Source organism: Erinaceus europaeus, chromosome 9 (genome assembly GCF_950295315.1).
Source record: "Erinaceus europaeus chromosome 9, mEriEur2.1, whole genome shotgun sequence".
Classification (NCBI taxonomy): domain Eukaryota; kingdom Metazoa; phylum Chordata; class Mammalia; order Eulipotyphla; family Erinaceidae; genus Erinaceus; species Erinaceus europaeus.
Genome location: NC_080170.1, coordinates 14,460,768 through 14,532,856, shown reverse-complemented (window position 1 = coordinate 14,532,856; position 72,089 = coordinate 14,460,768). Strand labels below are relative to the sequence as shown.

The 72,089-nt window shown below is 40.5% G+C and overlaps 3 protein-coding genes and 1 pseudogene across 3 annotated transcripts; 3 read left to right on the top strand and 1 right to left on the bottom strand.

Moving 5' to 3' along the window:
* The first annotated feature begins 10,515 nt into the window (after positions 1–10,515).
* On the top strand, positions 10,516–11,434 carry LOC103117162 (vomeronasal type-1 receptor 1-like; annotated as a pseudogene).
* Positions 11,435–25,181: 13,747 nt separating this feature from the next.
* On the top strand, positions 25,182–26,056 carry LOC103117161 (vomeronasal type-1 receptor 4-like). The gene has a single exon (XM_007527173.3). It carries the CDS (start codon positions 25,196–25,198, stop codon positions 26,054–26,056), a length of 861 nt encoding a protein of 286 aa, XP_007527235.1. The 5' UTR covers positions 25,182–25,195.
* Positions 26,057–47,247: 21,191 nt separating this feature from the next.
* On the top strand, positions 47,248–48,078 carry LOC103117160 (vomeronasal type-1 receptor 4-like). Its single transcript, XM_016190007.2, has one exon. It carries the CDS (start codon positions 47,248–47,250, stop codon positions 48,076–48,078), a length of 831 nt encoding a protein of 276 aa, XP_016045493.2.
* A 10,222-nt stretch (positions 48,079–58,300) lies between these two features.
* LOC103117158 (vomeronasal type-1 receptor 4-like) lies at positions 58,301–71,132 on the bottom strand. Its single transcript, XM_007527171.1, has 2 exons — positions 71,115–71,132; positions 58,301–59,098 (listed from the first exon to the last, which is right to left on the bottom strand). The coding sequence occupies exons 1-2, from the start codon at positions 71,130–71,132 to the stop codon at positions 58,301–58,303; spliced, it is 816 nt and encodes a 271-aa protein (XP_007527233.1).
* Positions 71,133–72,089: the final 957 nt, after the last annotated feature.

The window sequence follows — 72,089 nt, the reverse complement described above, 5'->3', positions numbered from 1 at the left end:
CAGTGGGTTAAGCAAATATGGCGCAAAGTGCAAGGACCTGCACAAGGATGCCGGTTAGAACCCCCAGCTCCCCACCTGGAGAGGGGTCCTTTGCAAGCAGTGAAGCTGGTCTGCCAGGTGTTTATCTTTCTCTCCCTTTCTCTGTCTTGCCCTTTTCTCTCCATTTCTCTCTGATCTATCCAACAACAACAACAACTGTAACAACTACAAGGGCAACAAAATGGGAAAAATAGTCTCCAGGAGCACTGGATTCATGGGGCAGGCACCAAGCCCCAGCAATAACCCTGGAGGGAAAAAAAATTGAAATTACATTCAATGCTGTTCTTGAACTGCAAGGCATTTAATTGGAAAGTTCTAAAATATGAATTTAGGGAGATATCATCACCCCCATGTTTACGGAGACATTATGTAAAGGAGACAACAATCTAGGTTTCAGCTGGTGGTTCCTGACCTGCAGAGGAGATGCTTTAGGAAGGGTGAAGAAGTTCTGCAGTGTCAATCTTTCTCCCTCCCTCTCTATGACCCCCTCTTCTCTCAATTTCTGTCTAATCTACCAATAAAATGTGGGGGAAATTGCTGCCAGGGGCAGCTGAATCATAGTGCCAGTACTAAGCCCCATCAAAAATGCTAGAGGCCAAAAAAGAAAAAAGCAAATTATAAAAAACATAGAGTGCACATTTGTATAAAAATGGATTATTACTCAACTTTTAAAAAGGTGAAGTCCTCTTATCTGCAACATCACACATGAATGAGAGGGTAATATGTTTATTCAAATGGAAAAAGACAAACATGTAGGATTTCTCTCCTACCTGGCATATATAGCAACCAATAAAATGAATAGACTAAATAAAACAAAAGGAGCTCTTAGACTATAAATCCAATTAGTGTTTACTAGAAGGGAAGGAAGTATTCAATGGGTAGATAAGGTCATCAGCTCATTTCGCAGAAAAGTCTATATTATGGTGAACACCACATAGCAGATACATATGTACATTTTTAGTGATAATACCTAAAGCTTTTATCATATTAGAATTCAATGTGCATAGCAAACCGATATATAACAAATAAATATATAATTACATTTCAACAAAAAAAATATGTGTTTTGTCAAAAAAAAGTCTTGCTGGTAAAATGTCTTCCACTTACAGGGTCAATTTTCAACTGTGTGATGAAAACATATTCTAGGGTTTTGCTCTACCTCTTTCCAAGAAATTATGCAGAATGAAATCAAATGGAAATACCTTCTTATATATGAAAATTACATTTTTAGACAAAATATGAATAAAATCTTATGTTAACTGTATGTAGATAATTGTGGCAGTGCATTGGCCTCCATTGAATCAGAACAGAGCAGTCAGAGAGTTATGGAGATAAGACCTAACACCTTGAGGTCAGATGTGCTGTGACTGGCTGTGTTCATAGAGGGATAAGCAGGAGGCATCACACTGGGAACAAAACTCTGACTCCCCTGCAAGTCACATCACTAACTTTTAAGGACTTTACAACTCACCTCCTTCATATGAACTGTTTTTGACCCATGTCTCTAAGTACCAAGAACTGTGAAATCAGTATTTCTCTCCTTGTGTGGGAGCAACATAAATTACAGCTTCATTTTCTGTTTTAGAGTGAGTGGTGCATTTGAAATATTCAATATAACATCCCATTTTTAAAAAGCACCTGGAACACTGTGGAGAGCACTATGGAGTTTATATGCTCCCTAACACAACATATGAAGAATTCAGTTGAAAAGCCTGTTTGCAGAGAGGAATAGCTTGTGGTGGAACACAAGACCAGCTGACTTAGACCACAATCTTGAGCCCCAGCACCACACATGCCAACTGCACTGACATCTGTCTGTCTCTCAAATGATGAAAGAATAAATTTGAAAAAAAAGTTCACTTGTGTTTGAGGAACTCTAGGTTACAGATGGAAACTTTCTTCTCTATCAGGTCAGTGGGCACTGAGTTGCCCTAACACCAGGTGTGGATTGAGAGATGCCTCAGAGGAGAGAAGAGACTCTGAATGACTGAGCTTTGATGAGACAATCAGCCGTCTTTGGGTGTTCCAGCAGCTGAAAGCAGTTAACTCCAAGTTAACTTCTAGTCTACTGTGCTCTCAGTAGACCTCCACTGCATCAGTGACAAAGTTAGGGAAAGATGATTGCCACTATTATAATTAATTGAAAAGGTTTTTTAATTAACCCACGGAAACTTCTGGAACAAAGAGAATCATTTGTTAGTCCAGGGATACATCAGAAAGTTCATTCTGCACACACTGGCCATAGGCCCATGGGAGGCAACTGCTGGTCCCCTCCTATAAGTCTGCCTGCAGGCACTGCACCCCTGAACTGCATATTATGAGAAGGGACCCTCAGCACCCCAGATTCAGCCTAGGTAAATTCCTTTCTCTCTGGTATTCTCACAGGATGTACTGACCTTGCCATTCTTCAGGATAATTTATACTTTCTGTGTTTTAATCTTTCGTCTTGAATATGCCCTTATCTTTAGTCATTTAATTTTATTTTTCCTAATGTGTTCAAAGTCAGTTCCTACATTCATATATATATATATATATATATATATATATATATATATATATATATATAAACATATCAACTTCAAAAGTAATGTTTATATACTTGCTTAGTTTCAACTTGTGCTCTGGTTGTCACTTCAGACCCATATCCTTTTACTTTTCATACTTGATTACTAATATCCTTCCAATTTTTCTATTATCTTCCTTGCTATAGTACCTATTTTTTATTATCTGTGGGGACTTCAGTTATGTAAGCTAATTTTTAGATAGAAAGAGAAAGCCAGAGACAGAGAGGCAGAGAAATAAGGAAAGACACCACAGCAGTGAGCTTGCTAAACAGCAGTGGCGTCCAGACTGGAAGCTGGGGCTGTCTACAGGAGATGCATTTGTGCTACTCAGGTGAGCTGTTTGTTGGCCCTGAAACTTCATTCTAGTCTCTAAAATGTTTACTCCACTCTATCGTGATTTAAATTACTTTTCATGTTCCCTTTTTTTTTCACTCCTGTATGGTATTTTCATTGTTTGTGGTGCCCCAACAGGATCGCCAGGGATCCTGATAGGGTCATCTCCTCTGGACCTGCATTCAGACTTCAGGGAAGCTGGGCAGGAGGACGAGAATGGGTCGACGCATTCTCCCTCTGTTATTGCTACAAATAATTATACTGTCACAATTGATTAATAGTGCTTTGGCAGTTCCTGGTGGGAATGGAGAGTCAGAAGCACCCCTTCTCCCTTACACAGGGGCATATTTGAAAGTTACATTATGAAAGTGGGGAAGGTGGGTCAGCATAGACAGACAAAAGAAGTCATGTTATGACCTGCCCCTCAAAGAAAGAATGCAGAGATTGAGGCCTCCCAGGTATAAGTTGACGTATTGAAACTAAGAAAGATTAATAGTTAAACTTTACCAGACCTAGATGAGCAGTGGTCCATGACTAGGCAAAGATCTGTATGCCCCCCATAGAAGATTAATGACAGAAATAGCCCTCCGCAAAAGTCAAAAACAATTCTGGGTATGACCTCCCTGAGAACAGGGTGATACTAAGTATTGTATCATTCTTTACAGTAAAAGGGGAGTAACATATATCCTGCCAAAGCCACAAGACTATGATGCTTATTGCTACTTCCTTATGAGCTGGTTGTTTAGGCAACCTGATTGTAACCTCAAAAAAGTATAAAAGCTAATACAGTTTCACTATTAAAATGAGTCCAGATTCACCCTCCAATAGAGTGTGGTGTCTATCTGTTCTCCCTCGCGCCGACTCCTGACCCACCAGGGAGGTTGCCTTCAAGACACCTGACCCTCCTGCTGCTCATCCGCTGTGGTGGTCCACGGCAATTGTTCTATTAGTGATTCAATATTGAACTACAAAACTGTAATATAAAAGGACTATAGAGGGCCTCAGTCTTGCCTGGGCCACCAGGTTACAGATCTTACCATGATGCCAACCTGGCTTTTCTGGACAGACAACCCCACCAATATGTCCTGGAGCCTGGCTTCCTCAGAACCCTGCCCACTAGGAAAGAGAGAGGCAGGCTGGGAGTATAGATAGACCTGCCAATGCACTTGTTAGGCGGGGAAGCACTTACAGAAGCCAGACCTTCCACCTTCTGCACCCCATGGTGACCGTGGGTCCATACTTTCACGGGGTTAAAGAATGGGAAAGCAGGAGTTGTGTGATAGAGCAATAGGTTAAGCGCACGTGATGCAAAGCACAAGGACCAGCATAAGGATCTCAGTTTGAGCCCCCAGCTCCCCACCTGCAGGAGAGTTGCTGCACAGGCCCTGAAGCACGTCTCTAGGTGTCTATCTTTCTCTCCACCTCTCTGTCTTCCCTTCCTCTCTCCATTTCTCTCTGTCATAACTAACAACGATGACATCAATAACAACAACAATAATAACTACAACGACATTGAAAAACAACAAGGGCAACAAAAGGGAAAATACATAGAAAAAAAGAAATACTTTAAAAAATAGGAAAGCTTACTAGGGGGCTGGGTAGTAGCGCAGCAGGTTAAGCACACATGGCATGAATTTCAAGAAAAGGTAAGATTTGAACCTCCAGCTGCTCACCTGCAGAGGGGTTGCTTCACGGGTGGTAAGCAGATCTGCAGGTGTCTGTCTTTCTCTCACCCTCTCAGTCTTCCCCTCCTCTCTAGGTTTCTCTCTGTCCTATCCAACAATGACAGCAATAACAACAATAATAATAACCACAAAAATGATAAAATAACAAGGGTAACAAAAGGGGAAAAAATAGCCTCCAGGATATTGGTGCAGACACTGAGCCCCAGCAATAACCCTGAAGGCAAAAAAAATTTTTAAAGAAATAAAAAGAATAGGAAAGCTATCAGAGGATGGGATCGGATATGGAGCGCTGGTGGTTGAATTGTACCCCTCTTATTCTATGGTCTTGTTGTTTCCATTTATAAATAAATAAATAAATAAATACAATACAATACAATACAATACAATACAATACAATACAATACAATACAATACAATAGGACTGTAATTCCACACGGTCCCCACCATCAGAACTCTGTGTCCATAATCCCTCCATTAGAAATTGCAGGAGTGTTTTAAGATCAAAGATATGGGTTGACTATTATTCCTATCACTATCAATAGGTATCTATATTTGCCCATTTTGTATGGTCCTGCCTTCTCTTCCTTTCTTTTTTCTTATTTATTTTTTATTTTTTTAACAAAGGAGACATTAACAAAACCATAGAATAAGAGGGGTACAGTTCCGCACAATCCTTTCTAAGACATACCTACTACTTCTAAATGTCCTTCCTTTTTTCTTTTTTCCTCTTCTTTCCCTGGGTCCAGATTGAAGTTAGGAGTCACCTGGTCATCATCACCTAAAATTTACCCCCCTCAAGGAGTATGAATTAATTCTTTTTGGGATCAGAAAGTAAGAGTTCCACCTTCTGTAACTGGTCTCCACTGGGCATGGGCATTGACAGGTAGATCCATAACCCCAGGCTGGTCTATCTTTCCCTAGTTTGGTAGGATCCTAGAGAGGTGAGATGCTGGGACACACTGGTGGGGTCATCTGCACAGAGAGTTGAGGATGGAATCCTAGCAGCATCTGCAACTTGGTGGCTAAAATGCAGTAAGATATAAAATAAAGCAGGACAAAATGTTTTTTAAACAGAAACCAAAAAGTTAGAATAGAGCAAATGAGAATAGGAATTTAAGAGTGGAAAAAAAGATGGGAAGCCTATTTTAGGTATTTTCCTAGGGGCCCAATTTTGCTGGTCCTTGATAGCTAACATGGAGCTGGTCTAAAATGCTTGTCTGGGAAGATGTTGTCAGAGTTGAGAATAGGACTAGAAAGCTGAATAAGGGCAGAGAGTAGCTCCAAAACTTAAAGAAACTACATAAAAATAATTAACTGTATATCACAATGATCTGAACCAGGGCCTGTATATACTCATATTTAGCACAGGAGCCTCTGTAACCTCTGTGTCCCTGTCAGTCTGAGTTCACAGTTCATGGTCACAATTGGAAACATTCTAGGCTGCACTCATTTCAGGACCAGTCTTCTTTCATTAGATCATATTTCATTAGATCAGTGTTTTGCTAGTGGCAGAGTAGGCTGAACCAGGATCCCTCCAGAGAGTGGGGCACTCCCCACTAGTTCATAGCTAGTTCCTAGTAAGGTACAATTCTGAAGAAACCAACAATAGAGCATACAGTGACGTACATGATAGAAGTGACGAGTGATGGTGAAGCAATAAGTCTATCGGAGGTCTAGGCCCATTGTATATATGGGGGATTCCAATATGATGGGTTGGCCTGGGACTACATAAGCTGTGTTTTACTACTGTACTGCTCATCATCCTGTAACACCATCAGGTGGGTTCTGTTCATTTTTCTATTTGATAGAATTGTCAGACATTCACTAATTTATTAAGTCTATCAGCACTACGACTCTTTTCTGTATATTTTCCTTTCTGTACAACCCATTTTGATCTCATTTTGGTTTTATAGTAAGTCATCAATATAATTTTATGAATCAAAGGTATGTGGTATTGGTTTTATAGTAAGTCATCAATATAATTTTATGAATCAAAGGTATGTCATGTTCATTGACAAATGAAAATGATGTAGCTATCAAAACTTTATATAGAAATCTCAATAAATATTAAAGTTGTATAGGTAATTGTATAAAATTATATAGTACTCATCGACCAATTATATATTCTACATGAGTGTTGCCTTGTATGATTATATTATCAAAGCCTACACAATGTACATTATTTAACGAAAATTATACAAAATGTAATTCTTTTTTTTTCACATGTTACTCTATAAGCATTTTATATAAACACTGCAGAAATCAATATAGGTGACCAACAATGAACTTCAGTTTGACGCATATTTCATTAGATCAGTGTTTTGCTAGGGGTGTAAGTCTGCATCTGGTCATCTGTTCAATAAGAAAAAATGATTTTTGCGATCCTGGGACATGACTGTAAGGACTCTGGTGGAGGAATAGAGTAGCTTACAAAGGACAGGGGATGGTGCACCTTGTGATATGTACCCATTACAGTGCACAAGGAAACAAGCTCAAGACCCAAGAACCCATCTGCAAGGGGAAAGATCCAAACATGGTGAAGCAGGACTGTTTGATAAATAACTCTCATGAGGCTCTATGAACACTTGTTTGCCACTGTTCAAATACTCAAATCATGTTGGTCAATCAAGTAACACATGAGGCTTCATTTATTTACTGTGTTACAGGAATGCATGGAGTCTGCAGAGATGCCTCACTAAGTCATTAAAAAGAAGAGCTGAGCTGAGAACAGGGGAGACTGCATGGTGGTTGTGCAGGGTGGTCTTAGTGCCTGGTGCTCTGATATCTTACTTAGCAACACTGAATAAGTGCTGAGCAGTGCTCTAGTTTAAAAAAAAAAAACAATGGAGAGAACAAAAGAAAAACAATATTGGAAATGAAAAGAAAGACCCATAGAAAGCTTCCCTAGCAGTAAGGCTTCCTTATAGTTCTCTGAAGATGTATGGAAATTAAACTGACAAAACCCTAAAGGAATAGGAGAAAAACACCACAATATTACTGACAGAAATATAAATCTTTGGAAGCTCACAAAAGCAGAGCAGTGTAAATGGCTAAACTGGATATATACGTTTTTTTAATAGTGATTTAGTAATGATGGACAAGATTGTGAGATAAGAAGGATACAATTCCATACAATTCTGATCACAGAGTTCCATATTCCATCCCCTCCATTAGAAGCTTCCCTATGCTTTGTCATTCTAGGAGTTTGGACCAAAGACCTTTTATGGGGTTCAGAAGGAGGAAGGTCTTGCTTCTGTTGTGGCTTTTTCACTGGACCTCGCAGTTGGCAGCTTGATCCATACTTCCAGCCTGTTTCTATTTTTACCTAGTGAGGCAGAGTTCTGAGGAAGTGGGGATCCACGACACTATGATGGAGGACAATTAAGTTTGGTTTCTTTTGAGATTTGTGGTGTGGGTGTTACGTAGGTTTCCATGGATGTTCCCTCCAATGTGCTTATGTCTTAGCAGCATATGTAGAGTCTTCTTCCTGTGGAAATACAACTGAATCCAGGGAAGAGTCTTGTAGGAAACTCACAGAAATCGTCTAACTAGGCCCAAGCATGCAGGTTTGAGACCTTTGTCCCTACTTGAAGAAGGAAAGCTTCACAAGAAGTGAAGCAGTACTACAGGTGTCTCTCTATCTCTCTGCTTGTCACCCCCATCTCTCTCAATTTATGGGTATCTCTAACCAATAAATAAATAAAGATAATAAAATTTAAAAACACAAATGAGTCAGAGGAGCTGTCGCTCTGGAGGATAGCACTCTTGTCTGTGACAGATGAACAGTAAGGTGGCTGATGCTCAAACTGTAGAGAGAAACAAAACAATGACCAAAAATTTAAAAAGTACAATCAAAAAGAAACACATGGGAGAAGTAATAAGCAGAGAACAGAACACATTACACTCAGAAAGGAAGACAAAAGACAAACTGAAATAGTCAAAGTATCACCAAAAAAAAAAAAAAAAAAGCAAATAGCAGTGTGCACACATGAGCACACCCAGTGGTGCTAGTGGTGCTAGTGGTGCTGGTGGTGCTGGTGTGTAGAGGCCTTGGTGGAGGCAAGGAGCAGACCAGTTCTCTTATTACCAGCTGGGGAGTGAGTAAGTCTGAGGAAGTTTCTCCAAGTTCCCAAATTACCTGTCCTTGCAGATCTCTGTTGCAGTGCTGAGTGGTTCTACACAGCTGAGTTGATGGTGTGACTACTTGTTTTTTTGTTTGCTTGACAGTCTGTCAGATTGTCTCTGGTGTTTTCTGCAGTTCAGGACCAGTCAAGTGAAGGCCTCACACAAACTTGCATGGTGATGTGACTCAACAGTAACACTGCCTGAAGCAGGCAGGTCGTCCCTTCAGAGGATCCCTGCTCACACTCATCACCTGCTCCTTTCCCGCTGCCACGAAAACTGTGCTGTATTATCTGTGGGTTTTGTTGCTGTGGTTTTTTCTGAAGACTCAGTGTAGACACAATACTGGCAGATAGGACTAGGGTCAAGAGTCAAGAGTCCACTCTTCCTGGGTGTTTTATTCCCCTAGCTTCAAAATATCCACAAGCAATTCATTACAATTCACTCTTCAGGTCTGCTTAGCCACCATTCGCACCCCTAAATAGTCTAGTGGACAGAAAGCTGCTGACTGGCCAGGTCTCACTCCCTGGATAGACTAATTCATCAATTCCCAAAAGGGGTGTGGAGTACCCTTTCTTTGTGTCCTGGCACAATGTTGATTTGAGAACTGTCAGATAAGTTCTGATTCTAGCAGTCTAAGAACGCTCCAAGATGGTGGTGCCCCTGTTTGGGTGTATATGTTACAGTGTACAAGGACCAGGGTTCAAGCCCCTGGTACCCACCTACGGGGGAAAGTTCACAAGTGATGAAGCAGTGCTGCAGGTGTTGCCTCTGTCTTTGTCTCTCTGTCTTTGTCTCTCTATACCTTGCTCTCAATTTTTGGTTGTCTCTATAAAATAAATAAATATTAAAAAATAAAATAATAGGAAGTCTGGTGGTAGAACAGTGGGTTAAGGACACAAGGCAAAAAGAGAAAGGACAAGTGTAAGGATTCCAGTTCAAGTCCCGGCTCCCCACCTGTAGGCAGTCGTTTCACATGACGTAAAGCAGGTCTGCAGGTATCTATCCTCTATCTCTACTATCTAACAATGACGACATCAATAAGAACAATAGTAACTACAACAACAATGAAAAACAAAAAGGAAAATAAGTATATAAATACAAAATAAATAAAAATAAATAATAAATTTTAAAAAAGAAAGTTTCCAGAAAGCTTTTTCAAGTTGGATCTGAGGTGCAGTATGCCTCTGGAATGCAGCCAGGCAAGCTCCCTGTGGGGGTGCAATGAAGCTGATCTCTGGAAGGCAAGCTCCTGAAAACTGTCTTCTTCTTTGAGTCAGCATGTTACAGGGCCTGGAGTGGGGTGGAGGCACAAATAACTCACAACTCACAACTTGCCTTTGTCTTATTCAATATTCCTAGGTATTCCTCTGCACTTCACATGTGATTGCAAGTTTTCCTCTGTGGTTTCTTTTGCATCTTTATCTCTACAGCTCTTGTAGTTGGCTACAGGCTCCTTGTTCTACAAGAATATTGGAATCTGAAGAGATTTCCTGAGCACATGTACACTAGACTCACCTTCATACAGCCATCTTAGATGCTGACTCTGGGGCTGGGGCATTTATGAAAGACAAAAGTGTTGATTTTTGGACATTATACTACAGTGAGTGATCATCTGATACAGTTTCATAGAGTCCTGCCATTTCTACTAAGTTTATAAATATTTATGTTCAAATATTGACTGCAAGTATACACAATGGTGATATTGATGAATGACAGCATTGTAGGAATTTTTTTTCTGCCAGTTTGGCATTGGCTTTGTTGCAAACACCATGTTCCTCCTGCTATACATCAACACCTTCTTATTTCAGCCCCATGCAAAGAAGTCGATAGATTTGATCATCGTCCATTTAACTCTAGCTAATTTTATGACAATTTCTTTGAGTGGGATTCCAGAAATTGTGTTTTTCTTTGGAATTAGAAATTTCATGGGAGACTTTGGCTGTAAGGCAGTGACTTATTCACACCGGGTGTGTTGTGGTGTTTCCCTCTGTTGCACGTCATCTGTTCCAAGCCATCAAAATTGCTCCCAGCAACTCCAGATGGGCATGGCTCAAACCCAGAATCTCCTCATTCATTTTCCCTGCCTTCTTCTTTTTCTGGATAGTAAACTTGCTGATCTGCATCCAGGTGGCACTAAGTATTAAGTCCCCCTACAATATCACTAACCTCGGACAGGTCTATAATCTCAAGTACTGCATAGGAGCAGACCCGGACCAGTTGCAGTTTGCTGCAATTCAAGGGGCCATGTTTTTTGGCAATTTCCTGTGTGTGTTCCTCATGATCTTTGCCAGTGTGTACATGGTCAAGCTCCTCTTCATGCACCGAAAGACAGTGCAGGGTGTCCACAGCACCAGCCTCTGTCCACGACCCACCCGAGAAACCAAGGCGATCCACACAATCCTGGCCCTTGTGAGCTGCTTTGTCTTTTTTCACTGGACCAGCTATTGCTTTACCCTCTATGTATGTCGCCTCCGTAATAGACAGGGCTTACAGAACATCACACTGTTTATATCCTCTTGTTATACAGTCATCTGTTCTTGCTTGATGACCAGAAATAATACCAGAGAGTCCTTTCTAAATTCTACCCTTGGGAAAAAAACAAACAAACAAAAAGATAGTCTTCTCCTTAGATCTTTCCTGAGAGTGTTGAACACCTTCCCACAGATATCTGAATATAGGGACATGTGATCAAGGCAGCCTACCCCATACCTAGTGTTAGTGAGGTAGAATTCTGATGACGTATTAAGAGCTTTTACATCAACCCTTCTCCAATCTATCCAACTTGTTAACATTGTGAGATCATAACCAGGCTTACGGAATAAACCTTGTAGGAGACTATGGTACCTGGTGGGCTTTTTCTCTCCTTTTCAACAATGGTCCCAGAACTTCATTCCTACTATTGTTTGAGTGACTGTGTAATAATGTCTCTTCCACAATATGAGCTAGAAGAAGAAGCTATTCATCAATCCTAGAAATAGACTTAGTAAATAAACTTGCTGTGTTGTAGTTGATATTATTTGTATTCTTTGATAATCAGTGACATTGAATGTTTTTTTCATACATCTCTTTGCCTTCTGGTTCTCTTATTGGTGAATATTCTGTCCATGTCCTCCCTCCATATTTAATAGAGTAGTTTGGAAGGGAGTGTGCTTGTTTGGCTGTGTGTGTGTGTGTGTGTGTGTGTGTGTGTGTCTGTGTGTGTCTGTGTGTGTGTGTGTGTGTGTGTGTGCGTCTGTGTGTGTGTGTCTGTGTGTGTGTCTGTGTTTGTCTGTGTGTGTCTGTGTGTGTTGAGTTTGGTGAGCTCTTTATATATTTTGGCTATTAGCCCTTTATCTTATTTGTGTCCTATATAAAACTTCTCCAGCTCTCTGGAGTGTTTCTTCTGATTGATACTGTTATCTTAGCTGTGCAGTAGCTTTGCAGTAGCTTTGGTTGATTTATCTTTATTTCTTTTGCTGAATGACTTAAATTGTCAAAGATGTGTGTGAAGCATTCATGAGAAGGATTCCACCAATATTTCCTTCTATGTATCTGATAGTTTCTCATCTAGATTCCATGAATTAGATCCATTTGAAGTGAATTTTGGTGCCTGGTGATAAACGATGGTCCAGTTACATTTGTCTGCACTTTACCACTCAACTTTCACAACAGTATTTGTTGAAGTGATTCTTCTTTCTCCAATTAACATTTTGGGCACCTGGTGAAAAATTATTTAAGCAGTAGAGCGGGGGGGGGCATTTCTGAGCTTTCATTGTATTCCACTGGCTTGTGTGTCATTTTGGCACCTAATCTCCAGTCTACATCATGCTTAATGGTGAGAAATTTAAAAGTTTCTCATTTCAGTCAGGCAGAAGACATGACTGCACACTATCACCTTTGCTATTCAGCACAGAATTGATAGTCCTAGGCATAGCAACTAGGCAAGAGAAAGAAATTAAAAGGAGACACATTGGAAGAGAAGATGTAAATTGACACTATCTGCAGAGTATATGATAGAATTATTCGAAAGTTCTAAGAAATTTAGCCGAATAGTCCTGGGTGTCATTAAACAAAAAAGTGGCATGGGTACAGTGTCAGTACACTACAATCAGTGGCATTCCTCTCTGTAAACACTAAACTAGAAGGAGCAGCATTCTGGAAATGGATCCTTTTTCTGTAGCTCCAGAAATAGCCATAAAGCTAGAAAAACTTGTACACTGAAAATTATGAGTCATAGATCGTGCAAGGAAATAGAAAGAGATACAAGACTGAGAAAAGGCATATCATGCTCATGGGTAGGAAGATCATCAAAGAGACCATCCTGCCTAGTCATCTACAATCCCTAAAAAGAACCTAACAGATTTCTTTCATGGAATAGGACAACAGCAGAAAGGTTTCTCTGGAACCAGAAAACACTTAGGATCACCAAAACAGCCTGGAGAAGAAAGGCCAAAACTAGAGTCATCATACTTTGGAATCTCAAATTATATTACAAGGCTACCAAATGCAGTCCATGTTCTGCCTTGTGTTTTCCCTTCTGTTCTTATTTTTCAACATCTGTCTATGACATGGGTCATCCCATATTCACCTTTCTCTTTCTGGTTTATCTCACTTAACATGATTCCTATGAATCCTTCATGCTCCACACATGATGAGGTGAAGAAGGTGAATCCACCTTTTTTTTTTTTTCTCAATTTCCTTATTGGCGATTAATGGTTTACAGTCAACAGTAAAATACACTAGTTTGGTAGGGGGGAAGTCATGTCCTGGATCATGATAGCAGAGTGTAGGGAAATTGTGAACATATGGTTGAGCATGGTAGGACCTCCCTTTTAAAGATGGGTGCCTGAGGTGCAGGTTGCCCTTTTAGTCTCTCTCTACCAGAGATTGAGCATGAGAGAAAATGGCCTTCGGGCTTCAGTTCACCTGTCAGTCTCTCAGCCTCACAAGACCCGGCACCTCCTGACACATAGCTTACTTCCTTGTTCCCAAACCTAATAGTTTGTTTACTCAGAGGTCAATGAAGTTCATTTTCATTGATCACATATGACCCATATATCATTGTTCTGCTCAATCAAAGAGTAACTAGGAACTTTCTCCTTAGTCCTCCAGCCCCACTGGTTATATTGATAACCCTACTTTCCTTGTTCCTTTGATGAATTAAACCCCTTACTCAAGATTTGCTAGGAATGCTGTTACTTTTTCCCAAACCCTTACCTCTCTTTGCCCCTTTTCTCCCAAACCATATATGGCATAGACAACTTACATCCTCCTACGACCCCTTATAAACCTGCCTTGCTGTTCAATAAACAGATTGTCCATCAGACAAGTCTCCGGGTCATCTCTTGACAGGCCACTAGCTGCTTGCACTGAGAGAGTCCTGTACGGCTCCAACCCTGCTGTCTTGGATCATACTCCTAGGCCCCTGCAAGTGGTGTACAACAGGGCAGGTAAGCTGGGAGTCTGTGCCCAAGAAGAAGCCTCCCACAAGAAGTACGGCAGAGGAGGACATAGCAGGGGTTGTACTGTTATGTGGAAATCTGGGAAATGTTATGTATGAAGAAACTATTGTATTTCTGTTGACTTTAAAACATTATCCCCCACTAAAGTAACTAAAATTTTGAAATACACAATAGTTTGAATGTGTGTAACAATTCCCAGTTTTCCACATAATCATTCAACACCCCCCCCCCGTTCCTCCTCTGCCATCATGTTCCAGGACCTGACCCTTCCCCCCTCCCAAGAGTCTCTTACTTTGGTGCAATACACCAACTCCAGTCCAAGTACTGGTGTGTGTTCTCCTTTCTGATCTTGTTTTCTACTTCTGCTATGAGTGATACCATATCCTATATCTTCCTTTTGTTTCTGACCTACCTCACTTAATATGATTCCCTCAAACTCTGTCCAAGATGGGCTGAAAAAGGTGAATTCACTGTTTTTAATAGCTGGGTTAAAAGTTTCTCATTTCAATCAGGTACAAGACATGATTGCCTACTATCACCTTTACTATTCAGCCTAGAATTGATAGTCCTCTCCTTAGCAACTAGGCAAGAGAAAGAAATTAAAAAGAGGTTGGAAGAGAAGAAGTAAATCTGTTACTATCTGCTGAGTATATGATAGCATTAATAGAAAGTCCTAAGGAATCCAACAGAATACTCTTGGGTGTTATTTCAATGTCTATATAATACCACAACTTACTCAGACACTCATCCACTTAGCTTAGCTTAGCTTAGCTTGAAATATGTGGTCATTAAGAAAGCATTATGATGGCTGGGCAGTAGTGCAGTGGGTTAAGCAAACATAGCAGGAAGCATTAGGACATGTCGAAATGTTGGTTCGAGCTCCTGACTCCCCACCTGCAGGGGGCTGTCACTTCACAGGTGGTGAAGCAGATCTGCAGATGTCTATGTTTCTCTCCCCCTCTGTCTTCCCCTCCTCTCTTGATTTCTCTCTGTCCTATCAAACAACTATTGTAATAAAAACAATAATAATAACAACAATGATAAAACAACAAGGGCAAGAAAAGGGAAAAATAGTCTCCAGTAGCAGTGTATTCATAGCATAGGCACTGAGACCCAGCAGTAACCCTGGAGGAAAGTGCAAAAGACAGAGAGAGAGAAGGCATTATAAAGATTCCTCAGAAATTAAAAACTAAAGGGGTTGGGTAGTAGTGCAGTGGGTTAAGTGCATATGGCACAAATTGCAAGGACCAGGATATGGATCCCTGTTAGAGCGTCTAGCTTCCCACCTGCAGAGGGGTCACTTTGCAAGCAGTGAAGCAGGTCTGCGGGTGTCTATCTTAATCTCCCCTTCTCTGTTTTTCCCATTTCTCCCGATTTCTCTCTGTTCTATCCAACAACAACAACTACAACAACAACTACAAGGGCAACAACAAGGGTAACAAATGGGAAAAGTAGTCTCCAGGATCAGTGGATTCATGGGGCAAGCAACAAGCCCCAGAAATAACACTGGAGGAAAAAAAATTGAAATTACATTCAATGCTCTTCTTCCACTGTAAGGCATTTATCTAGAAAGTTCTAAAATATGAATTTAGGGAGATTTCTATACCACCATGTTTACTGAGACATTATGTATTGAACCAACAATCCAGATTTGAGCTGCTGGTTCCTGACCTGCAGAGGAGATTCTACACGACTGGTAAAGCAGGTCTTCAGGTCTCAATCTTTCTCTCTCCCTCTCTATGACCCCATCTTCTCTCAATTTCTGTCTAACCTACCAATAAAAAGTGGGGGAAATTGCTGTCAGGAGCAGCTGAATCATAGTGCCAGTATTAAGCCCCATCAATAATGCTGGAGGCCAAAAAAGAAAAAAGCAAATTATAAAAAAAACATAGAGTGCACATTTGTATAAAAATGGATTATTACTCAACTTTAAAAAGGTGAAATCCTCTCATCTGCAACATCACACATGAATGAGAGGGTAATATGTTTATTCAAATGGAAAAAGACAAATGTTGGTATGCTTCTAATTCTACTTCTAAAAACCTTTTCTGTTTCATTTGGTTTAAATCCCCCCTGCTTAACACTGCATTCTATTTACATAACACTGTATTCTATTTACATAACCTCTGTTAACAAGCACCACCCTCCCTCCAGGGCATTAGTCGTTCAATGATAGAATTCTTGCCTGCTCTGCCCTTTCTCCTTGTCACATCCTGATTTTCACCAGTCACTTTTCTCTCCACACTCTCTACATCCTGTTTACACCCTACTTGGAAAGTATGTAAGGACAACATTGTTCGTTTTAGTTAGCTGGTAGTTGTGTTAGTTTAGCTTAGCTTGGTATAGATTGCGCTGCGTCCTGCATAAATAAAGAGATACTGTGTACAGCTCAACCATGAGTCCCTGGTCGTCTGTTACCCACCCATGAAGCCAGCCTGTCGAAAACAACAGACAAACATGTAAGATTTCTCTCCTACCTGGCATATATAGCAACCAATAAAATGAATAGGCTAAATAAAACCTAAAGGAGCTCTTAGACTATAAATCTAACTAGTGTTTACTAGAAGGGAAGGAAGTATTCAATGGGTAGATAAGGTCATCAGCTCATTTCGCAGTAAAGTCTGTGTTATGGTGAACATAACATAGCAGATACATATGTGCATTTTTAGTGAAAATACCTAAAACTTTTATCATATTATAATTCAATATGCATAGAAAAATGATATATGAATATATATATAATTACATTTCAACAAAAAAATATGTGTTCTGTCAAAAAAAGTCTTTCTAGGAAAATGTCTTCCACTTATGGGGTCAATTTTCAATGGTGTGATGAAAACATATTCTAGGTTTTTGCACTTTCTCTTTCCAAGAAATTATGCAAAATGAAATCAAATGGAAATACCTTCTTGTATATGAAAATTACATTTTCTAGACAATATATGAATAAAATCTTATGTTAAAAGTATGTAGATCTGTTTTGGCAGTGCATTGGCCTCCATTGAATCAGAACAGAGCAGTCAGCCAGTATGGAGATAAGACCTAACACCTTCGGATCAGATGTGCTGTGACTGACTGTGTTCATGGAGGGATAAGCAGGAGGCATCACTCTGGGAACAAAACTCTGACTCCCCTGCAAGTCACATCATTAACTTTTAAAGACATTACAACTCACCTCCTTCATATGAACTGTTTCTGACTGATGTCTGTATTTCTCTCCTTGTGCGGGAACATGAATTACAGCTTCATTTTCTGTTTTGGAGTGAGTGGTGCATTTGAAATATTCAATAGAACATCCTATTTGCAAAAAGTATCTGGAACCCTGTGGAGAGCACCAGGGAGTTTATATGCTCCCTAACACAATGTATGAAGAATTCAGTTGAAAGGCCTGTTTGTGGGAAGGTAAAGCTTGTGGTGGAACACAAGACCAGCTGCCTTAGGCCACAGGCTTGAGCCCCAGCACCACACATGCCAACTGCACTGCCTTCTATCTATCTCTCAAATAATGAAAGAATAAATTTGAAAAAGAGTTCACTTGTGTTTGAGGAACTCTAGGTTACAGATGGAAACTTTCTTCTCTATCAGGTCAGTGGACACTGAGTTGCCCTAACACCAGGTGTGGATTGAGAGATGCCTCAGAGGAGAGAAGAGACTCTGAATGACTGAGCTTTGATGAGACAATCAGCCTTCTTTGGGGGTCCCAGCAGCTGAAAGCAATTAACTCCAAGTTAACGTCTAGTCTCCTGTGCTCTGAATAGACCTCCACTGGATCAGTCACAAAGTTAGGGAAAGATGATTGTCACTGCAGCTATTAGAATTAATTGAAAAGTTTTTTAATTAGCCAGGAAAACCTCTGGAACAAAGAGAGTCATTTGTTAGTCCAGGGACACATCAGAAAGTTCACTCTGCACACACTGGCCACAGGCCCAGGGGAGGCAGCTGCTGGTCCCCTCCTATAAGTCTGCCTGCAGGAACTGCCCCACCCCAGAACTGCAATTCATGAGAAGGGACCCTCAGCAGATTCAGCCTAGGTAAGTTCCCTTCTCTCTGCTATTCTCACAGGATGCATTGACCTTGCCATTCTTCAGGATAATTTCTTCTTTATGCTTTTCTAATTTGGTCTTCAATATGCCCTTATCTTTAGCTCTCTAAGTTAGTCATTTAATTTTATTTTTCCTAATGTGTTCAAAGTTAATTCCTATATTCACATTTATTTATTACATATCAACTTTAACAGTAATGTTTATATCCTTGCTAAATTTCAGCTTCTGCTCTGCTTGTCACTTCAGACCCATATCCTTTTACTTTTCATACTAGATTACTAATATCCTTCCAATTTTTCTATTATCTTCCTTGCTATAGTACCTATTTTTTATTATCTGTGGGGACTTCAGTTATATAGGCTAATTTTTAGATAGAAAGAGAAAATCAGAGACAGATAGGCAAAGAAATAAGACACCACAGAAGTGAGCTTGCTAAACAGAAGTGGCGTCCAGAATGGAAGCTGGGGCTGTCTACAGGAGATGCATTTGTGCTACTCAGGTGAGCTGCTTGTTAGCCCTGAAACTTCATTCTAGTCTCTAAAATGTTACTCCACTCTATCATGATTTAAATTACTTTTCATCTTTTCCTATGTTTTTTCACTCCAGTATGGTATTTTCATTGTTCTATTGGTGATTCAATATTTAATTACAAAACTGTAATGTAAAAGGACTATAGAGGGCCTTGGTCTTGCCTGGGCCACCAGGTTCCAGATCTTATCAACCTGACTTTTCTGGACAGACAACCCCACCAATGTGTCCTGGAGCCCCACTTGCCCATATCCCTGCCCCACTAGGGAAAGAGAGAGACAGGCTGGGAGTATGGATAGAACTGCTAAAGCCCATGTTGGGGGGGGGAAGCAATTACAGAAGCCAGACCTTCCACATTCTGCACCCCATGGTGACCCTGGGTCCATACTTCCACAGGGTTAAAGAATAAGAAAGCAAGAGTTGTGTGATTGTGCAACAGGTTAAGCGCACGTGAGGCAAAGCACAAGGACCAGCATAAGGATCTTGGTTAGAGCCCCCAGATCCCCACCTGCAGGGGAGTCACTTCACAGGGCTTGAAGCACGTCTCTAGGTGTCTATCTTTCTCTCCACCTCTCTGTCTTCCCTTCCTCTCTCCATTTCTCTCTGTCTTATCTAACAATTATAACAATAATAACTACAACAACATTGAAAAACAACAAGGGCAACAAAAGGGAAAATAAATATTTAAAAAATAAATAAAATACTTTTTTAAAAAAGAATAAGAAAGCTTATTAGGGGGCCAGGTTGTACCACAGTAGTTTAAGCACGCATAGCGTGAAGTTCAAGAACACCTAAGATTTTTGCCCCCACCAGCTCACCTGCAGAGGGGTCGCTTCACGGGCAGTAAGCAGATCTGCAGGTGTCTGTCTTTCTCTCACCCTCTCAGTCTTCCCCTCCTCTCTAAATTTCTCTATGTCCAATCCAACAACGACAGCAATAACAACAATAATAATAACCACAACAACGATAAAAAAGCAAGGGCAACAAAAGGGGGGGGGGAAGCCCCAGCAATAACCCTGAAGGCAAAAAAAAATTTTTTATAGTTTAAAAAAAATTAGAATAGGAAAGCTATCAGGGCATGCGATGGGATATGGAGCTCTGGTGGTGGGAATTGTGCCCCTCTTATTATGATCTTTCAGTGTTTCCATTTAACAAATAAATAAAAATAAATAAATAAATACAATAGGACTAAAATTCCACACCATCCCCACAACCAGAGCTAGGTGTCCACAATCCCTCCATTAGAAAATGCAGGAGTGTTTCAAGATCAAAGATATAAATAGACTACAATTCCTATCACTATCAGTATGTATATATATATTTGCCCATTTTTTTATGGTCGTCCCTCTCTTCCTTTATAAGACATTCCTACTACTTCTAAAAGTCCTTTCTTTTTTTCTTTATTCCTCTTCTTTCCCTGGGTCCTGATTGAAATTAGGAGTCACCTGGTCATCATCTCCTAAAATTTATCCCCCTCAAGGAGTATGAATTAATACTTTTTGGGGTGCAGAAAGTAAGAGTTCTAGCTTCTGTAACTGACTCCACTTGACAAGTTGATCCATAACCCCAAGCTGTTTCTATCTTTCCCTAGTGTGATAGGGTTCTAGAAGGGTGAGATTCTGGGACACACTGGTGGAGTAATCAGCACAGAGAGTTCAGAATGGAATCCTAGCAGCATCTGCAACTTGCTGGCTGAAATGCAGTAAGATATAAAATAAAGCAGGACAAAACGTTTGTTAAACAGAAACCAAAAAGTTGGAATAGAGCAGATGAGAACAGGAATTTTAGTGTGAAAAGAGATGGGAAGCCTGTTTTAGATATGTTCCTAGGGACCCATTTTTGCTGGTCCTTGATGCTCACATGGAGCTGATCTAAAATGCTTGTCTGGGAAGATGTTGTCAGAGTTGAGAATAGGACTAGAAAGCTGAATGAAGGCAGAGACTAGGTCCCAAACCTAAAGAAAATACATAAAAATAATTGGCTGTTGATCACACTGATCTGACCCAGGGCCTGTATATAGTCATATTTAGCACAGGAGCCTCTGTCACCTCTGAGTCCCTGTCAGGCTGGGTTCACAGTCCATGGTCACAATTGGAAACATTCTAGATTGCACTCATTTCAGGACCAGTCTTCTTTCAGTGGCAGAGTAGGCTGAACCAGGCTCCCTCCAGAGAGTGGGGCACTCCCCACTAGTTCATAGCTAGTTCCTAGTGAGGTACAATTCTGAAGAAACCAACAATAGGGCATACAATGATATACATGGTAGAAGTGACGGTGAAGAGAGAAGTCTATCAGAGGTCCAGGCCCATTGTATATATGGGGGATTCCAGGATGATGGGTTGACCTGGGACTACATAAGCTGTGTTTTACTACTGTACTGCTCATCATCCTGTAACATCATCAAGTGGGTTCTGTTCATTTTTCTATTTGATAGAATTGTCAGACATTCACTAATTTATTAAGTCTGTCTGCACTATGACTCTTTTCTGTATATTTTCCTTTCCGTACAACCCATTTTGATATCATTTCGCTTCTACACTAAGTCATGAATATAATTTTATGAATCAAAGGTATGTGGTAGTAAAACTTCAAGGAAAGTCTTTGCAAAATCTTTTATTTATTTCACACATTTGTAAATAGGACTTCTATTAGATGTAGTCATCCCAATCTAAACTTACACACTCAGATGAAAAGCAACCCCTTTTCTTGAAAGGGCTTTGCAAATAAAGTTTGCTCTGTGATTCTTAGTCACACACGAGAGTGTGAATTAATGTTATACTGGCATGAGTTACAAATCATATGAGGGGAGTCACTGAAGAAGTAACAGTTGAACCCAATCTCATGGATAAATGAAAATGATGTAGCTATCAAAACTTTATATAGAAATCTCAATAAATATTAAAATTGTATAGGCAATTGTATAAAATTATATAGTACTCATCTACCAATTGTATGTTCTACATGAGTGTTGCCTTGTATGATTTTATTATCAAAGCCTACAGAATTGTACATTATTTAATGAAAATTTTACAATATGTAATTCTTTTTGTTTACATGTAATTCTATAAGCATTCTATATAAATACAACATAAGGCAATATTAATGACCAACAATGAACTTCAATTTGATGCATATTTCATTAGATCAGTGCTTTGCTAGGGGTGTGAGTCAGCGTCTGTTCATCTGTTCAATAAGAGAAAATGATTTTGCTGAGATCCCAGGACATGACTGTAAAGAGTCTGGTGGAGGAAGAGAGTAACTTAAAAGGGCCGGGTGATGGCACACCTGGTTTTAAGTACCCATTACAGTGAACAAGGATACAAGCTCAAGCCCCAAGTCCCCACCTGAAAGGGGAAAGCTTCACAAGTGGTGAAACAGGGCTGGTTGATAAATACCCTCATAATGTTAGATGAACATTTGTTTGCCTCACTTCAAAAAGCAAATCATTTGGGTCAGTCTAGTAACACATGAGGCTTCATTTATTTACTGTGTTACAGGAATGCATGGAGTCTGCAGAGATGCCTCACTGAGTCATTGTAAAGAAGAGCTGAGCTGAGAACAGGGGAGACTGCATGGTAGTTGTGCAGGGTGGTCTTAGTGCCTGGTGCTCTGATAGCTTACTTAGCACCACCGAATAAGTGCTGTGCAGTGCTCTAGTTTAAAAAAACAATAGAGAGAACAAAAGAAAAACAGTGCTGGAAATGGACAGGAAGACCCAAAAGAAAGCTCCCCTAGCAATAAGGCCTCCTAATAGTTCTATGAGGATGTATGGAAATTAATCTGACAAAACCCTAAACGAACAGGAGAAAAACACCACAATGTTACTGACAGAAATATAAATCTTTGAAATCTCGCAAAAGCAGAGCAGCATTAATGGCTAAACTGGATATATATGCTTTATTTATTAGTGATTTAATAATGATAGACAAGATTGTGGGATAAGAGGGATACAATTCCATACAGTTCCCATCACCAGAGTTCCATATTCCATCCCCTCCATTGGAAGCTTCCCTATTCTTTATCCCTCTAGGAGTGTGGACCAAAGATCTCTATGGGGTTCAGAAGGTGGAAGGTCTGGCTTCTGTCGTGGCTTCTACAGTGGACATGGAGGTTAGCAGCTTGATCCATACTTCCAGCCTGTTTCTATCTTTCCCTAGTGGGGCAGAGTGGGGATCCAGGACACTATGATTGGGGACAATTAAGTTTGGTGTCTTTTGAAATTTGTGGTGAGTGTTATGTAGGTTTCTACAGATGTTCCCTCCACTGTGTTTATGTCTTAGCAGCATATGGTGGAGTCTGTTTCCTGTGCAAATGCAACCGAATCCAGGGAAGAGTCTTGTAGGAAATTCACAGAAATAGTCTAATTAGGGATTGGCGCAAGCACCCAGGTTCGAGCCCTCAGTGCCTACTTGAAGAAGGAAAGCTTCACGAGTAGTGAAGCAGTGCTGCAGGTGTTTCTCTGACTCTCTTCTTGTCACCCCATCTCTCTAAATTTCTGGCTATCTCTAATCAATCAATAAATAAATATAATAAAATTTAAAAACAAAAAGAGTGGGAGGAGCTGTCGCTCCTGTCTGTGAGCTGTCTGTGATAGATGAGCAGTAAAGTGGCTGCTGCTCAAACTATACAGAGAAACAAAACAATTACCAAAAAATTTTTAAAAAGTGCAATCAAAAAGGAACACACAGAGAGAAGTAATAAAAAGAGTAACAGAACACATTCACACTCAGAAAGGGAGACTAATGACAAACTGAAATAGTCAAAGCATCTACAAAAGAAGCAAACAGCAGTGTGCACACATGAGCACACCCAGTGGTGCTAGTGGTGCTGGTGGTGCTGGTGTGTAGAGGCCTTGGTGGAGGCAAGCAGCAGACTAGTTCTCTTATTACCATCTGGGGAGTGAGTCGGTCTGAGGAAGCTTCTCCAAGTTCCCAAATTACCTGTCCTTGCAGATGTCCGTTGCAGTGGTAAGTTAGTGGTGCTACACAGCTGAGTTGATGGTGTGACTACCTGTTTGTCTGTTTGTTTGACAGTCTGTCAGATTATCTCTGGTGTTTCCTGCAGTTCAGGACCAGTCAAGTGAAGCCCTCATACACACTTGCACAGTGATGTGACTCAACAGTAACACTGCCTGAAGCAGGCAGGCCGTCCCTTCAGAGGATCCCTGCTCACACTCATCACCTGCACCTTCCCCAAGCCACTAAAACTGTGCTTCATTACCTGTGGGTTCTGTTGCTGTGGCTTTCTCTGAAGACTTAGTGTAGACACAATACTGGCAGACAGGACTAGGGCATAGTGGGTGAGAGTCCACACTCCCTGGGAGTTTTATTCCCCTAGCTTCAAATATCCACAAGCAATTCATTACAATTCACTTTTCAAATCTGCTTAGCCACAATTCATACCCCCAAATAGTCAAGTGGACAGAAAGCTGCTGACTGGTCAGGTCTCACTCTCTGGATAGACTAATTCATCAATTCCCAAAAGGGGTGTGAAGTACCCTTTCTCTGTGTCCTGGCACAATGCTGATTCAAGAACTGCTCTGATATGTTCTGATTCTAGCAGTCTAAGAACCTTTCCAGATGGTGGTGTTCCTGGTTGAGTGCATATGTTACAGTGTACAAGGAATAGGGTTTAAGCCCCTGGCCCCCACCTCCAGGGGGAAAGCTTCACAAGTGGTGAAGCAGTGCTGCAGGTTTCTCTATGTCTTTGTCTCTCTGTCTCCCCCTTGATCTCAATTTTTAGCTGTCTCTATCAAATAAATAAAGATTAGAAAATTAAATAATAAATAAATTTTTAAAAAGAAAGTTAGCAGAAAACATTTTCATGCTGGAATCTGAGGTGCAGTATGCCTCTGGAATGCAGCCAGGCAAGCTCCCTGTGGGGGTGCAATGAAGCTGATCTCTGGAAGGCAAGCTCCTGAAAACAGTCTTCTTCTTTGAGTCAGCATGTTACAGGGCCTGGAGTGGGGTGGACAGACAAGCAACTCACAACTCACAACTTGCCTTTGTCTTATTCAATATTCCTAGGTATTCCTCTGCACTTCACATGTGATTGCAAGTTTTCCTCTGTGGTTTCTTTTGCATCTTTATCTCTACAGCTCTTGTAGTTGGCTACAGGCTCCTTGTTCTACAAGAATATTGGAATCTGAAGTGATTTCCTGAGCACATGTACACTAGACTCACCTTCATACAGCCATCTTAGATGCTGACTCTGGGGCTGGGGCATTTATGAAAGACAAAAGTGTTGATTTTTGGACATTCTACTACAGTGAGTGATCATCTGGTACAGTTTCATAGAGTCCTGCCATTTCTACTAAGCTTATAAATATTTGTGTTCAAATATTGACTGCAAGTATACACAATGGTGATACTGATGAATGACAGCATTGTAGGAATTTTTTTTTCTGCCAGTTTGGGATTGGCTTTGTTGCAAACATCATGCTCCTCCTGCTATACATCAACACCTTCTTATTTCAGCCCCATGCAAAGAAGTCGATAGATCTGATCATCATCCATTTAACGCTAGCTAATTTTATGACAGTTTCTTTGAGTGGGATTCCAGAAATTGTGTATTTCTTTGGAATTAGAAATTTCATGGGAGACTTTGGCTGTAAGGTAGTGACTCTTTCACACCGGGTATGTCGTGGTGTTTCCCTCTGTTGCACATCCTTCCTGAGTCTGTTCCAAGCCATCAAAATTGCTCCATTCAACTCCAGATGGGCATGGCTCAAACCCAGAATCTGCTCATTTGTTTTCCCTACCATTACTTTGATCTGGATAATAAATTTGCTGATGTACATCCAGGTGGCACTATGTATTAGTGCCCCCTACAATATCACTAACCTTGGACAGGTCTATAATCTTAAGTACTGCATAGGAGCAGAACCTGATATGTTGCCGACAGTGGACATGTTTGTTGGTGATTTCCTGTGTGTGTTTCTCATGATCTGGGCCAGTGTGTACATGGTCAAGCTCCTCTTCATGCACCGAAAGACAGTGCAGCGTGTCCACAGCACCAGCCTCTGTCCACGACCCTCTTTTGAAAGCAAGGCCACCCACACAATCGTGGCCCTTGTGATCTGCTTTGTCTTTTGTTACTGGACCAGCTGTTGCTTTACCCTCTATGTATGCTACCTCCGTAATCGTCAGGGCTTAGAGAGTATCGCACGGTTTATCTCCTCTTGTTATCCAGTCATCTGTCCTTTCTTGATGATCAAAAACAATACCAGAGAATCCTTTCTAAAATCTACCTTTAAAAAAAAAAAAGAAAAGAAAGTCTTCTCCTTAGATCTTTCCTGAGAGTGTTGAACACCCTCACACAGATAACTGAATATAGGAACATGTGATCAAGACAGCCTGCCCCATACCTAGTGTTAGTGAGGTAGAATTCTGATGACGTATTAAGAGCTTTGGCGTTGATCTTTCTCCAATATATCCAACTTTTTAACATTATGAGATCATAACCAGGCTTATGGAATAAAACTTGTAGGAGACTATGGTACCTGGTGGGCTTTTTCTGTCCTTTTCAACAATGGTTCCAGAACTTCATTCCTACTACTTTTTGAGTGACTGTGTAATAATGTATCTTCCACAATATGAGCTATTCATCAATCTTAGAAATAAACTTAGTAAATAAACTTGCTGTGTTGTAGTTGTTATTATTTGTGTTCTTTGAAAATCAGTGACATTGAATGTTCTTTCATACATCTCTTTGCCTTCTGGATCTCTTATTGGTTAATATTCATTCTGTCCATATCCTCCCTCCATATTAATAGAGTTGTTTGAAAGAGAGTGTGCTTGTTTGGCTGTGTGTGTGTGTGTGTGTGTGTGTGTGTGTGTGTGTGTGTTGAGTTTGGTGAGCTCTTTATATATTTTGGCTATTAGCCCTTTATCTGCTGTATGTCCTATATAAATCTTCTCCCACTCTCTGGAGTGCTTTTCCTATTTCAACACTGTTCTCTTAGCTGTGCAGAAGGTTTGCTATCAGATGTAGTACTATTAGTTGATTTATATATTTTTTTTTTGGTGAATGACTCAGATCTTCAAAGACATGTGTGAAGCATTCATTGAGAAATGTTCCACCAATATTTCATTCTACGTATCTGATAGTTTCAGATCTATATTCCATGAACTAGATCCATTTCAAGTCAATTTTGGTGCCTAGTGATAAATGATGGTCCAGTTACATTTGTCTGAACATTACCACTCAATTTTCACAGTATTTGTTGAAGAGATTTCAACAAATACTTTCAACAATATTTGTTGAAGAGATTCTCCTTTATCCATATAATGTTTTGGCACTTTGGTGAAAAATTAATTATACAGTGGAGGTGGGGGGCACTTCTAGGTTTTCAATTGTATTCCACTGGTTTGTGTGTCACTTTGGCACCTAATCTCCAGTCAACATCATGCTCAATGGTGAGAAATTTAAATGTTTCTCATTTCAGTCAGACACAAGACATGATTGCATATTATCACCTTTGCTATTCAGCATAGAATTGATAGTCCTAGGTAAAACAACTAGGCAAGAGAATAAAATTAGAAGGAGACACAAAGTAATCTGACACTATCTTCAGAGTATATGATAGCATTATTATAAAGTCCTAAGGAATCTAGCAGAATACTCTTGGGTGTCAATAAACAAAAGAGTGGTGTGGCTACAATGTCAGTATGCAACAATCAGTGGCATTCCTCTCTGTAAACACTAAACTAGAAGGAGCAGCATTCTGGAAATGGATCCTTTTTCTGTAGCTCCAGAAATAGCCATAAAGCTAGAAAAACTTGTACACTGAAAATTATGAGTCATAGATCATGCAAGGAAATAGAAAGAGATACAAGACTGAGAAAAGGCATATCATGCTCATGGGTAGGAAGATCATCAAAGAGACCATGCTGCCTTGTCATCTACAATCCCTAAAAACAACCTAACAGATTTCTTTCATGGAATAGGACAACAGCAGAAAGGTTTCTCTGGAGCCAGAAAACACTTAGGATCACCAAAACAGCCTGGGGAAGAAAGGCCAAAACTAGAGTCATCATACTTTGGGATCTCAAATTATATTACAAGGCTACCAAATGCAGTCCATGTTCTGCCTTGTGTTTTCCCTTCTGTTCTTATTTTTCAACATCTGTCTATGACTTGGATCATCCCATATTCACCTTTATCTCACTTAACATGATTCCTATGAATCCTTCATGCTCCACACATGATGAGGTGAAAAAGGTGAATTCACCTTTTTTTCTCAATTTCCTTATTGGGGATCAATGGTTTATAGTCAATAGTAAAATACAATAGTTTAGGGGGGGCAATTCATGTCCTGGATCATGATGGCAGAGTGTACTGAAATTGTGAGGATATGGTTGGGTGTGGTAGGACCTCCCATTGAAAGATGGGTGCCTGAGGTGCAAGGTTATTAGTCTCTCCCTACCAGAGATTGGCCATGGAAGAAAACAGCCTTCAGGTTTCAGTTCACCTGTCAGTCTCTCAGTTTCACAAGACCCGGCACAACCTGACACATAACTTGCTCCCTTGTTCCCAAACCAGATGGTTTGTTTACAGAGAGGTTAATGGAAGTTCATTTTCCTCGATCACATATGACCTATATATCATTGTTCTGCTCAGTCAAACAGTTACTAGGAACATTCGCCTTACTCTTCTACCCCCTCTGGTCCTTTACTCTTACATGATCTATCTTCTCTCTCCCCTGAAGACCCCTTTCTGTCTATTGGTTATAACCCTATTTTCCTCATTCCTTTGTTCAATTAAACCCTCTGCTCAACCTTTGCTAGGAATATTCTGACCTTTTCCCTACTTCTTACTTCTCTTTGCCCCTTTTCTCCCAAACCATATACTGAATAGACATCTTACTTCCTCCTATAAACCTTTATATACCCTGCTTTGCCGTTCAATAAATGCATTGTCCATCAGACAAGACTCTGGGTCATCTCTTGCCACTCCACCAGCTGCTACCACTGAGAGAGTCCTGTATGGCTCCACTCCTGCTGTCTCAGATCATTCTACTAGGCCCCTGCAATGGTGTACAACAGGGCAGGGGAAACGGGAGTCTGTGCCCAAGAAGAGGCCTCCCCACAAAAAGTATGGCATCTGGCACCCAACATGGGGCACTCCTTCCCCCCTCAGCCCATCAGGCCCCCGCTTCTCAGCCTCACAGACAACAAAGTCAAAAAGAAGTCACAGGAGCCCCTGGGTGAGCCATGTCCACTTGGCCTCTTGCAGCCCCGTGCTTACGAAGGTGCTGCAGTTCTTTCTCTCTCTCTCTCTCTCTCTCTCTCTCTCTCTCTCTCTCTCTCTCTTTCTCTCTCTCTCTGTCTCTCTCTATCCTTGCTTTCAAGGACAGTCCATCACATGGATGCAGACATTGGACTTAGTAACTTAAGAGCTGTGGCCAAGTTCTAAAGGTGATTGCTCCATATGCCTGATGGGTGGTGAACTGCTCTCAATTTCCCTCTCCCCATGAAGCCCATTATGGCAAGTGGCATTTTGCCTGTACCACTCTGTTGTTAAAGTTCGGGGCTCCAGCAGGTCGGGCTAGCTTCGCGGTGGTATAGAGAGACTCGAGGACACACAGCTGGGTCGGGAAGCTGTATTTCTTTATTCATGAACAACGATTCATAAACTAAACCAAACTAATCACCACACAGATCTGTCCTGCATCCTTCTCTTCCTGCGGCCACACCAGAACTCTGGAACTACATAGCATAGGGGGCGGTGAGAAAGAGAGGCCCAAAACTAGCAAGGGCCAAACCAATTCTCCTGGCGAGGGGAGAGAGAGACCAAACCATTGTGAAGCATACAACAATTCCCCCTTTTCTTTTTAACTAAATGACCATAGTATCAGGGGTGTGGGGTGAACAGAAACCTATATCGTACAGGAATTTTCAAAAAAGAAACTGGCACAAACATGGAGAAACATGTAAGTGAGTAACAAGAACCAGTGTGCTGCCAAGGGAAGGGCTGAGGGGGCCATTTTTTGCCTCTGTGGGCAAAACTTTATCAGCTTAAAAAAAAACATTTCTTGCCTCTGGGGGGCATATTTGTCTCGATGGGCATTTTCTAGCATGGGGGGAGGGTAAGGCCTAGAGTCTCAAGGCATGGCTGCAGTCAGTCTTTGAGAAACCCAGCAGCATAAGGGAAGCTGCTAGTTTTGTGCAAAGTATCCAAGGTGTACCAGTGAGTCCAATAGAAGTCCAAAGCAGATGTCCACTGAAGAATTGCCAAGGGGTGAATTGTTGTATATCTGTCTCAATGGGGAATGTCAGCCATCGGAATTCTGCTTTTCTGTAGAGAGCTTGTATTTGTTTATTTATTTTAAAAAGAAGACATTAACAAAACTGTAGGATAGGAGGGGTACAACTCCACACAATTCTCTCCATCAGATCTCTATATCCCATCCCCTCCCCTGATAGCTTTCCCATTCTTTATCCCTCTGGGAGTATGGACTCAAGGTCATTGTGGGTTGCAGGTGGAAGGTCTGGCTTCTGTAATTGCTTCTCTGCTGAACATGGGCATTGACTGGTTGGTCCATACTCCTGGTGGCTGAAAAGAGAGTTAACATACAAAGACAAACAAATTGTTGAATGATTATAGTACCATAGTACCATAGTACATAGATAGCCAAATTGTCTTCACTTATCTGAGAGATGCGCAGGTCAGGTCCACGTGGGTGTCATTTGTTGTTAAAGTTCAGACTGGCTTCAGCAGGCAGGGCTAGCATCGCGGCAGTAGAAAGAGACGAGCAGAGACACACGGCTGGGTTGAGAAGCTGCCGTTTAGTCTTTATTCATGAACGGGCAAATCACACACCATGTGCTTCTCCATCATTCTTCCTCCGCCGCTGCTGCTGGGACTCTCAACATCCTTAGCATAGGGGGTGGGGAGAAAGAGGGGCGCAAAACTAGCAAGGGCCAAACCAATTCTCTCAGAGTTGGGGGGAAGGGGAACAAACCAATATGAAACATAGCAACACCAATTGCTCCTCTTTGGCTGGCATTTCTCTGGCTGCCCCTCCACTCCTGCTGCTCCCTTTTTGGCAGGCTTTCCCCCCAGCTGTCCCTGCTGCTCAGGTAATGGACACAAAATACCTCTGCCAGCTCTGTGTCAGGTACTTTCCAACAGAGCATGTCCACACATATCCTGTCAATGTTGCCCCCAACTGACAGGGGCCACAGGTATGGCACCCTTCCGCTTGGTAGTAAGAGAGGACAGAGTTCACACCCCGAGGAACTGGTCTGGAACCCTAATAACCTCCCCCCTGCGTTTACCTGGTACTGTGAGAGCAGGAGATCTTCCTTGAGTCCCCTTTAACTTACTACCACCACCCCTGAAAATGTCCTACTCAGCCAGACATTAAAACTTTTTCTTGTATAACCTGCAATAAAAGCACAGCCTACATGCTTAAGATCCATGCCCTGTAAACAAAGTCCATCCTTCATGCAATGGCACAAGATTTGAACATACCCCAAGACTAGAAAAAAACTTACTAAAAACCACAAAGCCAGCTTACTGCTAGTTACCTAGAAAAAAAAAAACTGTCAGCTCTTAAAGAGCCATCTGTTAAGCCCTCAAATAGGTTCAACAAGTACTGAGCTGGTAAGATATTATCTCTCCCTGCCACTCCACTGCTGGTCTTTAAAAGAATTAGTTAATGAACAACTAATTCTTTTTTTAAATGTATTTGTTTATTTATTTTAAAAAGAAGACATTAACAAAACTGTAGGATAGGAGGGGTACAACTCCACACAATTCCCTCCATCAGATCTCTATATCCTATCCCCTCCCCTGATAGCTTTCCCATTCTTTATCCCTCTGGAAGTATGGACTCAAGGTCATTGTGGGTTGCAGGTGGAAGGTCTGGCTTCTGTAATTGCTTCTCTGCTGAACATGGGCATTGACTGGTTGGTCCATACTCCTGGTGGCTGAAAAGAGAGTTAACATACAAAGACAAAACAAATTGTTGAATGATTATGGACCTAAAGGCTGGAATAGTGCAGATGAATGTTGGGGGGACTCACTGCAGACTATTGTGTACTTTTGATTTCAGGTATATATTTTGCCCTAGTTTATGGATTTGTGTGAGCATATTCTCTATCTCAGGGGACCTGGTCTATATCTAGGTTTTGGAACTTTGTTGGGAAGTGAACCACCTGGAATGGAATTAGAGAATTCTATGAAAGGAAAGGTCTCACCAAGTAATGAAGCTGAAGTATAGTCATTCCACACCTGACATCTCTGGACACATCTGAAGTGAAGCATGCTGAGGTGGCACTTGTTGCGTTGATTAGGTTGTGATCAGTGGATGCAATATTATTTTATTTGAATTGAGAGAAGCATGCAGGAAATTGCGCCCCACCCTAAGGTTCCAGGACTGGGGTAAATATAGGCTTTATACTGGAAATGTGAGGTTCCTGCTGTCTTACGGTTCAAGAAGACAATGGATAGTTATTGTTATCATCACATTATTTGGTAATTGGGTTAACTTTGAAAAATCCCTTTGTTAGGATTTGCTGTACAATACCCAACATCTTGTATATAGCTGTGCCACCGACCAGGGAGAACAGAAACAGAAGCAACTAATTCTTTTTAATTCTTTTCAATTCCTTAGTCAAGCAGACACTCCTTCAGGACTTGAGGGCTGTGAATAACAAACCAGTAGACACTTTTGCTAGTAATTTAATGCTTTATTCCTTACAGAACTTCTGGAAAAAATCTAAATAGATTCAACTCACGCAATTACCAAAAACTTTTCCATTTGCTGTGGCCACACCTGCCCCTTCTGTCCCTTCCAGCCAATGACATCAGAAAGTGGTGGGAACAGCCACTCCCATCCCACCCACCCCCCAGCCAGAGATTGACAAGTACCAGCTCCTGGCTGGGACCTCCTCCAACCACTCCCCTAGCCACAACCCCTCCTTGGGCAGGGGAGTGCTCTGCAAGCCAAGAGAAACTGTGACATTTTAAAACACCAGTTGATTTTCTCAGCCTTCAAAATCTGGGGTTTCTTTTATCAAGACTGTAAATATCTCAGAGCAAGGAGACCAGCTTTAATACATTAGCCTGAGATCTCTCAACTGAAATTTTTCTCTATCTCTTAGTGTTGTCTCTATAACAGTCTGTGTCCCTGTCAGTTTGTGTGGGTTTCTGTTACAGGCTCCTGGTCATTTTAACTTTCCACTTTAGAGTGCCTGCTTCCTGGCCTGATTTTTGTCTTCTAAAAAGAAGTCTTGGTATAAATGTAAAACATCTTGTCTTAAAAACTGTGTGGTTAGTTTTAGTCTCCTGATTGGATTCTTTCTTCAATGGGAAGACACTTTTAAAAGTAGATGCCTGAAGCAATACAGCAGAAACAGTCAGAAGTTCCCGGAAGTCGGGCAGTAGCGCAGTGGGTTAAGCGCACATGGCACAAAGCACAAGGACTGGCATAAGGATCCTGGTTTGAGCCCCAAATTGGAGGACCCCCCCCCAACACTTCATCTGCACTATCCCAGCCTTTAGGCCCATGATTCTTCAACAATTTGTTTGGCTTTGTATATTAATTCTCTTTTTAGCCACCAGGTTCCAGATGCTAGCAGGGTGGGACCAGACTTCCCTGGACAAACAACCCCACCAATGTGTCTTGGAGGTCTGCTTCCCCAGAGCCCTTCCTCACTAGGGAAACAGAAAGAGTGGCTGGAAGTATGGGTTGACTTGTCAACGCCCATGTTCAGGGGGGAAGCAATTACAGAAGCCTGACCTTCAACCTTCTGCATCCCACAAAGATCTAGGGTCCATACTCCCAGAGGGATAGAGAGTAGGAAAGTTATCAGTGGAGGAGGGGTTGGTATACAGAGGTCTGGTGGTGGGAATTGTGCGAAGCTGTACCCCTCTTATCCTGTGATTTTTGTCAATGTTTCCTTTTTATAAATAAAAAATTTTAAAAAGTCTCTTTTCATCCCTACTCTGCCATCCCCCTGATATATATAGAATCTAACGCAGGCATTGATCCATGACACCCAGCCATTACATAAAAAGAAATGGAGAGATGTAGGGAACTTGTGAAGATATAGTTGAGCATGATAAGACCTCCCATTGAAAGATGGGTGCCTGAGGAGCACGGTCACCCTATTTGTCTCTCCCTACCAGAGATTGACCATCGGAGAAAACAGCCTTCAGGTTTCTGATCACCTGTCAGTCTCTCAGCCTCACAAGACACAGCACCCCCTGACACATAGCTAGCTTACTTGTTCCCAAACCAGATGGTTTGCTTACTCAGAAGTTAATGGAAGTTCATTTTCCCTGATAACATATGACCCATATATCATTGTTCTGCTCAATCAACCGGTAACTAGGAACATTCTCCATACTCCTCCACCCCCTCCAGTCCTTTAATCTTACATGATCTATCCTCTCTATGCCATTAAGACCCCTCTCTATCTGTTAGTAACTGATAACCCTATTTTCCACATTCTTTTGATCAATTAAACCCCTTACTCAACATTTGCTAGGAATGCTCTGACCTTTTCCCAAACCCTTACCTCTCTTTGCCCCTTTTATCCCAAACCATATATGGAATAGACAACTTACTTCCTCCTACGACCCCTTATAAACTCTGCGTTACTGTTAAATAAATGGATTGTCCATCAGACAAGTCTCCAGGTCATCTCTTGCCACATCACTAACTGCTGGTACTGAGAGAGTCCTGTATGGCTCCACCCCTGCTGTCTATGATCTTCCTCCTAGGCCCCTGCAACTGATGTACAACAGGGCAGGTAAGCTGGGAGTCTGCCCGAGAAGAGGCCTCCCCACAAGAAGTACAGCAGAGGAGAACCTAGCAGGGGTTGTATTGTTATGTGGAAAACTGGGAAATGTTATGTATGTACAAACTATTGTATTTACTGTTGACTTTAAAACATTATTCCCTAAAATAATGTAACTTTGTATGGATATTTATTATGTAACTTTGCACAAATTAAAAAATATCATGAAAAATAAAAACAACACTGTGAATACCAAAAATAAATAAATAAATAAATTAAATAAAACATTATTCCCCAAATAAAGATAACTAAAAGTTTTTAAAATAAAATATTTTGTATGTGTATAACAATTCCCAGTTTTCCACATAATCATTCAACACCCCCCGCCCCGTGCAGGTCCTCCTCTGCCATTATGTTCCAGGACCTGACCCTTCCCCCCTCCCAAGAGTCTCTTACTTTGGTGCAATACACCAACTCCAGTCCAAGTACTGCTTTGTGTTCTTCTTTCTGATCTTGTTTTAGCACTTCGGCTATGAGTGATACCATATCCTATATCTTCCTTTTGTTTCTGACCTACCTCACTTAATATGATTCCCTCAAACTCTGTCCAAGATGGGCTGAAGAAGGTGAATTCACCGTTTTTAATAGCTGGGTTAAAAGTTTCTCATTTCAATCAGGTACAAGACATGATTGCCCACTATCACCTTTACTATTCAGCCTAGAATTGATGGTCCTCTCCTTAGCAACTAGGCAAGAGAAAGAAATTTAAAAAAGACAGGTTGGAAGAGAGGAAGTAAAACTGTTACTATCTGCAGAGTATATGATAGCATTAATAGAAAGTCCTAAGGAATCCAACAGAATACTCCTGGGTGTTATTCCATTGTGAATATATACCACAACTTACTCAGACACTCATAGGCTTAGCTTAGCTTGAAAGATGTGGTCATTAAGACAGCACTATGCTGGCTAGGCGGTAGTGCAGTGTGTTAAACAAACATGGCAGGAAGCATAAGGACCTGCTCAAAGATGTGGGTTCGAGCTCCAAACTCCCCACCTGCAGGGGGGATCGCTTCACAGGTGGTAAAGCAGATCTCCAGATGTCTATCTTTCTCACCCCTCTCTTTCTTCCCCTCCTCTCTTGATTTCTCTCTGTCCTATCAAACAACTATAGCAATAAAAGCAATAAAAATAACAACAATGATAAAACAACAAGGGCAACAAAAGGGAAAATTATCCTCCAGGAACAGTGTAATCATACTGGAGGCACTGAGATCAAGCAATAACCCTGGAGAAAAAAAAATGAGAGAGAGAGAGAGAAAGCATTATAAAGTATCCTCAGAAATTAAAAATTAAGGGGGCTGGGAGGTAGCACAGTGGGTTAAGTGCATATGGCGCAAAGTGCAAGGACCAACTTAACAATCCCTTTCAAGCCCCCAGCTCCCCCACCCGCTGAGGGTTCGCTTCACAAGTGGTGAAGCAGATCTGCAGGCATCTTTCTCTTCCCCTTTCTGTCTTCCCCTCCGCTCCCCATTTCTCTGTTCTATCCAACAAGAACAACTATAACGACTCCAAGGGCAACACAAGGGCAACAAAATGGGAAAAATAGTCTCCAGGAGCAGTGGAATCATGGTGCACGCTCCAAGCCCCAGCAATAACCCAGGAGGAAGAAAAAAAAAAGAAATTGAAAATTGAAATTTTATTCAATGCTGTGCTTCCACTGCAAGACATTTATCTGGAAAGTTCTAAAATATGAACTTAAGGAGATTTCTATACCTTCATGTTTACTGAGACATTATGTAAAAGAGCCAACAATGTAGGTTTGAGTTGCTGGTTCCTAACCTGCAGAGGAGATGCTTCATAAAGGATGAAGCAGGTCTGCAGGTGTCAACCTTTCTCTCTACCTCTCTATGACCCCCTCTTCTCTCAATTTCTGTCTAATCTACCAATAAAATGTGGGGGAAATTGCTGCCAGGAACAGCTGATTCATAGTGCTGGTCCTAAGCCCCATCAATAATGTTAGAGGCAAAAAAAAGAAAATAACAAATTATAAAAAACATAGAGTGCACATTTGTATAAAAATGGATTATTACTCAACTTTTAAAAAGGTGAAGTCCTCTCATCTGCAACATCACACATGAATGAGAGGGTAATGTGTTTATTCAAATGGAAAAAGACAAACATGTAAGATTTCTCTCCTACCTGGCATATATAGCAACCAATAAAATGAATCAACTAAATAAAACAAAAGGATCTCTTAGACTATAAATCTAACTAGTGTTGACTAGAAGGGAAGGAAGGCGAGATAAGGTCATCAGCTCAATTTGCAGTAAAGTCTATGTTATGGTCAACATAACATAGCAGAGACATATATTCATTTTTAGTGAAAATACCTAAAACTTTTATCATATTAGAATTCAATGTGCATAGCAAAAGTATACATACAAAATTAATAAATAATCACCTTTCTACAAAGAATCTGTTTTTTTTTTTATTTAAGAAAGGAGACATTAACAGAACCGTAGGATAGGAGGTTTACAACTCCACACAATTCTCACCATCCAGTCTCCATATCCCATTCCCCTCCCCTGATAGATTTTTCATTCTCTATCATCTGGGAGTATGGACCCAGGGTCGTTGTGGGTTGCAGAAGATGGAAGGTCTTGCTTCTGTAATTGCTTCCCCGCTGAACATGGGCGTTGCCCGGTCTATCCATACTCCCAGTCTGCCTCTCTCTTTCCCTAGTAGGGTGGAGCTCTGGGGAAGTGGAGCTCCAGGAAGCATTGGTGGTGTCGTCAGTCCAGGGAAGTCTGTTGGGCATCATGCTGGCAACCGGAACCTGGTGGCTGAAAAGAGAGTTAACATACAAAGCCAAACAAATTGTTGAACAATCATGGAACTAAAGGCTAGAATAATGCAGATGAATGTTGGGGGGGTACTCTGCAGACTTTTGTGTACTTCTACTTTCAGGTATATATTTTTCCCTGGTTTATGGACATGTGTGAACATGTGCTGTATCTCAGGGGATCTAGTCTATATCTAGGTTTGGGGACTTTATTGGGGAGTGAACTTCCTGGAATGGAATTAGAGAATACTATGAAAGGAAAGGTCTCACCCAAGTGATGAAGCTGAAGGGTTGTCATTCCACACCTGAAGTCTCTGGACACAGTCTGAAGTGAAGCATGCTGGGGTGGCACTTATTGCGTTGATTAGGTTGTGATTGGGATGCAATATTATTTGAAATGAATTGAGAGAAGCATGCAGGAAAGTGGGCCCCATCCTAAGGTTCCAGGACTGGGGAAAATATAGGCTCTAATTTGAAGTAAAGTCCATGTTATGGTGAACATAACATAGCAGATACATATATGCAATTTTAGTGATAATACCTAAAACTTTTATCATATTAGAATTTAATGTGCATAGCAAAAGAATACATAACTAATTTAATATATAATTACCTTTCTACAAAAAATATGTGTTTTGACAAAAAATTTCTGCTGGTAAAATATCTTCCACTTGCAGGGTCAATTTTCAATGGTGTGATGATGACATATTCTAGGGTTTTGCTTGTTCTCTTTCAAAGAAATTATGCAAAATGAAATAAAATGGAAATGCCTTCTTGTATATGTAATTATATTTTCTAGACAAAATATGAATAAAATCTTATGATAAAAGTGTGTAGATATGTTGTGGCAGTGCATTGGCCTTCATTGAATCAGAACAGAGCAGTCAGAGACTTATGGAGATAAGACATAACACCTTCAGATCAGATGTGCTGTGACTGGCTGTGTTCATGGAGGGATAAACAGGAGACATCACATAGGGAACAAAACTCTGATTCCCCTGCAAGTCACATCACTAACTTTTAAGGACTTTACAACTCGCCTCCTTCAGATGAACTGTTTTTGACTAATGTCTGAGTATCAAGAATTGTGAAGTCAGTATTTCTCTCCTTGTGTGGGAACAAAATGAATTATAGCTTCATTTTCTATTTCTGAGTGAGTGGAGCATTTGAAATATTCAATAGAACATCCCATTTGCAAAAAGCATCTGGAACTCTGTGGCAGCACCATGGAGTTTATGTGCTCCCTAACATAACATACGAAGAATTCAGTCAAAAAGCCTGTTTACAGAGAGGAATAGCTTGTGGTGGAACACAAGACCAGCTGCCTTAGGCCACAGGCTTGAGCCCCAGCACCACACATGCCAACTGCACTGCCTTCTATCTATCTCTCAAATAATGAAAGAATAAATTTGAAAAAGAATTCACTTGTGTTTGAGGAACTCTAGGTTACAGATGGAAACATTCTTCTCAATCAGATCAGTGGGCACTGAGTTGCCCTAACACCAGGTGTGGATTGAGAGATGCCTCAGAGAAGAGAAGAGACTCTGAATGACTGAGCTTTGATAAGACAATCAGCCTCCTTTGGGTGTCCCAGCAGCTGAAAGCAATTAACTCCAAGTTAACTTCTAGTCTTCTGTGCTCTCAGTAGACCTCCACTGGATCACTCACAAAGTCAGGGAAAGATGATTGTCACTGCAACTACTAGAATTAATTGAAAAGTTTTTTAATTAACCCAGGGAAACTTCTGGAACAAAGAGAGTCATTTGTTAGTCCAGGGACACATCAGAAAGTTCACTCTGCACACACTGGCCACAGGCCCAGGGGAGGTAGCTGCTGGTCCCCTCCTATAAGTCTGCCTGCAGGTGCTGCCCCACCCCAGAACTGCAGTTCGTGAGAAGGGACCCTCAGCAGATTCAGCCTAGGTAAGTTCCCTTCTCTCTGCTATTCTCACAGGATGCATTGACCTTGCCATTCTTCAGTATAATTTCTTCTTTATGCTTTTCAATCTATCGTCTTGAATATGTCCTTATCTTTCAGCTCTCTAAGTTAGTCGCCTAATTATATTTTTCCTAATGTGTTCAAAGTCAGTTCTTCCATTCACATTTATTTATAACATATCAACTTTAACAGTAATGTTTATATCCTTGCTAAGTTTGAAATTCTGCCCTGGTTGTCACTTCAGACCCATATCCTTTTACTTTTCATACTTGATTCCTAATATCCTTCCAATTTTTCTTTTTCTTTTTTTATTTTATTTATTTATTTATTTTTAATTTCTTTACTGATAAACTAATATTTTACATTCAACAGTAAATACAGTAGTTTCTACATGCATAACATTTGCCAGTTTTCCATATAACAATACAACCCCCAGTAGGTCCTTTATCATCCTTTTTGGACCTGTGTTCTGCCTGCACCCCCGCAAATCCCAGAGTCTTTTACTTTGGTGCAATAGGCTAATTCCAATTTTTCTATTATCTTCCTTGCTCTAGCCCTTCTTTTTTATTATTGGGGGGGGGGGCTTCAGTGATGTGGGCTAACTTTTTAGATAGAAAGAGAAAGACAAAGACAGAGAGGCAGAGAAATAAAGAAAGACACCAGAGCAGTGAGTTTCCTAAACAGCAGTGGTGTCCAGACTGGAAGCTGGGGCTGCATACACGAGATGCATTTGTGCTACTCAGGTGAGCTGTTTGTTGGCCCTGAAACTTCATTCTAGTCTCTAAAATGTTACTCCACTCTGTCATTTAAGTGACGTTTTATTGTTTCCTACATTTTTTCACTCCTCTATGGTATTTTCATTGTTCTATTAGTGATTCAATACTGAATTACAAAACTGTAATATAAAAGGACTATAGAGGGTCTTGGTCTTGCCTGGGCCACCAGGTTCCAGATCTTACCATGATGCCAACCTGACTTCCCTGGACAGACAACCACGCCAATGTGTCCTAGAGCCCCGCTTCTCCAGAGTCCTGCCCCACTAGGGAAAGAGAGAGACAGGCTGGGAGTATGGATAGACCTGCCAACGCCCATGTTTGGGGGGAAGCAATTACCTTCCTCCTTCGGCACCCCATAGTGACTCTAGGTACATACTTCCATGGGGTTAAAGAATAGGAAACCAGGAGAAGGGCGGTAGCTCAGCAGGTTAAGCACATGTGGCGCAAAGCACAAGGACTAGCTTAAGGATCCTGATTCCAGCTCCCGCCTCCCCATCTGCAGGGGAATCACTTCACAGGCGGTGAAGCAGATCTCAAGGTGTCTATCTTTCTCTCCCCCTCTCTGTCTTCCCCTCCTCTCTCCATTTCTCTCTGTCTTATTAACAAGGACAGCATCAATACTAACAACAATAATAACTACAACAACATTGAAAAACAACAAGGGCAACAAAAGGGAAAATAAATATTAAAAAAAGAAAGAAAATGCTTTTTAAAAATGAATAGGAAAGCTTATAAGGGGGCCAGGTGGTTGCGTAGCAGGTTAAGCACACATGTCGTGACGTGCAAAACCAGTAAGGTTTGAGCCCATGGCTCTCACCTGCAGAAGGGTCGCTTCATGGGTGGTAAGCAGATCTGCAGGTTTCTGTCTTTCTCTCACCCTCTCTGTCTTCCCATCCTCTCTAGATTTCTCTCTGTCCTATCCAACAACGACAACAATAATAATAATGACAACAATGATAAAACAAAAAGGGCAACAAAAGGGGAAAAAATAGCCTCCAGGATATTGGTGCAGGCACTGAGCCCCAGCAATAACCATGAAGGCAAAAAAAATTAATTAAAAAAAAACATTAAAAAAATAAGAATAGGAAAGCTATCAGGGGAAGGGATAGGGTATGGCGCTCTGGTGGTGGGAATTGTACCCCTCTTATCTATGGTCTTGTCAATGTTTCCATTTTATAAATAAATAAAAAATAAATACAATAGGACTGTAAGTCCACACCGTCCCCACCACCAGAGCTGTGTGTCCACAATCCCTCCATTAGAAAATGCAGGAGTGTCTCAAGATCAAAGATATGGGTTGACTATTATTCCTAGCACTCTCAATATGTATATATATTTTCCCATTTTGTATGGTCCTGCCTTCTCTTCCTTTCTAAGTCATACCTACTACTTCTAAAAGTCCTTTCTTTTTTTCTTTTTTCCTCTTCTTTCCCTGGGTCCTGATTGAAATTAGGAGTCTTCTAAAATTTCTCCCCCTCAAGGAGTATGAATTAATTCATTGTGAGGTGCAGAAAGTAAGAGTTCCAGGTTCTCTAACTGGTCTCCACTGGACATGTTGATCAATAACCCCAGGCTGTTTCTATCTTTCCCTAGAGAGGTAGAGTTCCTGAGAGGTGAGACTCTGGGACACACTGATAGGGTCATCTGCATAGAGGGTTCAGGATGGAATCCTAGCAGCATCTGCAAACAGGTGGCTGAAATGTAGTAAGATATAAAACAAAGCAGGACAAAATGTTTATTAAACAGAAACCAAAAAGTTGGAATAGAGCAAATGAGAATAAGAATTTAAGAGTGAAAAGAAGATGGGAAACTTGTTTTAGGTATGTTCCACTAGGAGCTCATATTTGCAGATCCTTGATAGCTAACATGGAGCTAGTCTAAAATGCTTGTCTGGGAAGATGTTGTCAGAGTTCAGAATAGGACTAGAAAGCTGGATGAGGGCAGAGAGTAGCTCCCAAACTTAAAGAAAATACATATAAACAATTAATTGTTGATCACATTGATCTGACCCAGGGCCTGTATATAGTCATATTTAGCACAGGAGCCTCTGTCACCTCTGAGTCCCTGTCAGGCTGAGTTTGCAGTCCATGGTCACAATTGGAAACATTCTAGACTGCACTCCCCACTAGTTCATAGCTAGTTCCTGGTGAGGTACAATTCTGAAGAAACCAACAATAGGACATACAGTGACATACTTGATAGAAGTGATGACTGATGGTGAAGAGAGAAGTCTATCAGAGGTCCAGGCCCACTGTATATATGGGGGATTCCAAGATGATGGGTTGGCCTGGGACTACAAAATCTGTGTTTTACTACTGTACTGCTCATCGTCCTGTAACACCATCAAGTGGATTCTGTTCATTTTTCTATTTAATAGAATTGTCAAACATTCACTAATTTATTAAGTCTATGTGCACTATGACTCTTTTCTGTATCTTTTCCTTTCTGTACAACCCATTTTGATATCATTTTGCTTCTACAGTATGTCATGAATATAATTTTATGAATCAAAGGTATGTGGTAGTAAAATTTCAAGGAAAGTCTTTGCAAAATCTTTTATTTATTTCACACATTTATAAATAGGACTTTTATTAGATGTAGTCATCCCAATCTAAACTTACACACTCAAATGAAGAGCAACCCCTTTTCTTGAAAGGGCTTTGCAAATAAAGTTTGTTCTGTGATTCTTAGTCACACACGAGAGTGTTATACTGGCATGAGTTACAAATCATATGAGGGGAGTCACTGAAGAAGTAACAGTTGAACTCATCCATGTTCATTGACAAATAAAAATGATGTAGCTATCAAAACTTTATATAGAAATCTCAATAAATATTAAAATTGTATAGGTAATTGTATAAAATTATATAGTACTCATCGACCAATTGTATATTCTACATGAGTGTTGCCTTGTATGATTTTATTATCAGAGCCTACACAATTGTACATTGTGTAATGAAAATTATACAATATGTAATTCTATTTTTACATGTAATTCTATAAGCATTCTAAATAAATACTGCAGAAGGCAATAAGTGACCAACAATGAACTTCAGTTTGATGCATATTTCATTAGATCAGTGTTTTGCTAGAGGTGTGAGTCAGCATCTGCTCATCTGTTCAATATGAAAAATGATTTTGCTGAGATCCCAGGACATGATTGTAAGGAGTCTAGTGGAAGAAGAGAGTAACTTAAAAGGGCCAGCAGATGGCACAGTGATATGTACCCATTACAATGAACAAGGATACAAGCTCAAGCCCCAAGTCCCCACCTGTAAGGGGAAAGCTTCACAAGTGGTAAGCAGGGATGGTTAATAAATACCCTCATAATGCTAGATGAATATTTGTTTGCCTCAGTTCAAAAAGCAAATCATGTTGGTCAGTCTAGTAACACATGAGGCTTCATTTATTTACTGTGTTACAGGAATGCATGGAGTCTGCAGAGATGCCTCACTAAGTCATTGAAAAGAAGAGCTGAGCTGAGAAGAGGGGAGACTGCGTGGTGGTTGTGCAGGGTGGTCTTAGTGCCTGGTGCTCTGATATCTTACTTAGCACCACTGAATAAGAGGTGAGCAGTGACCTAGTTTTTAAAAACAATGGAGGGGGTCGGGCGGTAGCGCAGCGGGTTAAACGCACGTGGCGCAAAGCGCAAGGACCGGCCTAAGGATCCCGATTCGAGCCCCCGGCTCCCCACCTGCAGGGGAGTCGCTTCACAGGCGGTGAAGCAGGTCTGCAGGTGTCTGTCTTTCTCTCCCCCTCTCTGTCTTCCCCTCCTCTCTCTATTTCTCTCTGTCCTATCCAACAAAAACCACATCAACAACAATAATAACTACAACAACAATAAAAAACAAGGGCAACAAAAAGGGAAAATAAATAATTTAAAAAATTAAAAAAAAAAAAACAATGGAGAGAACAAAAGAAAACAGTGCTGGAAATGAACAGGAAGACCCAAAAGAAAGCTCCCCTAGCAGTAAGGCTTCCTAATAGTTTTCTGCAGGTGTATGGAAATTAATCTGACAAAACCCTAAACGAACAGGAGAAAAACACCACAATGTTACTGACAGAAATATAAATCTTTGGAAGCTCACAAAAACAGAGCAGCGTTAACAGCTAAACTGGATATATATGCTTTTTTTATTAGTGATTTAGTAACGATGGACAAGACTGTGGGATAAGAGGGATATAATTCCATACAATTCCCATCACCAGAGTTCCATATTCCATCACTTCCATTGGAAGCTTCCCTATTCTTTATCCCTCTAGGAGTGTGGACCAAATATCTTTATGGGTTCAGAAGGTGGAAGGTCTGGCTTCTGTCCTGGCTTCTACACTGGACATGGGGATTGGCAGCTTGATCCATACTTCCAACCTATTTCTATCTTTCCCTAGTGGGGCAGAGCTCTGAGGAAGTGGGGATCCAGGACACAATGATGGAGAACAATTACGTTTGGTGTCTTATGAAATTTGTGGTGAGGGTGTTATGTAGGTTTCCCTCCAATGTGTTTATATCTTAGCAGCATATGTAGAGTCTGTTTCCTGTGCAAATACAACCGAGTCCAGGGAAGATCTTGTAGGAAACTCACAGAAATAGTCTAACTAGGGATTGGCGCAAGGACCCAGGTTCGAACCCCCAGTCCCTACTTGTAGGAGGAAAGCTTCACAAGTGGTGAAGCAATGCCGCAGGTGTCTCTCTGTCTCTTTCCTTGTCATCCCCTTCCCTCACAATTTCTGGCTATCTCTAACCAATAAATAAATAAAGATAATAAAATTTAAAAACACAATGAGTGGGAGGAGCTGTCGCTCTGGAGGGTGGCTCTCTTGTCTGTGATAGAGGAGCAGTAAGGTGGCTGGTGCTCAAACTGTACAGAGAAACAAAAGAACAATTACCACAGGAAAAAAGTGCAATCAAAAAGGAACACATGAGAGAAGTAATAAACAGAGTAACAGAACACATTCACACTCAGAAAGGGAGACAAAAAACAAACTGAAATAGTCAAAGTGTCACCAAAAAAAGCAAACAGCAGTGTGCACACATGAGCACACCCCTGGTGCTAATGGTGTTGGTGGTGCCGGTGTGTAGAGGCCTTGGTGGAGGCAAGTAGCAGACTAGTTCTCTTATTACCATCTGGGGAGTGAGTAGGTCTGAGGAAGCTTCTCTAAGTTCCCAAATTACCTGTCCTTGCAGATGCCTGTTACAGTGGTAAGTGGGTGGTGCTACACAGCTGAGTTGATGGTGTGACTACCTGTTTATTTGTTTGCTTGACAGTCTGTCAGATTGTCTCTGGTGTTTCCTGCTGTTCAGGACCAGTCAAGTGAAGGCCTCACACACACTTGCACGGTGATGTGACTCAACAGTAACACTGCCTGAAGCAGGCAGGCCGTCCCTTCAGAGGATCCCTGCTCACACTCATCACCTGCTCCTTCCCCAAGCCACTAAAACTGTGCTGCATTACCTGTGGGTTCTATTGCTGTGGTTTTCTCTGAAGAGTCAGTGTAGATACAATACTGACAGACAAGACTAGGGTAGAGTGGGCGAGAGGCCACACTCCCTGGGAGTTTTATTCCCCTAGCTTCAAATATCCACAAGCAATTCATTACAATTCACTCTTCAGACCTGCTTTGCCATGATTCACACCCCCAAATAGTCCAGAGGACAGAAAGCTACTGACTGGCCAGACCTCATTCTTTGGATAGCCTTCTTCATCAAATTTCCAAGAGGGTGTGGAGTACCCTTTCTTTGTGTCCTGGGATACTGCAGATCTAGAACTGCTCTGACATGTTCTGATTCTAGCAGTCTAAGAAAGTTCCCATATGGTGGTATTCCTGGTTAAGCGCATATGTAGCAGGGTGCAAGGACCAGGCTTCAAGCCTCTGGTCACCACTTGCATGGGGAAAGCTTCACACATGGTGATGCAGTGCTGCAGGTGTCTCTGTGTCTCTTTCTCTCTCTTTTCTCCCCCTTGCTCTCAATTTCTGGCTGTCTCTATCAAACAAATAAAGATTTAAAAATTATATAATAAGTAAATTTTTAAAAAGATAGTTTCCAGAAAACTTTTTCCTGCTGGGATCTGTGGTACAGAATACCTCTGGAATGCAGCTAGGCAAGCCCCCCGTGGGGGTGCAATGAAGCTGATCTCTGCAGGCAAGCTCCTGAAAACTGTCTTCTTCTTTGAGTCAGCATGTTCCAGGGCTTGGAGTGGTGTGGAGGCACAAAAAATTCACAACTCACAACGTGGCTTTGTTTTATTCAATATTCTTAGGTATTCCTCTGCACTTCACATGTGATTGCAAGTTTCCTCTGTGTTTTCTTTTGCATCTTCATATCTACAGCTCTTGTTGTTGGCTACAGTCTCTTTGCTTTGCAAAAATATTGGAATCTGAAGAGATTTCCTGAGCACATGTACACTAGAGTCACCTTCATACAGACATCTTAGATGCTGACTCTGGGGCTGGGGCATTTCATGAAAGACAAAGACAATGATATGTGTTTTATAAATAGACATATAATTTAACATGCCACCGATGTCTTAATAATCTTCTGAGTTCATGAAAGAAGATGAAAGATCATTCACATTTTCAGATAAAATTTGCACACAGAACATATGACTTTAGCCAGAAATATATGTCTAGTGAATAAATTGGTTTCTTCACTACATTATTTTCTAAATATACAACAGAAATATTGTTTTAACAAAAAGTCTCATGTATACCTAATAGTTTCTCTCAAGTGACTTCAGAAATTCCTAGGGGCCAAGGTAGTAGGAATGTTTGTTATGCTAAAGACCTTCTATACCTCAGGTTGCTTAGTCCCAGGATCAGTACACTCTACCACTCACTATAAATCAGAACTAAGCAATAATCTGGTAATTAGGAGAAAGGATGAAGAGAGAAGATTGAGAAGAAAAAAAGAGGAAAAAAAACATTAAAAATTACCCTTAGAACTAAATGAAAATTTTCTGATTATTTTAGTGTTTATTTTGGGACATTATTCTAAAAAGAATGATCATCTAGTACAATTTTTATAGCGTCCTATCATTTCTCCCCAGCATATAAGTGTTTGTGTTCCAATATTGACTTCAAATATACCTAAATTATAAAAGCCATAAGATGATACTGGTGAATGACAGCATTATAGGAATTTTTTTTTCTGCCAATTTGGGATTGGCTTTGTTGCAAACACCATGCTCTTCGTGCTACACATCAACACCTTCTTATTTCGGCCCCATGCAAAGAAGTTGATAGATCTGATCATTATCCATTTAACTGTAGCTAATTTTATGACGGTTTCTTTGAGTGGGATTCCAGAAATTGTGTTTTTCTTTGGAATTAGAAATTTCATGGGAGACTTTGGCTGTAAGGCAGTGTTTTGCTTATACAGGGTGTGTCGTGGTGTTTCCCTCTGTTGCACATCTTTCCTGAGTCTGTTCCAAGCCATCAAAATTGCTCCCAGCAACTCCAGATTGACATGGCTCAAAACCAGAATTTCCTCATTCATTTTCCCTTCCTTCTTCTTTTTCTGGATAATAAACCTGCTGATCTACATCCATGTGGCACTAAGGATCAGGGCCCCCAATAACAGCACTAATCTAGCACTGGTATTTAATATGAAGTATTGCATAGGAGCAGACCCTGACAAGTTGCAGGCAGCTGCAATTCATGGGGCCATGTTTGTTGTTGATTTCCTGTGTGTTTTTCTCATGATCTGGGCCAGTGTGTACATGGTCAAGCTCCTCTTCATGCACCGAAAGACAGTGCAGCATGTCCACAGCACCAGCCTCTGTCCACGACCCTCCCGTGAAACCAAGGCCACCCACACAATCCTGGCCCTTGTGAGCTGCTTTGTCTTTTTTCACTGGACCAGCTGTTGCTTTACCCTCTATGTAAGTCACCTCCGTAATAGACAGGGCTTAGAGAGTATCGCAGTGTTTATTTCCTCTTGTTACCCAGTCATCTGTCCTTGTTTGATGATCAAAAGCAATACAAGAGAATCCTTTATAAAATGCATCTTTTGATAAAGAAGGAAACAATCATCTTCATAGCTGTTTCCTTGGAGGGCTGAACACTCTCATACAGGTCTGTGAATATAAGGAACATATATGATCAGCATAGCCAGCCCCATACCTAGTGTTTGTTAGTAAGGTGGAATACTCTTGATTCATAAAAAAACATTTATATTGGAGTTAGTATAAAGTCTTCTGTCTGGGAGTCGGGCAGTAGGGTAGTAGGTTAAGCACACGTGTCAAAAACTGCAAGAATTCCTGTTGGAGCCCCCAGCTCCCCACCTGCAGGGGAGTCGCTTCACATGCAGTGAAGCAGGTCTACAGGTGTCTATCTTTCTCTCCCCCTCTCTGTCTTCCCCTCCTCTCTCCATTTCTCTCTGTCCTATCTAACAATGATGAAATTGATAACAAAAATAATAATAACTACAACAACAATAAAAGACAAGGGCAACAAAAGGAAAAATAAATACATATAAAAAATCTCCAGTCTACCCACCCAGCTTGTTAAAATTGTGAAATAATAACCAGGCTTATGGAATAAAAGTTGTATGAGACTATTTTACCTAGTGGGCTTTTTCTGACCTTTCCAACAATGCTTCCATAACTTCATTTCTACAATTGTTTAGGTGACTGTGTTATAATGTATCTCCCTAAATATGACCTATTATTAATCATTCATAATAAACTTAGCAAATAAACTTGCTGTGTTGTTGTTGTCTTTATTTGCATTCTATTATAGTGACTTTGGGTATTTTTTCATGTATCTGTTCAACCATTGGATCTCTTCTTTGGTGAATATACTGTACATGTCCTCTCTCAATTTTTAATAGAGTTGTTTGGGGGGGTTGTTGTTTGGTTTGGTTTTTTGTTGTTGTTTTTTCCGGTGTTTGGCTGTATCTGAGTTAGATGCAGATAAGCACACCAAAAGATCATCAGCATACTACAGATGCAGAGTGGGATGTAAACTCGTGAGGAATTGTGGGAACTGGAGTTTATTTAAGAGAGGGTCTGCCTACCTTTTGCTCCCCATAAACAACCTTGATCCATACTCCCAGTGGGGGAAAAGTAATAGGATGAAGATAAGAGGGCTCTGCACTCCAGCTCCATTGCTGTGCAGATGTCCCCTCAGGCTAGTGCCAGTTCCTGCAAGAGTTAATACGATATTCTCGAAGTGCCCTTCCCAACCAATCCTATCCCAGCTCGTCCCGGTTTTTGCCCTATAAATCCCTTCTTCTTCTGCCCCTCTCTCTCTTGCCCGGTTTTCACCTCAGTGGTTAGACGCAGACAAGGGTGCTGCATGAGGCAGCCATTTTGGCTAGCTCCATATGGCCTGAACCACTGCGCTCTCACCCAACTCTGAGGTGCCCACATGAATAAAGAATTGTGTTCCCTCTCTGCTCCAGATCTCCTCTCTCTCCTCCATGGTGCAGCCCAACACTCCATCAGCACCCAGAGAGAGAGAGAGAAGGAAATGGAAAGGGACATATGGAGGTAGTTATGATGTCATGAGTGGTTTAGAAGGAGAGGATTGAATCAGGAAAAGAGGGGCAACTTTGTATAAATATGGACAGATAGTTGTAGAGAAGATGGTCAGCCCATTTCTAAAACTTTAGGGGAGTTGTGGTGGATTGCAGTGAGGAGAGTGAAGATTCAGACTCTGGTGGTGGGAATGGTGTGGATTTAAACCCCTGTCAACATGTAATTCTGTAATATAAAAATGTAAAAAATTTTAAAAAGAGAGAGGGTCTGGCAAAAATATCCCCTTTCTTTTTGCCATTTTCCTTTTGCCTGTTGCTGTTTGCTGTGTCTTCTCATCTTCTCCCAGGACCTGTGCATCATGGAAGCTAAATGCTAGTGAGCAACACTTAAGGACTCATGACCCATGCTGCATGGCTGGTTAGCCTTTTCTCTCTTAGCCATTTTCCCTACCAAGATTTTTAAGAACATAATAAATCTGCCACTTCACAAAGCCACTAAAGAGCCACCTTTTTATTTTGACAGTGATCCTCCTAAACAATATTCCTTGTCCACCTTCATATTAGCTATCAAGCTCAAGCAAAAATTATTAAATCCTGGACTCCTAAGAATACATCGAAAATAAATACACTTGCCTCTTTCCACCCTAGAGTCCCTACTCTCATTAGCTCTATTCCTACTCCTTGGTCCCTGTTTATTACTCACCAGCGTATCCCAGAACCTCACCTCGCCAAAGCCTTGCCCCACTAGGGAAAGATAGAACCAGGCTGGGGATATGGATCAACTGGCAACATCCATGTCCAAAAGAGAAACAATTACAAAAGCCAAAATTCTTCCTTCTGTACCTCAAAAAGAATTTTGGTCCATACTCCCAGAGGAAGAAATGTTAGGGGAAGATGACCAAAGGGTTCTGAACCCAGTTGTGCCAGGACCCAGAACTTTTGTGACAAGTTACCTCTGGTTTGTACCATCACTAAGAGAGGAAAGATTCTGGAGAACACCTAAAGAAGTCAACTGCTGTTTCACTTATCTGAGAGGTAAGAAAAAAAAGGAAGGATAGATATGGGATGGTTTCACTCATAAGTAGACTATAGAGAATTGAAGTACATGACCGGGGTGGGGGCTCATAACTTTGGTGGTGGGAGTGGTGTGGGGTTATACCCTTATTATCTTATGATCTTTGAATCACTACTAAATAAAATATATTTTACAAAAAATGGATTTGTGAGAACTATGGTGGTTGCCACTAGGAGGGTAAGAGGACAGAATTTTGGTGGTGAATATAGTATGGAACTATACTTTATAACTCTACAGTCTTGTAACCTACTATTAATCACAAAAAAAGAAGAAGAATTAGGGGCCAGGTGGTGGCACACCTGGTTAAGTGCTCACATTACAGTGTGCAAGGACCCAGCTTTAGGGGGAAAACTTCACGAGTGAAGCAGGGCTGCACGTGTCACTCTGTCTCCTTCCTTTTCTACCTCATTCCCCCTCTCAATTTCTCTCTAACTCTATCCAATAGTAAATAAGTAGAATGAAATAAAAATAAATAATATAATGAAATGCTTAGAAAGTCAAGAGAATTTAGAAAACATAAAATTAGTACAAATAAATGAGAAAAGTAGCAAAAGTTGGAAAACTGGGACACTGTAGAATGTATAATTTGATAGGTCATAAATAAAAAGCAATATATAACTAGAACACGAAGATCAAAATGAAGAAAGTTTTAATTGCAGATATGAGAGGTATAGTTAAAGAGAAGTGAATGGGAGAAGAGGGCAGAATAGAAGTAGCAGAAAGGAGGGGTGAGAGTAATGGAATAGAAAATAGATAATGGGGCCAGGTGGTGGCACACCTGGTTGAGCACACATGTTACAATGCACAAGGACCTAGGTTCTAGCCCCTGGCCCCACCGGCAGGGTATAAGTAGTGAAACAATGCTGCGGTTGTCTCTCTGTCTCTCTTCCTCTCTATCTCCTCTTTCCCTCTCAGTTTCTGACTGCTTCTAGCCAACAAATAAATAAAGCTAATAAAAATTTAAGAAAACAGACAATAAGAATGGAAGGATAGAGATGTACGGTATAGGAATTCAGAGAAGAGTTTAGCAAAAGAAAGAAGTCAGAAAAAAAATAGGAGCAGGGAGAGTAAATTCTTACCGAGTGTTCAGATCACACCCACCCTGTGAGAAGAGCAGGCAGGAGGGACTTACCTAGTCTGAGCCTGGGCTGCTGAGGGTCCTACCTTTCTCATTAATAAGTAAATAAAAATATTAACAAAAAAGATAGAAAAGAAAACTATAGTGTTTATCCTAGTCTGTGGGGCAGGGTGTAGGGAAGCACACAACTGTGGTGGTGTGCACAGTGGGGAACTATGCCACTGTAATTTCATGATCTGGTCAACCATTTTTATTGCTTTGTAATATTACTGTTGTTGAGTATAATTATTAGTACATGATAAATGATTATTACTAATAAAAGTAAATGTTTTTAAATCACTGTTGCAAACCAAAATGAAAATGGTTAGGAGAAGGGAGAAGAGGGAAAAGAGGAGGAGGAAAGATAAGAACTGGGCATGACAGAAATAAACAAAAGGAGAGAATAGTACAAAAATGAACAGAGCTAATGAGCCCTGGGTCCATACTCCCAAAGGGTTAAAGAATAGGAAAGCTATCAAGGGAGAAGATGGAATGTGGAGTTCTGGTGGTGGGAATTGTATCCCTCTTATCCTATGGTCTTGTCAGTATTTGCATTTTATAAATAATTTTTTAAATGAACAGAGCAAGAAAAATAATAATAATAATAGTAATGAACAGAGCAGTGTGAAAAAGACAGAAACAATAAATGCAGAGGAGTAAAAGACATTATCTGAATATTACACAGAAAAAAAATGGAAGCGTTTTTATACTTGGAAAACAAAAAAGTGAGTGAGGAGTCCAGGCAGTGGCACACCTGGGTAAGTGCACACACCACAGTGTGCAAGGACCCAGGTTCAAGCTCCTGGTCCCCACCTGCAGGGGGGAAGCTTCACAAGTGGTGAAGTAGGGCTGCAGGTGTCTCTCTGTCTCTCTCCCTCTCTACCTCCCCTCCTCCCCTCTCAATTTCTCTCTGTCTCTATACAATAATAAAGAAATAAATATATATATATATTGTTTTTAAAAAGTGAATGAGGAAGCGTGACTTATGGGAAAGAGGAACACTGAGTTTAACTACTGGCATGTAGCTGAATGCAAACCTAAATAAGGAACTTGGAGACAACAGATACAAAACAAAAGAATCACCATCACCCTCTGTCAAAGCCAGATCTCCATGAGCAAAATTCTCAGATATGCTTGGTCCCAGAACATTTCAGAACAACTCGAACTCTAGATTTTCCAGGCTATCCAACCTTGAGGCTTCTCTGTTCACAGGAGAGCTGGGGGTCTTTGGTCCTCTCTCCCATTCTTAGCAATATAACTCTGGAATGGGGAAAGCTTCCTCCAAGCTCCACTTGTCATTTCCCAACTCATCATCCCTCCAAGTGACGTCTCCAGATCACCGGTAATCTGTCATGTTTTCTTGTAACAAATCAAAAGAAATGACCCTCGTGGCTTATGAAGCTGAGGTAAGAACTCTGAGATTTTCTTATACAGAGGAAACAATTCTGAACTGGTCAAAATCTCATTCAAATTGTATGAGGAGAATTATATCTGCCCCATTTATAATTTTTCTTTCTAACGGAATATCAAATAATTCCCAATTTGAGAGCAAACTTTAGTTTTATCCTAGACCTATTTGACCTTGTAAGTGCTTCTTGATTTTAAAGGATGATTGACCTTCCCGTAGTGCATTCATTGGGGAAACTGACGATCCTTCCTAGCCAACTGAATCCACATGGATCCCAGTCACTTTCAAAGCCATTAACTGGCTACAGAAGAAGGGCAAACGCTAGAAGAAGATTTAATTAAAACTGCCTCTCTGAGGTAAAGTAATTATTAATTCAGATAAAAGAAACTTACAGAGACCTCAGGGAGTGGATTGGTATGAAAGCAACACAGGTTTTTCTTATCTTTGTGATGTATCATGTACAAATAGTGATATACTATCTAGCTCTGTATCATTTAAAAATCCACAGAGTTTGATGGTTGAATTTACATACATGATGTGGGGGAAGCATTTCAATTCAGCCAAAGTCAAACAGACTTCAAGAATTCTCTACTTTTATTTGCAAAGTTGTGCATAAGATTATTCAAGCACTGCATTGAAGAGTGACAACTCATGAAGGATAAAATCAGACCAAAATCTCTTCCCTTCACAGACGATGTCTTTCCTTCTTCAGAATTTGCTGCTTTTGAATGAATGACATTTTGTAATATATGAGTAACTGCTGAGTTTATTGCTTGTTGCCCCTTTAAAACCCCAAGGTAGTTGTAAGTAGACTTTGATCTTTTTATGAGAAAACCATTTTCTTTATAAAGGTTAAAGCAAACCAAATGATTTTTATTTATAATTTACTAGTTTTGCTCATGATTTTTGAGACATCAAGCCACTAATGACTACCCTTTACTTATAAGCATGCAGGGAGTCAAAATAAAATAACTCAAAAAGGCTATTTCTCTTAAATAAAAATGATTCTGAAATTGCTTCAAATAATACTTTTAGTAGTAGGAGTTTAATGTAAAGTATAACTGGTTCATTTTACCAGGGCAAATGAGAGATCATCTTTACACATATATTCAAAAGTAGAGATATTATGGGAAAAATCATGTTTCCATATAAACCCTATAAGTTTACTGTATAAACTTTGTTTTTCTAGCAATTTCCAGTATGATTTTCTATGATCATAAGCAAAATATACATAACTCATTATTGATTTATGTGTAAAAATTATAATGTGGAAAGCAGATATCACCGCAAAATAAAATAGTACTGTTAATGTCTTATTATTATGTTAAAAATAACTTTGAGATTTTTCTGAACAGTTGCTGACACTGCTGATTCAGGAAAAAAGTGGTGTGCTTTACCAGCTAAAAGAAATATGTGCTATGTGGAATTGTACCCCTCTTATCCTACCATATTGTCGATCATTGTTAAACTAATAAAAATATAAGTTTTTTAAATATTTATTTATTCCCTTTTGTTGCCCTTGTTGTTTTTATTGTTGTAGTTATTATTGTAGTTGTTGATGTCATTATTGTTGGATAGGACAAAGAGAAATGGAGAGAGGAAGGGAAGACAGAGAGGGGGAGAGAAAGATAGACACCTACAGACCTGCTTCACCGCTTGTGAAGCAACTCCCCTGCAGGCGGGGGGCCGGGGTATCAAACCAGGATCCTTAACTCTGGTCCTTGCGTTTTGCACCACCTGCGCTTAAACTGCTGCGCTGCCGCCCGACTCCCAAAAAAAATAAGTTATTAAGGCAATGAAGAAGAAATTTTAGGCAGTCACCTAATATTAATAAATACTTATTTTAGTCTTGCAAAAAATGTGCATATCTTCTAATTCAACCTGAAGAAATTTGAATTAAATATAATTTCTATTATTCCATTTCCTTGCTGAGTATATACAGCCAATACTTATCTCTAATAAAATTTTCACTTAATAATATTTTTATAAGCTATAGTGCCACTATTAAATTTCTGTCCCTTTCTTTAAAGCCTTTATGTAGATCTAGATATTGTATTCTATGCAGATTTGCAGTTTGTGAAGCATCCTTCCTGCAGGTGGGGAGAAGGGGCTTGAAACCTAGGGTCCTTGTGCACTTAACTGGGTATGCCACCTCCCAGCCCCCAAGAATTTACTTTCTTGAATTCTCCTACTGAGACAGTTTTAGAAGCTGGGTGCTCATCTCTGCATCCTTCTTCTTTTAAATACTAACAAATCATTTCAATAAGTCATTCTATATTATCAAATATCTATCACAAATATACATAGACAACAATAAAATATAGATATATAGTGTACACATAGATAGTGGTCTAATATATCCTACTATAATATATGATAATAATAAATTTTTATAAAGATTTTATTTATTTATTAGTGAGAAAGATAGGAGCGAGAGAGAGAAAGAACCAGACATCACTCTGGCACATGTGCTGCCGGGGATTGAACTCAGGACCTCATGCTTGAGAGTCTAGTGCCTTAGCCATTGTGCCACCTCCTGGACCACAGATAATGATGAAATTTATTTATAGCAATAAGAAAAATAAAGATAGTAGTCCCGGAGTTGGTGCAGTGGATGAAGGAAAGATTCTCAAGCATGAAGTCCCAAGTTCAATCCCCAGCAGCACATGTACCAGAGTAATGTCTGGTTCTTTCTCTCTCTCCTCCTATCTTTCTCATAAATAAATAAATTCTTTTTTTAAAAAAGAAAGAAAAAATAACAATAAAGATAAACATTTACTAGTGACACAAAAAATACACCTTGACAAAAATTGAATGAGAAATCAATAAATATTAGGGGCCAGATGGTGACACACCTGGTTAAGAGCACACATTACAGTGTATAAAGACCCAGGTTCAGATCCCTGGTCACCACCTGCAGGGGAAAAGCTTCACAAGTGGTGAAGCAGGCCTACAAGTGTCTCTCTCTCTGTCTCTTTCCCTCTCTACCTTCCTCTCCCCTATAAATCTCTCTCTATCTATACCTAATAAATAAATAAATAATTTTTTAAAAAATTAATAAATACCCTAGTAAAGCAGATAAATTCAAAACTTCCCATAGAAAACAGAAGGCAAAATGTGAGGGGAGCTGGTGATGACTTGAGCCCCCACTCCTCACCTGCAGGGGAGAAACTTCATGAGAGGTTGTCTCACCAGTGCTCTTGCCATGAATATGACCAATGATATCTCACTGCATGCACTAAGCTAGATAAGCGAGGGGAAGTATCCAGTACACAGAATGATTAATATCTTTCAGACCAATTAGGAACGATGCTGTGACCGCACACCCTGCCTGGACAGGGCAGTCAGAGAAGAGTCCTGTGGAAAGAATGCCTCTTATTCACAAAGGCACGGTTCAGAAGAGATGTTCTGCTTTTTTTCACTTTTTGTGATTTAATATTGATTTACAAAACTGTAAGATAGTAGGGGTCTAATTTCATAGCATTCCTGCCACCAGAGTTCTGTGTCCCCCCCTCTCCAGTGGAAACTGCAATAGTTTTCCCAAGGTCACAGATATGGGCTTACTTTATAACTATATATATACCTATACCTGTACCTATACCTATACCTATACCTGTACCTGTACCTGTACCTGTACCTATACCTATACCTTTACCTATACCTATACCTATACCTATACCTATACTATACTATACCTATACCTATACCTATACTATACCTATACCTATACCTATACCTATACTATACTATACCTATACCTATACCTATACTATACCTATACCTATACCTATACCTATACTATACCTATACCTATACCTATACTATACCTATACCTGTACCTGTACCTATACCTATACCTATACTATACCTATACCTATACCTATACTATACCTATACCTATACCTATACTATACCTATACCTATACCTATACTATACCTATACCTATACTATACCTATACCTGTACCTGTACCTATACCTATACCTATACTATACCTATACCTATACTATACCTATACCTATACCTATACTATACCTATACCTATACCTATACTATACCTATACCTATACCTATACCTATACTATACCTATACCTGTACCTATACCTATACCTATACTATACCTATACCTATACCTATACTATACCTATACCTATACCTATACCTATACTATACCTATACCTATACCTATACTATACCTGTACCTGTACCTATACCTATACTATACCTATACCTATACCTGTACTATACCTATACCTATACCTATACCTATACCTATACTATACCTATACCTATACTATACCTATACCTATACCTATACCTATACTATACTATACCTATACCTATACCTATACTATACCTATACCTGTACCTGTACCTGTACCTATACCTATACCTATACCTGTACCTGTACCTATACCTATACTATACCTATACCTATACCTATACTATACCTATACCTGTACCTATACCTATACTATACCTATACCTATACCTATACTATACCTATACCTATACCTATACTATACCTATACCTGTACCTATACCTATACCTATACTATACCTATACCTATACCTATACCTATACCTATACTATACCTATACCTATACCTATACCTATACCTATACCTATACCTATACTATACCTATACCTATACCTATACCTATACCTATACCTATACTATACTATACCTATACCTATACCTATACTATACCTATACCTATACCTATACCTATACCTATACCTATACCTATTCCTTTTTTTTTTTTTTTTTGACCATTTCTTCTCTGGTCCTGCCTTCACTTCCTTTCTAAGTCACACCTAGACACATTACTATATCCAAATGCCCTTTTTTTTTTCCTCTTGTCTTTCAGATAAAAGACAAAGTGTCTGGCTTTCTCTAGTGTTTTCTAGGTTTGCTTCCCTTTCAGTGATGGTATAAAAACACGGTTCCTGGTGACAAACACTTCAGTTCTTGGTGAAATGGAGGTCCAAAGCCCTCTGGCAATCCTACCCTATCATTTACCCTTCTGCCAGTATGAACCAGATCTCATTTTGGGGTGCAGAAGATGGGAGGTCTGGCTTCTGTAATTACTTCTCCACTGGGCATGGGCATTGGTAGGTTGATCCATATCCCTAGCCTATTTCTGTATTTCCCTAGCGGAACAGTCTGCCCTTATTTTTGATCAGCAAGAAAGGACAGATTGTGGGATAACAACAGGAAACAAAAATAAGGTAATTCTCTAGCTCTTGAACATTGTGTCCTAAACCGATGTAAATGGTAAGGCAACAGTTGGTGAAGTAAAAGAGAACAAAGCAGCCCATGAGGGCCAGGATGGTGTGGGCGGCCTTGATTTCAGGAGAGGTTTGGGGACAGAGGCTGGAGCTGCGGACAAGGTGGATAGCATTGTGGTGACTGAAGAGGAGTTTCACCATGTACACGCTAGTCCAGAGCATCAGGGACACACACAGGAAGTCTTGGGAAACCATGCCTGCTTGAAAGACAGCTAACTGGGGCACGTCTCGGTCTGTCACGATGCAGTATTTCAGAATATACACCTGGTCAGCCTTAGTGCTATTGGAGGGCAGCACAGACATTAAAGCTACCCGGATACAGAGCAGCATATTGATAATCCAGAAAAGTAGGCACACAGGAAAGAGGTGTGTGGAGATCTGGCCTCGGAGCCATGACCACCTGGAATTTCTGGGAGCAAGTGTCATGGCCTGGAACAGACTCAGGTAAGATGATGTGCAGAGGGATACACCCCGGCTGACTCGGTAGAAGTACAGCACTACCTTACAACCAATGTCATTCAGAAAATGTCTTATTCCAAACAGAAGTATGATTTCTGGGATCCCAGTGAAAATGATTGTCAAGACATTTGCTAATGATAAGTGGGTGAAAATCAGGTCTATAGGTTTCTTTGCATGGGGCTGAAATAAGAGGGTATTGACCTGAAACCAAAGGAGCACGGTGTTTCCAATGAAACCAGCCCCAAACTGGCAGAGAAAGCATATTCCTATGAAATTATCCTTTGAGCCCTTTGTTTTCATTGGATTCTTATTCATGGAGAATGTTCTGCACAGTCTTGAGGACAGCACAAAACAGTGCAAGCATGAGAGGAGTGACAGGACTCTAGAGAGAGTGCATGACTGTTCTTCAACTTCGTGGCATGGCTCAAAGCTCTGCAACAAGATTCAGAAATTAAGAACTGGTTCAGAAAGTATATGCTGTGACAACTGTCTTACAAAACTTTCCCCCAACACACACACACACACACACACACACACACACACACACACACAAAGATTCGAAAGTCCCAGGTTTAATCCCCAGCACCACCATAAGCTAGAGCTGAACAGTGCTCTGGTAATTAATTAACTAATTAATTAATTAACTGATTAGCTAATTAATTAATTGAGTTGGGGCGGGGCCTGGTGGTAGTATACCTGGTTGAGTGCACATGTTACAATGTACAAGGACCCATGTTCAAGCCCCCAGCCCCCAGCTGCAGGAGGGAAGTTTCACAGGTGGTAAAGCAGAGCTACAGGTGTCTCTCTGTCTCTCTATATATATCCTCTTTCCTTTCAATTTCTGGCTGTCTCTATCCAATAAATAAAGATAATTTTAAAAATTAATTCACTCTAGATTCATATGGAATAGATTATCAAAGTCACTTCAGAGGACTCTTAGAAGTAAGATAAGGGCAGCCAGTGCCACCTTGACATGTTTCATTTCCGACTGTGTCCAGAGACGCCAGGTATGGAATGTCAGCCCTCCAGCTCCACTACTCTGGTGAGACCTTTCCTAGCTCATAGGACTCCTTAATTCCACTTCAGGTAGTGAACTTCCTAACAAAGCCACAGAACCTAGATGTAGACCAGGGCCTATGAAATAGGGGACCTGTGCACATGTATCCATAAGTTAGGGGAAAATAAATACCTTAAATCAAAAGTACACAACAGTTTGTGGTGACCCAATAAGTGCAACAAGCAAGTAAAAAGACCTAAAAAAGACAATATAAAGTACTTAATGGAATAGTGTCTATTTAGATCTAGATACCCGCCTCACCCACTTCCTATTTCATTTCCCTCATTTACTCTAAGGCTACCCTTGTCAGATAAAGTAAGGACTAAAAAAGCTGGATAAGGGCAAGAGACTAGCATACTTCAGTGATGGCTCTCTTGGTCATTGCCAGGCCACCCCATTATCCAGGGCCCTAGTCAGGGAATCCTAGGATTCCCACATAGACTGATGGACCTAGGTGTCTAGTAGATCCCTCTCTCCACCACTGATGATCACCTCCATCAGAAACAACATAGTGGGCCCTCTTGTGGGCCTCTACAGGACCTTGCCCACAATGTGGAACAACAATGGTAGGGACTGCCCTACTCTCTGAAGGGAGGATGAATCAACATACTCTGCCATTCAAGGAAGACAGGTCCTGCAAAGAGTGCAGCCTAGAATGTTCCTAGCTATGATAATGGAATGTGACCTAAGACCTACAGGGATGCAGAGGTTATTCAGGCTCCTGTGCTGAATATTGGCCACAAATCAAATCAATGGGGTTTACAGTTAATGCTATTTATATTTTTTTTCCATGTTTGGAATCTACTCTATTCCCTGATACAGCTTTCTAGTCCTATTTCCAACTCTGACACCATCCCCCAGATAATACCTTTGGTCCACTTGCATGTTAGCTATTGGGCTTAGGCAAAATTTATCAAAGTCATGAATCCCTTGGAATATACCTAAAACAGACTTCTTAGCCTTTTCCAAAATGAAGACCCCAAATATCATCTTCTATAGTCTTATCTTTAGGTTCCTGACTACTAAACAGTTTGTTCTGCTTTATATCTTAATGCTTTTTCAGCCACCAAGTGCAGACACTACCATGATGCCAATGTGAATTCCCTGGGAAGGTGACTTCACCAATGTGTCTTAGAACCCCACCTGTCCAGACCCCTGCCCCAGTAGGGAAAAACAGAAACAGGCTGGAGGTATGGATCCACCTGCCAACACCCATGTTTTTCAGCGGAAAAGCAATTACAGAAGCCAGACCTTCCACCTTCTGTACCATGTAAATATCCTGGGTCCATACTCCCAAAGGGATAAAGAATAGGAAAGCTTCCAATGGAGGGGATGTGATACAGAACCCTGGTGGTGGGGACTGTGTGGAATTGTACTCCTCTTATCCAATGGACTTATTGATCATAATCAAATCAATAAAAAATAAAAGAAAAAGACAAGGAAAAAAAGTGAGATAAGGAGGGTTCAGGCAGGGTGCACCAAGTGGAATGCAGAGGTTACTATAGGTAAAGACTTAGGGTCAAGCCCCCAGTCCCCACCTGCAGGGGTGAGGGATGGGAAGAGCTTCATGAGCAGTGAAGCAGGTTTGCAGAAAGGTCTCTCTTTCTCTCCCTCTTTGTTTCCCACTCCCCACTGAATTTCTCTCTTCCCTATAAAGTAAAAAGAAAAGAAAAAATTAAGTAAAATTAGCCACCAAGAGTGGTGGATTTGTCATGCACCAAGTCCCAGTAATCATTCTGGTGGCCAAAAAAAAAATGAGATAAGGTAATGATTAATTGTAAAAATCATTTCAGTTATCTATTTTCTGGGAAATTTAATTGAATAGATTGTAGAATAAATGTTATTTACTAAACAACAGCTAAAATTATAGATATTCTCTTTATGTCCTACTCTGTGCTCTGAACTACATAGAAAAAATTTGGTTGGGGGCCAGGCAGTGGCACACCTGATTAAGTACTCACATTACAGTGCACAAGGACCCAGATTCAAGGACTATGTAAGGGGAAAGCTTCGTCTCTCTGTCTCTCTCCCTCTTTATCTCCCCTTCTCCTCTCAATCTGTCTCTGTCTCTATCCAATAATAAATAAATAAAAAGTTATAAAGAAAAGAAAAATTTGGTTGTACTTTAGTCAGAATTGCATAAACTTTAAGGTCTCTTAATGAACTATATTGCAACTTACAGATCACTAATCACAGTATTGCTATTATCTTCAGCAGACAGATGTAGCATTTTTAGGGCCAGACAGTGGCCCATCCAGTTGAGTGCACATGTTACCATTCAAAAGGCCCTGGGTTCAAGTCCTCAGTCCCTACCTGAAAGTGGAAAACTTCGCAAGCACTGGCACAGTACCACAGGTATCTCCTTATCTCTCCCCCTCTTTCCCCTGCCTCTTTAAATTTCTCTTTGTCTTATCAATTAAAAGGGGGGAAAGAAAAAGAAAAAGAAAAAATGACTACAGGGAAAGCTGGATTCTTCATACAGGCACCAAACACTAGCAATAACCCTCGTGGCAGGAGAGAGAGAGAGAGAAATTGTATATTTTGTCACACCAGATCCCATCCCAGAGTCACACTGAATCATAGGACTATGATAATCCCTTTACCTTAATTTTTCTCTTACTTTTCCAAAATCCCATGGACCCCAGTGCACATGAGCCCAGAAATCAATTCATTGCCTCTATCTTTTTTGAAAATTCCCTCCCTCTTTCTGTTGTACACTAAAATCACTCTTTCCCCACCAACTCTATGGTGTAGTGTCTCTTTCTCCTCCCTTTCCTATCACCAGGGCATGAAGTGGGAGTGTTCTCTCTGGTCTGTAGCATTGTCCATCACTCCTGAAACATGTGTAATCACTTTACAGCTCTCATTCCTATCAGGACAATTCAGTCTTCCCTCCACTACTCCCTAATCACCATAGACTCCCCAACTAGCTCCTGTTATGTTCTGGTGTAGTAGGGTGTCTGTCAGCAAAACTATGTCTTCTCACTTCCTCAAAAACCCTTTGCTCACATCCTAATGTATATCATTACCAGTTCTTGTTCTGTACCCTTAGTTGTGAGTAAATATTTGAAAGATTGAGGTATTGAATGTGCCACAGCATTACAAACAGAGCCACTCTTATGAGTGGCACACACTAAAGTGGTTGACTTTTAGAAAAATGGCTGATGTTAAGGTCTGTTGTGTTCATCTCAATGAAATACATCTGCACACAGGTAACAAATTGGAATCAGAGTACACTGAAGCATGAGGAAAAGTATCAGAAACAGGAATTTCCTCAAAATGTTAAGTGACCCCAACCTTAAGAAATATATTCATGTATTTCCCTTTTTTTTCTTTCTTTTTCAAAAATATTTTTATTTATTGGGGCCAGGTGGTGGCGCACCTAATTAAGTGTACACACTACAGTGCACAAGGACCTGGGTTCAAGCCCCTGGTCCCCACCTGCAGGGGGAAAGCTTCACAACTGGTGAAGCAGGGCTATAGATGTCTCTCTGCCTCTCTCCATCTCTATCTCTCCCCTCAATTTCTCAATGTCTCTATCCAATAATTAATTAATTAATTAACTTTAAAATTTTTTAAATATTATTTATTTATTATTGGATAGAGGCAGAGAGAAATTGAGAGGGAGGAAGATAGAGAGGGAGAGAGACAAAGAGGTGCCTGCAGCCCTGCTTCACCACTCATGAAAGATTCCCCCGTATGTGGGGACCAGGGGCTTGAACCTGGATCCTTGCATAGTGATGTGTGCATTTAACCAGGTGTGTCACTGCCTGGACCCTTTGTATTTAACCTTTCCCACAAATTTTTTTCTTTACTCTTAATGAGAGAGATACAGAGACAAAAACAGACAGAGAGAGACAAAAGCACTGCTCAGCTTTGCCTGGTGGTACTAGGCATCGAACCTGGAACCTCAGAGCCTTAGGCATGAAAGTCATGCTGTCTCCACAGCCTTATTCATGTATTCCATTAACAACTGAAGAAAGAAATATGACAGGACTAGGTGGTGGTGCACCTGGTTAAGTGCTCACAGTACAGTACACAGGAACCCAGGTTCAAGACTCTGATCTCCACCTCCAGGAGGAAAGCTTCAAAAGTGGTGAAGCAGTGCTGCAGGTGCGTGTGTGTGTGTGTGTATCTCCCCATCCACTCTTATTTCTCTCTCTTTATCCAATAGTAAATAAATGAAATACTTTTTTAAAAAAGAAAAAAAATTCTTACAGATAAAAAAAAGAAAGGCATATAACTATGTTAAGAAATGAGTAAGGTAACAAAGGGAAAATAAATAAATATTAAAAAAATAAATGAGTAAGGTAAATCCCATAAATCAAGAATCAATTGACAATAATATAAAACCTTGAACTATATTACAATTAAAAGGATACAACTACTTTGTTAAGTATTGATATGTTAAGTATTTTTAATTAATTATAACATTTCTAAGCTATTATGACATTCCATAAATCAAAACCTAAATACAATCACTTTTAAGCACACATTTACAAATAATACCAACTATATGTCCACACTTGTGAAATACTACCCTATAGTATAGGTGATAAGGAAATCAGTGAAAGATAAGTATACAAAATCAAAAACTGGTTGTCATTATTTATTAATCAGAAGACAGTCTACAGCAGAAATTAAACCTACAAGGAATAAAGTTATAAATAGTAACATTCCATTCTAACAAAGTAGTATCTTAATCTTTAGGCATTACTAACACAATACTGGATTCCAGTAACAACAGTGGGAGAGATCTCAAATTGATGCAAAAATTTAAGAAGGGGGAGTTGGGGCGGTAGCGCAGCAGGTTAAGCACACGTGGCACAAAGCGCAAGGATTGGCCTAAGGATCCCGGTTCAAGCCCCCAGTTTCCCACCTGTAGAAGAGTAGCTTCACAGGTGGTGAAGCAGGTCTGCAGGTGTCTATCTTTTTCTTCCCCTCTGTCTTCCCCTCCTCTCTACATTTCTCTCTGTCTTATATAACAACGACATCAATAACAACAACAGTAATAACTACAACAACAATGAAAAACAAGGGCAACAAAAGGGAAAATAAATAAATATTAAAAGCTTGAGAAAATTATAAATAATATGAAGGTTTTTTCAAAGATAAAAATATATGTTACAATGCATAACGCTTATGAATCACAGTATACAATACATGAGGGTCAATTCTCCTCAATATGTTCATTTTTATACCATTCCCTACAAATTCAAAATGTCCCTAAAATTATGCTTGTTGTATAAGGGAGAGATTACAAATAATTTATCTGTATCTGAAAAATAAGACAGTATATGGAGAGGAGGTTTAAAATAAATGAGAAATGAGTTAAAATGTGAAGGAAAGTAAAAGATGTCAGACCAGAAACAATCAAATACTTAGAGGAAAACATTGGTAAAACACTTTCCCAACTACACCTCAAGGACATCTTTGATGAATCAAACCCAATTGCAAGGAAGACTAAAGCAGAAACAAACCAATGGGACTACATCAAATTGAAAAGCTTCTGCACATCCAAAGAAACTATTAAACAAACAAAGAGACCCCTCATAGAATGGGAGAAGATCACATGCCATACATCAGACAAGTAACTAATCACCAAAATATATAAAGAGCTCAGCAAACTTAGCACCAAAAAAGCAAATGACCACATCCAAAAATGGGCAGAGGATATGAACAAAACATTCACCTCAGAGGAGATCCAAAAGGCTAACAAACACATGATTGGTCACTGATTGTCAGAGAAATGCAAATTAAGACAACACTAAGATACCACCTCACTCCTGTAAGAATGGCATACATCAAAAAGGACAGCAGCAACAAATGCTGGAGAGGTTGTGGGGACAGAGGAACCCTTTTACATTGCTGGTGGGAATGGAAATTGGTACAGCCTCTGTGGAGAGCAGTCTGGAAAACTCTCACAAGGCTAGACATGGACCTTCCATATGATCCAGTAATTCCTCTCCTGGACTTATACCCCAAGGACTCCATAACACCCAACCAAAAAGAGGTGTGTACTCCTATGTTCATAGCAGCACAATTCATAATAGCTAAAACCTGGAAGCAACCCAGGTGCCCAACAACAGATGAGTGGCTGAGAAAGCTGTGGTATATATACACAATAGAATACTATGCAGCTATCAAGAACAATGAACCCACCCTCTCTGACCCATCTTGGTCAGAGCTAGAAGGAATTATGTTAAGTGAGCCAAGTCAGAAAGATAAAGATGAGTATGGGATGATCCCACTCATCAACAGAAGTTGAGTAAGAAGATCTGAAAGGGAAACTAAAAGAAGGACCTGACCAAATTGTAAGTAGGGCACCAAAGTAAAAACCCTGTGGTGAGGGGTAGACATGCAGCTTCCTGGGCCAGTGGGGGGGGGGGGGAGTGGGTGGGAGGAATGGGTCACAGTCTTTTGGTGGTGGGAATGGTGTTTATGTACACTCCTAGTAAAATGTAGTCATATAAATTACTAGTTAATTAATATGAGGGTGGGAAAATCAATTGTATGTCTCGAAGTTTTTCAAAACACAGACTGAATCTTTTTTAATATATAGGCTGTGTAATTGATATGCAGACTCTCTCAAAAGCCTAGACCAAGTAGATCAGAAGCAACCAATAGCACAGCTATATACAAGATACTGGGTACTGTACAGCAAACCCTAACAAAAGGACTTTTCAAAGTTAACCCAATTAACAAATAATGTGATGATAACATTAACTATCGATTGTCTTTTTGAACCCTAAGACAGCAGGAACCTCACATCTCCACTATAGAGCCTCTACTTCCCCCAGTCCTAGAACCATTGTATAGGGCCCACTTTCCCGTATGCATCTCCCAATCCATATCAAATAATATTGCAGCTGTCGATCACAACCTAACCAACACAACGATTGCCACCTCAACATGCTTCACTTCAGACTGTGTCCAGAGACTTCACGTGTGGAATGACAACCCTTCAGCTTCATTACTCGGGTGAGACCTTTCTTTTCATAGTATACTCTAATTCCATCTCAGGTGGTTCACTTTCTAACAAAGTCCCAAAACCTAGATATACACCAGTTTCTGTGAGAGAGAGCATAGGTTCACACGTATCCATAAACTACTGCAAAATATATACCTGAAAGCAGAAGTACACTAGAGTTTGCAGTGAGTACCCCCCTAACACTTCCTCTCCACTATTCCAAGCTTTGGGTCCATGATTGCTCAACAATTTGTTTGGCTTCGTATATTAACTCTCTTTTGAGTCACCAGGTTCCAGATGTCATCAGGATGCCAGCCAAGCTTCCCTGGACTGAAACCCCACCAATGTGTCCTGGAGCTCCGCTTCCCCAGAGACCCATCCTACTATGGAAAGAGAGAGGCAGACTGGGAGTATGGACCGACCAGTCAATGCTCATGTTCAGCGGGGAAGCAATTACAGAAGCCAGACCTTCTACCTTCTGCAACCCACAATGACCCTGGGTCCATGCTCCCAGAGGGATAGAGAATGGGAAAGCTATCAGGGGAGAGGGTGGGATATAGAGATTGTGTGGTGGGAATTGGGTGGAATTGTACCCCTCCTACCCTATGGTTTTGTTAATTAAGCCTTTCTTAAATAAAAAAGAAAAAAAAGTAAAAGAGGGAAATGAAGTCATGATTCAGTCAATATGGAAAGGTAAACAAAGGAACAACAGAGGGGCCAGGTGATGGTGCACCTGGTTAAATGTACACTTTATAGTGCGTATGGACCCGGGTTCAAACCCCTTCTCCCCACCTGCAGGGGAAAAGCTTCACAAATGATGAATCAGGGCTGCAGGGGTCTCTCTGTCTCTTTACCTCTCTATCTCACCCTCCCCTCTCAATTTCTCTCCTTCTCTATGCAATAATAAAATTAATTAAAAATATTTTTAAAATAATAATTGTGAAAAGCAAAGGAACAATAGCTATGAAAAAACAAGTGAATGTTGAAACTAAAGTTGAGAAAGAGGTTGAGGGAAATAGCATAACAGTTTGCACAATAGGTTTTCATACCTAAAACTTCAAAGGTCTCAGATTCGATCCTCAGCACCACCATAAACCAGAGCTGAATAGTGTCTTGGTTAAAAGAAAAAAAGTAATAAAAGAGAAGGGCCAGGTCTTGCTACACCTAGTCGAGCACACACATTACCATACACAAGGATCCAGGTTCAAGCTTCAGTGCCCACCTGCCAGGGGAAGATTCACAAGCAGTTAGAGCAGTGCTACAGGTGTCTCTCTCTTTCCCTCTCCCTCTCTGCCTTCCCTGCCCCTCTCAATTTCTCTCTGTCCTAACAAAATAATAAAAATAAATTTAAAAAATTCTTTAAGAAATAAAGAGAAGAGAAGCAAACAACAGCAAAAAATAATAATAAAATAAAACAGGAGAAAGATGCAGAATCCTCCACAAGGCAGTCAGCTAAGTAAAATACAGTGTTGGTTACTGGTGGGAAGAGAAAAGGCAAAAAAAACTATGCATTGGGATAAAGAAATTATGCCAACAAAAGTACATGCAAAAGATTATGGCAAAAGGTGAAGGGTAACAAGACATTGAAAGATTTGTTAGAATAAACTTGGAGGCATCAAATGGCTTTTTTAAGCTGGAACAGCGAAAAGTCATCCAAAAGCATTTCTTCTCTGAGTAAGATACTCCTGTGGAACATTTACACAGGACTGTGGAGATTTAATGGAGCCTCCAGAGTTCATAAGAAGAGATTGATCAGCAGATATTTAAGACATTCAGATGCAGAAAGGGACATTCTCACAGCTTCCCTTCCCATGAGAAAAACAGAAACTTCTAGGAACGAAGCTGTCAGAAATTCTCTTCCTGGAGGAGCTGCTTAACCATGAAAAACAGAAAAATCCTACTAGTACCTGCATGTACAGGAAGCCCATTCCATAGAAGTTTCTTCCTCCACCATGTTAGTAATATAGAACCACTACATAAAATATTCTCACATCAGAGTGATATGTGAATAAACACATGATACAATAGTTATTTTACATATTTCTGAATACATTATTCCAGTCCACATTTCTGATGAAAAATTAGTCTAATGTAATATATTTTATACCAGAAAGTTAATATTTGTCACTCTGATTTGCTTTCTATGGAATGTATATTCAAACAAAAATATACATATAGTTGAAAAGCAAAAAAAATTCAGGGCAGACAGAAATAAGAGCTAAAGGCTAATCAGTGGACAGACAAAAATAAATAAGCTGGTCCACTGCAAACAAGTATCAATACAAGAATTAGTACTCAATATCATAAAAGAAAAGAAAAATTTTAATTGTATTCCAGAAATAAGAAGTATAGATGAAGAGACATGAAAGGGAGAAGAGAGCAGAAGCAAGGACTAATAGAAAACAGAAAGAGAAGTCGAGTAGTAAATAAAAAGGAGAAGCTATGGAGGAGAGAAGGTATAGGAACTCAGTAGAGTCCAACACAGAAAGGAGACAAGGAAAACAGAATTCTTGCAAAGACTGTTCAAATAATACCCATCCTGTGAAAAGAGCAGTCTTCCCAGTCTGAGCCTGGGGTGCTGATGGTCTCCTCTGACATCTTGCAGTTCTGGGGGGAGCCAGTGACTGGAGCCAGGCATATAGAAGGGTACCAGCAGCTGCCTCCCCAGGGCCTGTGGCCAATGTGTGCAGAGTGAACTTTCTGATGTGTCCCTGGACTAACAAATGACTTTCTCTGTTGGTTCCAGAGAGTTCTCTTTGTCAATTTAGAAAAGTTTTTAATTAGACTCAACACCTGAGGTCACAGACACCTCTTTCTAAGTGTATAAGAGCCTCAGAGTTCCATGACAGTGAATAAGAAAGGAAACTGAAATACTAGGAAACAGAAGAAAAGAAAACTTCTAGTCAAAATAGAGCCAGAGAGTTACTTCCTGCTCATGAGGCATGTCAACTTAGCTGGAGCAACTAAGTCTCCATGACTGAAGAGAGAAGTGCAAATGTTGTGACCCAAACTTAATCTGTAATTGAATTCCTCTTAAGTAGTAAGATATAAAGAATATAAAAAGGAGAAGGAAGAAGAGGAGGAGGAAGAATAGGAGAAGGAGGAAGAGGATGAGAAAGAGGAAGAAGAGGAGGAGGAAGAGGATGAGAAAGAGGAAGAGGAGGAGGAGAATACATTATGACAACCTTATGATATCTTACCTATGGCTTTTATTTTTCTTTTAGGAAGTTAGTACAATGATTGACATATCTGATCAAAAAAAAAGAAATCAAAATGAAGATGAATTGTGTTGATTGTCCAGAAATGAGACAATTGCTAATCTACACATTTTTATAGGAAAACATCAGCAGACACAATCAGTTCCTATCCAGTGAGTGGACTTAGATGGAGGTCAGGTTCAAAGGTGACTTCTGTGGAAGGTGGAGACTCTGTCCTACACTCTCCCCTCCAGATCACGCCCTTCTTCCTTTTTTTTATTTTTTTTAATTTTTTTAAAATATTTATTTTATTTATTTATTCCCTTTTGCTGCCCTTGTTGTTTTATTGTTGTAGTTATTATTGTTGTTGTCGTTGTTGGATAGGACAGAGAGAAATGGAGAGAGGAGGGGAAGACAGAGAGGAGGAGAGAAAGATAGACACCTGCAGACCTGCTTCACCGCCTGTGAAGCGACTCCCCTGCAGGTGGGGAGCCGGGGTTCGAACCGGGACCCTTATGCCGGTCCTTGTGCTTTGCGCCACCTGAGCTTAACCCACTGCGCTACAGCCCGACTCCCCCACGCCCTTCTTTCATACACACAGATCTAAAGGGACTACAGCTCATCTAGGTCATATATATGGCAACAGTGGTTGCCACTTTGCTTACCCCACTTTCTTTTTTTTTAATTTTTTAATATTATTATTAATATTTATTTTATTTTACTTATTCCCTTTTGTTGCCTTTGCTGTTTTATTGTTGTAGTTATTATTGTTGTTGTCATCGTTGTTGGATAGGACAGAGAGAAATGGAGAGAGGAGGGGAAGACAGAGAGGAGGAGAGAAAGATAGACACCTGCAGACCTGCTTCACCGCCTGTGAAGCAACTCCCCTGCAGGTGGGGAGCCGGGGCTCGAACTGGGATCCTTATGTGGGTCCTTGTCCTTTGCACCACCTGCACTTAACCCGCTGCGTTACAGCCCAACTCCCCAGCTTACCCCACTTTCAATGGTCATGTTTCAGAAGTCATTGATATTTCACTGGCTAATTATCATCCATAAGTGGACACAAGTCAGCTTTGGGCCATGCATTCATGTATGAAAGAGATAAAGAAGTAATCTAAGTTCATTTTTTTCCAGAGAAATAAGCATAATGTTTAACATACTACAAGTGAGGGGACAAAAATACATGATGAAAGATTCAAGATGATTTGTGGGGTTTTTTTTCTTTTTTTTTTTGAGGGGGAAGAGAGGCATCACAGTACCATCCCACTGTCTGTGGAGTGTCCCCTAATGTCATGGGGTTTCTCTGTGGTGCAACAGCCTTGGGCATAGTAATAAGATGCATACTTCACTAGGTGAGCTCTCTCTCTCTTATCTTTTTGAGATTATTTGCTTTTAGTTTGTTTGTTTGTTTGTTTGTTTGGGGGATTAATGTTTTATACTGGACAGTAAATACAATAGTTTGTACATGCATAACATTTCCCAGTTTTCCACATAACAATACAACCCCCATTGGGTCCTGATTGGTGTTTTTCAAGGAGAGGTCAAGGCAGGTCCTGCTTATGTTTTTGAGGTGAAGATGCTTTCCAAGACTGTAGATGGTTTGGGGGTACACCTGCATGGTTCATTCAATTCTGTATCACCACAACTTAAGTGACATCAGTTCTGCATCAGAAACTCCAACTTTGTTTTTGTTTGACTTTGCTTCTATTCCACACAGGAGTGAGATCCAGGTGTCCAGGAAGGGACCTGCTTAAAAGAATCAATCGCTACTGGTGCTGCCACCCTACATTATGCTGCTACTGAATTCCTGCTGTGGACTGTAACCAGAGATACCCAGCCTGAGAAGTCAACCTCTCAACTCTTCAAATCTAGTGAGACCTTTCCTAACACATGGGACTACCTACACTTAACGTTAGATGGCACATCATTTAGCTAATTAACAGATACCAGATTAGGCTGAGGTTTAGA

Bases quoted from the DNA above. Each gene is read 5' to 3' on its own strand.
- LOC103117160 (XM_016190007.2), top strand. From the start codon at position 47,248: ATGCTCTTCGTGCTACACATCAACACCTTCTTATTTCGGCCCCATGCA.
- LOC103117161 (XM_007527173.3), top strand. From the start codon at position 25,196: ATGCTCCTCCTGCTATACATCAACACCTTCTTATTTCAGCCCCATGCA.